Genomic DNA, 72,089 nt, shown 5'->3' on the forward strand with positions numbered 1-72,089 from the left:
GTTGGAACAGGGTCAAGACTCATTTGCATATAAATGGGTCCAAACTGAGGTGTCATGGTGTGCAAAATATTGATGGACTGGGATGCAACCCAAGTGAATATCACTGGCTGAGATTAATTCAAGCATTTCATCCATCAATCTTTGTACACTTCCCTGTGTTTTATGGCACATGTGAGCTGGACATTGATGGAACTGAATGTGACAAGAGTAATAAACAATGGTTTGGATTGATTTAAGCATTTTTATCCATCACTTTTGCTCTTTCTAAGCGAGTCTCCAGAAGTGGAATGTGTATTCACAAAAGTGAGCATCAAGATCAGTGTATAAAAGGGACACAAGCAGCCCCTCACAAATGAGCCCCACTGGGACTGAATCCTTTCCAAGGCTCTTTGTATTTCCTTTCGGAAGTGGCCCTGTCCAACAGTTCCGATTGGGCTGAGGACAGCTGTGAAGGAGCAAGATGGATGTGCATGTGGTTAACTGTACCTTTAAAGGCACACACTGGACAGAATCCCTGTAGTTACAAATTGGGTTACTGCTTGACTGGGGTGTGACACCAGGTCAAGCAGCAACCACAATCATATCAGGGTAAGGCACTAGGTAATCTCAAATTAACCTGTGCTCAACCCATTGGTAGGTTTGCACAGAGAAGTCAGGCTTAAGTAAAAGCCAATGTGTAAAGTATTTGTGCAACACTTCAAACAGTAAAACAATGAAAACATCACACAAAAAGACCCCACACATATTTATATAAATAGAGTTAATGTCATGAAAAAAAACAAGACCAAAGTGACAAATAACCAATAAGCAAAACCTAAGTTATCATTTTTTCAAACATATACTGAAATGTAGTGCGTAAAATTATAAAGCACCAACCGGGGCTATCTGGCCATGCTAGAGCGGGTAAAATCCAAAGGTTTAGGCCGAGTGTGATGGAGCGCTGGTCAGATACAGGGACCAGCCTTGGTCCACTGCAAAGCACCTTGGTTGCGTCATCATCGAACACGAGGTGCGGGCTGCAGGCGAGATGATGCCTCGAAGACAAGACGAGAGGTGCAGGTGAGGTGATGCCTTGCCATCGATCCACCAAGGCAGGCAATGCGTTGGTTCAGAGCCACAGAATTGCGAAGATGGATTGAGAATGGAATTGATGCGCCAGGCAGTCAGCGATGCATTGGAATCGATGCTCGCAATGGCAGCGATGCACCCTCAGTGGGGGAGATGCCCTGTTTCCAGAGCCCCTTTGCGTCGATGGCGATGTGTGGATTCCACCTAAGCAGCACTGGAGACCCTCTTCCAAGGGTCCAGGACTGGGTTAGCACCACTTGGCAGTGCAGACTCACACATGGAGGAGTCCAGGTGCGATAGAAGGTAAGTTTGAAGTCTTTTATGCCCTTGAGGCTTCAATGAGGAGACAAGCCAGCAAGCCCTTGGAGTCACTTTGGTTCTGGGTTCAAGTGATTTGGGGCCAGTCCTTCTCACTCAGGCAAGTAGGGCAGCCGGTCAGCACAGCAAGAAAATAGCTCTTCCAGAACAGCAGTCCAGTAAAGTGGCAATCCTTTAGCAGCACCGCAGTTCTTCCTCCTGCCAGAGTATCTACAAGTCCAGAACTGTACTGAAGTGGTGGTGTCTGACGTCCAGTACAATACCCAGTTGGGCCTTTGAAGTGAGGGAGACTTCAAAGAGATGCCTTTGAAGAGTACAGAGTCCCTACCCTTCCGGCCCTGGCTCCAGACTCACTACTGGGGGATATGTAGCCCTTTTTGTGGGGTCAGGACATCGTCTATTCAGGCGAGACTGTGACCAACTTGTTGTGATATTAAATCATGTACACAGGTGAATCCTCAAGTAGGTTTATTCTTCAGAGAAAGATCCTAAACATCTTCTTGCCAGACACAGCTGGACCAACTGATAATAATGCCACAGCGGTGACATCATATTAGAATCTCTGGAGCATCGTAGAGATGAACCATTCCAAGCAATAACACATATGTACAATACAAATCAGCATTAAATGGAAATATAACACAACTCCCCCCTTTATAATAAAACAAGAAAAGAAAAAAAAACAAAGAAAGATAACTAAAATAACTAAAGCTAATAAACGAATAAATCAAGAAACATAATCACTCAGATACACAGGTAACCTTCTTTCACCAGCACCCCTCAAAACACGTGAACTATCTGACCCATCTCCCTCCCTTGCAGGCGTACCTTGTTCATCCGATCTATTTGTAATTCCAAAGGAGGAAGGATCAACCTCCTGTTCCTTTCCAAACTCTACATCCTTCATTAACATCCAAGGACAACATTGCTCCTTATCATACCTACCTTTCAAATTTTCAACGTGTTTGCAATCACCCCTTTGATATAATGCAACCCGCCTTAAATTCCAAACTTGACCATTTGTTAATCTCACCCAATTGCTACCCACAGTTTTCACCTTAAAAGGTCCTCTAAACTTGTTGACAAAATTATTATGTCCACTAGTGTAGTAATTAGGCACACGTGGAGGATGGTTCCAAGTTGTATGTTTATTCAGGTACAGAACAACTTAACATCCACAGGAGAGAGTACAGCAGCTACGATCTTCCTCAGAAAGGGGCTCACCTTCAACTGTCCGTTCTACAGAGTTCTACAAAGACCAGCAATGACCTCACTGATTCCATACTATGACATATCATAGAATACCACACACCTCCCCTCTTTTTAAAAAAAACAAAAAAACAAACCACAAAAAAAAAAAGAAAGAAAAGAAAAGAAAACGACAAATTAGAAACGAACAAAATCCCTAAATTTCATAGGAGGACATTTAACACGTGAACTCCTACGTGAAACAATCAAACCCTGATTGCGGTCAGGGGAAACACTGTTAGAATGATCATCATTTACATAATTTTCCGAAATATTGTCATTGGTTACATTTTCATGAAAAACAGAATTATTGTACATATTAACACTGGTTGCATCTCCAAAAGTATTGTCTTTGCATGAAGAAAAATGATCAAAGGCTTCATGAGTGCCACAAAGCTCTGAATCATCATTAATACTTTGTGGATTGTTAGTAGGTGTCAAACTCGGTTGTGAATGAGAAAACCTACAGTCATCAGATTTACACAATGAAATGCGCCTAAAATTCCAGATTTTGCCATCCTCAACTCTAACTGCCTTGCTGAAAACTTCAATAACCTTGACAGGATTGGACCATTTAGGAGCTCCTTTGCGAATTTGTCCACAAACTTCACTCTCACCAAATCACCAATATTTAGTCTGGATGAATTCATTTTTTGTACAGAATTGTGTGACATTCTTGCTTGGTACTTATTGACTCTATCTCTAACAGTCTCCAAATCTAATCCCAAATAATCACCATTCTTAGTTTTCAACCACCAAGGCATAAGCTTGGAGCCAGGTTTCCTACAGCGCAACATCTCAAAAGGAGAAAGTCCAGTCACAGTATTAGGGGATAAGCGATAAGTCAAAAGAGTAGCTTGCAAAGCTTTTTTCCATTTCAAACCACTACGCAAAGCTAACTGACAAGATTCTTTAATTACTCTATTAAAACGTTCCACCTGACCGTTGGCTTGAGGAAAATAGTTGGAAACTCTCTTATGTACAATACCACAACTGGAGAGAAAAGATGTAAAAACCTCACTAACAAATTGCGGACCATTGTCAGAGACGATTTCCTCAGGTAAGCCCTCTCTAGAAAAAACTTCATTCAAAAATTCAACAATAACATCTGAATTGACCTTCTCAACAATTTTCAATTCTGGCCACTTCGAGAAATAATCGACCAGAACAATGGCGAACATATCTTTACCGGACTGGTAATTAAAAGGGCCAATAATGTCTATTCCCAACTTACGCCACGGATTTTGGACAAACTCAATAGGGGTAAAACCCACGGAAATGGGTTTCACGGATTTATCGCTTAAAGAACAAGGGGAACAATTTCTGACCCATCTGTCAATCATACAATCCATGCTAGGCCACCAATAGAATTCTCTATCTCTTCTCTTTGTAGTGGACATTCCCATATGGCCTTCATGCGCAAGATCACAAATAGACTCTCTCATTCCCTTGGGAGGAATCATTTTATCAGCTCTGAAAACCATCCCACCATTTTCCAATTAATTCATCCTTCACTTTAAAGAAAGAAGCCAAATCGCCACTAAGTTTCCTCTCTTCAGGCCAACCGTTGCTTAGAAAAGCCCTCACATTCTTCAGAACTTCATCTTGTTCCATAGCCTTTGTCCATACAGACTGAGAAATCAATTTAGATTGCTCATTACCAACAATAACATTCACGTCACACATACCAAAACCTACATCACATTCTCCAGTGTGTTCAACCATTGGACAATCTTTTATGGGAAAACGAGACATGCAATCTGCGTGAACATTGAGGCGACCTGGAACATAGGTAACCACACAACGATATTCTTGTAACTTAGCAGCAAGCCTCGCTAAGCGGGCAGTGAGAGTTCTGCCACCACCAGCAGATAACATAGTAACAAGGGGTTTGTGATCGGTTCTTAATGAAAATTTTGTACCCCAAATAAATTGGCGGAAATGTTGAGTGGCCCAAGTACACGCAAGTAACTCTTTCTCTATTGTGGAATAATTAAATTCTGCGGCACGAAGAGATCTTGAAGCGTAAGAAACCACATATTCACCCAGTTTGTCCTTTTGCATTAAAACTGCTCCTAGGCCTACATTGCTGGCATCAACACAAAGAATGCAATCTTTGCCAACTGAATACGGTTTCAGGAATGGAGCACCTATAATTTTACTTTTGAGGACATCAAAAGACTCTTGCTGGTCTTTACCCATACAATTTTGCTTGTTTTTTTAACAAAGAACGTAAAGGATGTACCAACGTAGAATAATTTTGTACAAATTTCCCATAAAATTCAGTAAGACCAAGAAAAGACAATAATTGTTCTTTAGAAGTGGGAATGGGAGCTGATGTAATGCTCTTGACATGGTTGAGTTTAGGTTTAATACCATTTTTTGAAATTTCATGACCTAGGTACTCAACTTTGGATTGCCTGAACTTACATTTGGAAAACTTTAAGGTTAGGCCTTTCTCCTGGACACTGCTTAAAACAGAATGCAAATTAGTGTCATGTTCATTACAATCTTTACCAAAAATCAGAATGTCGTCTTGAAAAGCGAATGCACCACTACAATTCTTGAGTACATCCTTCATTAATCTTTGAAAGACGGAAGCGGCACTAGCTAGTCCAAAAGGCATTCTCAAATATTGGAACATGCCCTCAGGAGTAACGAATGCAGTTAACTTATTGGATTCTTCATGTAACTCCACTTGGTGATATGCACTAGCCAAGTCAATTGTAGAGAATACAGTGGCACCAGCTAAGGAGGAAATTAATTCGTGGATATTGGGTAAAGGGTGTTTATCAATCCAAATTTCTTGGTTCAAACTGCGGAGGTCCACACATAGGCGGAGATCTCCAGAACTCTTAAGTGATAAAACAATGGGAGATACCCATGGGGAGGATTCAATTGGCTCAATAATTTGTTTCAAAACCAGATCATCTAAAATTTCTTTAAGTTTGTTCCTGTAAGCCAATGGAACATTTCTTACTCTGTGTCTAACAGAAACAGCATTTTCATTGAGAATTATTTTATGTTTGAAATCAGAATATTTGCCAAGGGTATCTTTGAAGACACCAGGAAAATTTTCCTTAAGATTATTAACAAAACAAGGATCATCCACAATCATATTGGTATTCATCTCAGCAAGCGAATTCACCTCTGGATCTACAAAACACACAGGAGGATTTGCATTAGGATCAAGTTTAATTCCTAATTCGCGTTGGTGTGGCCACCCCAGAATAGCTACTCCTTTAGTAGCTACATACACTTTCCCTTTAGTGATCCAATCTCTAACTTGAAGAGTAGCCCAAAAATATCCCTCCAAGTCTATTTTTTTCCCGAGTACCCTCCAGGATTGATGTCGGGAACTAAAAGTTCTCTGTTGTCCCATAAACTCCTAAATAAATCTAGACCAATAATAGAATACCGTGAACAGGAATCTATCATTACTTCAATTGAAATATTATCTACTAAAATGGGCCAAGAGGGAAATTCTTTGACTTCAACTTCATCCACTGAAAGAATGCAATTGAAACTATGGAGAACTTCTTCTTCCTCTTGAGAAATATAATTAACTCTTTGAGAAGAAGGACACACATTACCAAAATGACCTTTTCTTTTGCATTTGACACACACTCTGTCCCAAGCAGGACAACCTTTGTAATTACCAACATGGCTGAGACTTCCACAACGATAGCAAGAAGTATTCTTCCTTTGAGAAAACCTGTTATCAGGGTAGCTCTTAATTTCACCAACTTTTTTTTCATCTTTTTTAAACGAACCTTTGGAAGAAAAATTTGGGTTAGACTGGTTTTTGACTAAAGAAACTTCAGGTTCAGGAATTTGAGGTTTAACATTCGAACCTCTAATTTCAGACACAAATAACTCTGATTGTTCTAGACCTTTGGCAATGTTAATAACAGCACTAAGTGTAGATTCTGTGCCAAGCCAAAGTCTTTCCTGAATTTTCTTGCTCTTTGTTCGCATCATGATCTGATCCCTTAGAACTTGTTCGTAAGAAATCGTTTCAAAGGAACAGTAACAAGCTAAAGAGCGTAGGGCTGAAACATAATCCTCGATGGATTCATCTTGTTTTTGAATACGAGAATAAAACTTGAACCTTTCCATGACTGTATTTATTTTCCTGCCAAAACGAATTTTCATTTGTCTAGTAGCCTTCTCGAAAACATCAATGTCTCCAGCATCTTCAATGGGAGGCAAATTGTCAAATTCTTTAATGCCTGCCCCTCCCAAGCAGTGTCTTAAAAGAGCCAACTTGTGTTTTGCAGAACAACCATCTTTTTCAAGCACTTCAACGTATGCTATGAACATTGGGAACCATAAGTCCCATTCAATGCTTGGATCCCCAGCTGTTTGCAAAAAATGAGGAGGAGCAGCAATGTTCGACATTTTATTTTAAAAGTTATTTTTCTTAAGGATTTTTAAAGACTACAACAACAATAAATGAAAAATACCTTAAGCGAGTTAAATATTTTGGAATGTTGACTTCGGTGAAGGTTTTAGATGTGTGAACGTCTTCCGACAGAAATTACGATAAAAATTGAAGATTTCCAAGATGGCGGCACGTAAATGACGTCAGCGCGTCATAGAAGGTGAAAGGTAATGCCCATGATGCTTTGCGGCCAGTTCCCAGAATGCCTGGAAGACGCGAGCGTCATTGAGGACGAACAGAGGAAGATGTCTCGAGCAGCGCTGGAACACTCAGCCGATTTGAATCATGCACGCTCAACGGTGTCGAAGCATGTAGGGAGCGTACAAACAGCTGACAATGTGTAAATTGTAAATAAAAAAAATACGGTGAATAGAACTTTACCCGAAAATGACAAAGGTGGAGTTCAATTCCGGTGGAAATGAAAGGCGGGTGTAGGAGAGTAGGGTCTGCAATCCTATGATCACCCAGATTTTTGCTTTTTGCTGCACTGGTTTACGACTTTCCCTGGCTGTGGGCCTGCTAATCAGACCCACAGCCTAGCTGTTCTCTCTATCCAAATTGTACTCAGGTACTGAATTGGCACTGGGCCCTCTCCAAGTCCCTGTACCCAGGGCTGAGGTGCACCCAGAAGTCTCCCAGGGGCTGAAGCATGTATTATGCCACCCCTGGATTGACTAACTAAAACTGACACAACTGGCTGCACGACAGCTGGGGCAAGGTGGTGTACTCACCCTTTGCTTTAGATATAGTATACCTATATCTAACCCTAAAATGGACACACAGATCTCCTATCAGTCACTCCTATGGCAGGCCTTAACAATCCTGAAGGCAGAGTGCTTGGAATCGTGTGAGATGGTGCTCTAGCATGAGCTGAGCCTGTCTGCGGCTTTCGGGATCCATCCCTTAGCCGTTTCCATGATATCGCATACCATATACTCTTAAGTGCATTATAATCCTCGCGGTTATGTGCCAACTCTGGTATCGCTTTATCAAAACATGTCGAGTAAGGTGTCATACGAATTGGAATACTAACCCCTCGCCAATTCTGGCGACGGGGTTAGCATTCCACCCTTCTAGAGGGACACGACATGCATGTAACCTATAACCCGGTTAAAAGTCAGACAGAGCCTTAGCATCCACAAAATGGATGCTGCCACCGAGACACAAGTCTGCCCTCCTGCTGCTGGGAGTCCTCCCAGAGCAGGAGATGAGGACAAAGGGTTTCCTGCCAGGGGCGGTGCCAGCACCGTCCCAGACAGGGTTTGTGTATTGTAGGTAGGCAGGGCTTTAGAGGAAGGTGACTGCACGTGGCACCCCGGTGCTCACTGTGCATAGGCTGGCTGGAACCAGTTCCAGGGTCACTCCAGACCCTGTGCTGGGGAAAAGCCCGCCAAGGAAGTGGGTGTAACCACCCCCCTCCTAGTCCCACCCATAGGGCAGGACTTAGTCGCGTGCCAGCCCCTTTTTACAGGATAAAGGTAGAGACTGGCCCCCTTCCAAATCAGATCATCTTTGAATCCTGAAACTACTTTCCACGAAAGGAACTCAAGACTTCTTCCTAAGATTTCTCCCTTGTGACTAAGGAGTAGTCACCCTGCATCCGCAGGCACCATCTTAAGAACACTGCGGTCTGCTGCATGTCCTTCCTCCGGAATCCGACTGCCCAGCTCGACGAGAACCGGCTTCCCTGGCACCTCTGACCTCTACCCACCTCTACAGCCCAGCTGAGAACCGTGGGTGCGACGAGACCTCAAGGGACCGGCCATCTGCAAGACTGCACGACTTCTTTCCAGCAAGCCCGCCGAGTGAATTCCTGGTGAGTGCTTTGGGGTCCGAGAAGCCTCCACCCTGAGCAGCTCCAGCACCGAAGAGCAGCCCCCCAGCATCTCCACGATCTGCGTGGGGCCCTTCTGCTTTTTACTGCTCACCGCGTTGTTTGGCTACTAGCCCGCTGGCTTGTGGCCTTCCTGACGACGCCCGACGACATTTCTGCTGCTGGTCTGGTTGCTCCAGACTGGCCCTTGCTTCCCTCCATCGGAGAAGTACCCTGGACCCTCCTGGTCCGCCCAAGACGCCATTTTAGGTCCACCGCGTGGGCCTTGCATTTGCCAAGACTTGTTGCCCAATCCTGGGTCCAGCGACGTCGACAGCAAGAACCTTCGTGGGACAGCTCGCACCTCCATCCTGGTCGCCGATAACGCCTCCTGGTCCGAGAGACTGCAGAGCCCAGCAGCGCCCACTCACCTGACTGCGGTGACTTCGCCCGGTGCCATCCTGGTGCCCACTTAATCACTGGCTAGTGATTCAAGAACTTGGTCCCCTCTGCTTTCAGGTTTCCTTCTTCCTTGATCCAGGCTTGGATCCATCGAACTTTTCTTCACTGGTCGCCTGCCAGCAACTTCTTCCTTCCAGGCTCCTGGTCCGGCAACGAGATCCCCGACGTCTTTTCAGACCTATGCAGCTGCAGCCCCTGGGCTAGGTAACTTCGGCACTCCGGTGTCCCAGCATAGCCTCACTATCCAAGGGTCAGGATCCACTGTCGTTTTCTCCCTACCAGGTCGGGTTCGCCCGTGAACACTAACTTTGTGAATTCTAGCTTCCATAGACTTTGTCCCGCATCCCGCGTGAGAGTGCACACTCTGCACCCGAGTCCCCTGGGCCTCCTAGTAGTAATCTAACGATTCCCTAGTCCAGTCCTAGCGATTCCAAAGCCTATTAGAACTGTTACTTACCTGCTAGTAATTCGCATTCCACTTTTAAAGTATATGGTTTTTCGTGCCCCTCGGGCATCTGTGTATAACGTGCTAACTTAAAGTATTTTCGTAAGAGTTTTGTTGTGTGCTTAGCTCCCTGTCTCATAAAGAGCCAGGGTAGTCTTGTTATAAATAAATACACTGTTTATTTTCATAACAACTTGTGTGGTGTCCTTTCACTGGGTGTTCAAGGGGTAATGTGATGGTAAAACAGCTGGCTTAACACGCCCTCTAGAGTCTTAGCCTTAGACTGCTCGTATCCATGCTACTAGGATAGCTGGTCTATAAGGTTGACTTACAACCAATCATCAATAAGGGTTGTTTGGACTGATATATAGTGATCACTAGAATAGTGAACACTGCACATCAGGCCAACTTCTCACATTGGTGAGCAGCGGTTGGGATTTGAGCTTGCTGTTGTTTTACCACACATGCCCTAAGAATATCTTGTGAAAGATCACATAAGTACTAAAGGTACATATAACTTAGCTTAGAATACTCTGAGTTCTACTGAACCAGCTGTTGTAGCTCCTAGGGCCTAGCACACCCTAAACTACAACTCTAGCAAGGGATCAGTAGGCAAACATATAGTGTAGGTAAGTGCACCACTTACACCTCACTAGAAAAGCATGTCGACTCAGGGGGACTCTACTGAGACTCCCCTGGTCAGTGTTGACCCTCCACAGGTCACTTCAAGATATGCAGCTCTCAGTTTTCAGGAGATGAGACAAATCTGTGTCTCCAGGAAACTGAAGCAGGGGTCTAACCCCACCATTCCCTTTCTGATAGGTCTCTTAGAGACATATGATGCCAGAAAGCTCTCTCAGTTACATGAGAGCATGCCAGCCTTAGAGGGAACCTCTGGGGATCCAGACCTCCCCAACACTGATTCAGCAGTTGAGGAGGAGGATCAAGAGGTACTCTCTGGGGATGAGGTAGACAAAGGTCTTGAGGTAGTCAGAAGGCTAACTAGGACCAACTTAGACTTACTTGGGCTAGGATCTGGGGGCCCCCCAGTACTAACCCGAAGTGGGCCTAACCTTGGTGTCGTGTATTTCTATAGGTTCTGAATCGATCCCCCTATTCCTGACCATATTCTGGTTAACCTACCTAGCTAGTTAACTAACAGTCAGCCCATGAGGCAAGAAATCCCCCATGATGCAGATACCGTTATCTGACGCAGTCACACTACGGCACAGGAACGTGTTATCTGATTAGTTCATAACGCTTGAGATCTAATTAGACAAGCGACATTCCTCCAGCCCCTGATAAGGCATACGACGTTCTCATAACAAATCAAACCTATGACAACCTGGATAATCCGTGCGGCCATTGTTTTGATTTCACAGAGAACTTTAGTAAAGAATGTGCTAACGAGCAAGTCGTATGACATCTTTATTGACGTACCTATGTCCATCCTTACGTCAATCCCGGCACCTTTAAGGTATAAATATTGCCGATCTTGCCCTATGCAAAACACACGCGTGGTGACAAGACGGAGCAGCCACACTTGCCGAAGCCGAGAGCAGAAGCAGACCCCGCAGGCAGCAGCCCCGCCTTCCTGACGCGCTGAGAGACGCGCTGCTATCTCAAGCCGAGAGACCCAGCACCGGCGCTTCTGGGCAGCCCTCGCAGGCAGCCTGGAATATCGAGAGCAGAGAAAGAGATACCATTCCTCATTCATCCTAAATTCCAGGTACAGAACTGAATAACCCCTCCTAGAGAATTCTTTAGTTATTCACTTGGCAAGAACAAACTTAACTTAAACTGTAACTTTCTATTCCCGCCCACGCATTAGACTTAGGTCAGGTACACGGGGTAGGCGTATTTAGAAACACCAGTTGAGTGCGTTTAGTCAAATGTATATGTGTATGTAAATATATTTTAATCATTTCAAACATCATATGGCTCAGAAACCATATCAATGTTTTTACAATATTATTTTATACTATTGCTTCTAATGTATGCACTTTACTTAACTATAAGTATCGCAATAATATCGATCCATTTCTCTTGTACGAGAAAAGAGACTGATCAATAAATAACATCTTTTATTGAACACGCCCGTCTCTTCCTTTTCTCTACATTCTGATGAGACTAAGAATGCACGTACTGACTGAGTAAAATAATTGCCTTGTGCTCACACGACTCTTGAGATTGACTCTTGATTAGGGGAGAGCAAAGTTGTCATGTTCTATGGTTGTCAGAAACTAAATCCCTTCTTGTCTAATCAGGGAAGTTAATCCTTCCTTGAACATTCGAGAAAGTTTCTAGCGAACTCTGAGCTTAGCTGGCAAACCCAAAAATTAAGTCTAGCATCGACAGTAGTAGACCTAGTTAACGTCTGGCCTAGGCCTTTACTGCTGTAGGTACTATTCCAATGCGCAGAGCCTATTGGGAAGATAGGAACTACACTACATGGCGCCCAACGCGTTTGGAAAGGGCGATAAAACTAACGTAAGACATTTAGAGTAACTCAGTCGTGCTTTCTCACTCAGACCCCTTTTTCCAAAATACTCCAAAGACGTCTGGAGTGGGTGAAAGGTTATTATATCCTCCAAAACCTCGCAGGAGGGAACTCCTATGTATGGTTCTTGGTCTAGTCAACGTTGAAGGATAAAACAGTTCCAGAATATTGTGCATCTAATCTCTGTTTCCATAAAGAAACCTGATCTGCAAATAAAAATAATACCATCCTGTCAGTAAAATGGGAGACAGTGATGGAGAAAGAGAGGCAATTAGATTAGCTACTGAAATAGCAGATGCTGATGCTACCATGCAAACAGCAGACCCGGATATAATACTCATCCAGGTCGCCAAAAGGAGATCTATAACCTTAAAACTTATAGAAAATGGACTGACACCTAGAGGTGGCACAGTCATATTCGTAATTGAGGCACACGAATATCGGCAGACAGAGGTATACTATACATGGATACATTTTCCAGCAGCAAATGCTGTAACAAAGTACTTCCACTATTACAAAGTAGAGGAACCTCCTGAAACGTACACTCCTTTCGAGGAGGTGGAAGTACCACTCAAATTCCAAGAGCATTTGCTCTTATTTGATGGCGCCCTAAAACATAATAATCACATTACAAGGCTCGGTCCTTTAGGAAGACCAGGAGCAACGTGGCCGGTCTTAGCCGGATACACACCACATCCAGACATCGACGAGATGACTGCACCAGAGCTATTAATACAGCTAAAACAACTACTAAAAATTCACAGACAATTAGTTCAGTATGTAATGCGGTCTTCAACAATTCAGCCTGCGATTAAACTTCCACAGCTGACCCCTCACCAGGGGAACACAAATAAAATCACACCACAGAACATCCAATCCTGCCTAGGTAAGGTTCCAGCTAAAAGGGAACAGATACCATTCTGGTTGGCACAGAAAATTACCCAAATAGAGGCGGTGTTTCCTGACACCACCCCGCTAGAAAAGCACAGGATTCTGACTATATGTCTCCCAATGGGAATCGCACCACACATTGAGGACTGTGACACTTGGGGTACAGTCTTTGCTTCCATCTACACAAAAACGCACGGTATCCCATCCATTTCGGTGATACCAGATGTGCTAAAACAAATTCAAGATGAATATGGTCCAGAACCTGCTTTAACTCTTGGTATGAAATTACTAAAAGACTTCAAGCAGGTCTCGGCTATATTACTAGCCAACATAAAGGGTGAAGCAGCAAACGTGGCGATCCGCCAGAGGTTAAAAGAGACAGATATAGCAGACCAACCAGCTGAAATAGCCAGAATCATAGAAAAATCCTATGAAGAACTAGGCAGAGATAGTCTAGGTGGAATACCAGTAAAACCGCAACTGACTACAAGTCCAGAAAAAATGTTTTTTAATAATAATAATAATTCACCAAAAAAGAACTGGGATGGAAACAAACAATCCAATCCAAAAGAAAAGAAATTCCAGTCCAGAGGAAGGTCTCCTAGGCGAAGAGAGAAATCTCCAAACCCGAGACAAAGGTCACCTCAGAGTGAACCCTCTGGGAATAGATATAACCTTAGAAATAGGGATAATATTAAAAAACCTGATAGATATCAAGACATTGATACACGTCCCTCTCAATCTTTTCAGAATTCCTCGCAGAAATCGGAAAGAAGAGGACGATCAGAAGAGCACGCCAAGTCCAAAGACAAGGAACCTGCTCAACTGAAAAAGAAATCACAATTTCCAAAAAAGAAGGTAGCCAGTATCAAGGTAGTTAACAATGCCGAGAATACTGAGGACACAATTGAAAAACGGAGAGTGGGCTCAGACAATGCTAGACAGCGCAGCAGAGGTGAGCATAGCTCGCAAAGTCCTTATGAATCATCTGGAGACAGTGGACACGAATGAATACCTTCAAGTGGAAACTGCAGATACCAGAGTTAGCAAGCCCCACAAAATATACGAGATAACATTACGTATAGAGGGAGATAAGACTAGGAAAATAAGGGGACTATTTTGGGATAACCTATCCAAGGGCTATGACATCCTTCTAGCTGAAAAAGACTGGCCACCAGAGTTTGTCAGGGAGTGCCCTCATGGCGAAGAAGTAATTATGCCTGCCTTCTCGAATCAAATACCGATTCATAAAAAATACACACTTGCTAGAAAGTGGGCAGTGGCCTTAGCACCTGCTTTATATAAAAATCATGTAGGATGGGATGAGGATTCTCCTCCTCACAAAGTCCAGTTAAAATCACAACCAACTGCACAAAGGCAGTACCCAATTAAGCAAGAAGCTAAAAAACAAGTAAATGAAATACTAGATCAGCTAGAATACCAAGGGGTGATTGAAACTTGCACCTCACAAATGAACAATCCTTTGTTTCCGGTCTCCAAACCAGACAATTCGTACCGTCTAGTTTTGGATTACCGACACCTTAACACATGTTGCAAAACTTTTGCAGTGCAAAACTCACACAGTGCTGCACTAATGAATAACATAGTGCGCAAAAAATACAAAACAACCTTGGACATCTCCAACGGATTCTTTTGTCAAAACATAGCACCAGAGAGCAGATATTTAACTGCATTCTCAGTAAATGGCACTCAAAAACAATTCTGTCGGTTAGCCCAGGGGTACAAGAATAGCCCGGGGGTATTCTCAGCGAGAGTAACAGAATTACTACAACAATATGATGATGAAGCATTATCTTATGTCGATGACATTTACTTAACAGATGATGACTTGGAAACTCACTTGAAAAGAGTGAACACCATAATACTTGGTTTCGCTGCAGAGGGTTACAAATTCAACTTCAAAAAGTCCAGAATTGCCCATCTGACGGTCCTATTCTTAGGATATGAGTTATCAAGTGAAGGCAAAAGCCTGGCAGACAATTTCCTAGAGAAATGTGCCGTAATCCAAGCTCCTAAAACACTAAAAAACCTACAGTCAATTCTAGGCTTCCTAAATTTCGGAAGAACTTACATTGCTAATTACGCAGAAAGGGTCAAGCCCCTTTACGATCTAATTAAACCAGACTTTAAAAGATCCAGTTGGACTCAAACTCACACAGAAATTTTGAGATCCTTACAAACAGACATGCTAATTAAAACAAAATTAGAAACCCGTGATAATACACGCAACCTTGTGATCCGAGTCATCCCAGGGAGATGCGGATTCACATACCTAACCTCTAATGAGGGAGATAAGGTACCAATTGCATTTAAATCACATTTGTACACAAAAGCTGAACAGAGATTCAGCAACAAAGGAAAAATGGTTCAAGCAGTTCAAACCGCAATAGCTAGAGAAAAAGACATAGCTGATGGTCGACATATCACAGTCAGAACAGCTGAATCAGCCTTCGAGGCATTAACAACACCGTGTAATTTACCAACAACAACATTGGATCCAGATTGGTTACAATGGGTAAATTCAATCACAACGGACAAAGTATACTACTTCTTTGATCCAGAGCTAGAAGAATTAAAAAATCTAAAATATGAAAAAACGTATCCTCTGCCAATCGACATTCTGCCTCTAAGACATTACGCCTGTGTAATCTATACAGACGGACATGCTCAACCCTCCGTTTGGGGAGAACATGCATACAATCCCACATGTGAGATTACAAAAGAAGTGTGGCACGGAGGTAAACTAAGACCTCTATTAACAAAAACACACTCAGTAGAAACTAATTCAGAACTGCAAACTGAAATATTAGCTTTGAAAATGGCGCTAGATAATGCGGATCGCGAATTCCCGACGCTTATAGTGTCAGATTCATATTTCTGCATCAAAGCATATAACAAGGATTTGCAGACATGGATTCAGAACGGTTACAAAGATGACACAGATGCACCAATAAAGCAGAGACTGCTCTGGGAACAAGTAGCTCTTTTACAAAAAGAACTACCAAAGACTCACGTGATACATACACTGAGTCATCAGCGTGATGGCGTTCACGTTGTAGGGAATTCATTGGCTGAAGCAGCCGCAGCGGCAGCCACTAAATCGGCTCCCGTAGATCGAAAAAAGCGTACATTAAAATACATTGACGGCGAAACATTGCTGGCGGTGAAAACGTCATCAAAAGGCGACTGCTCAGCATTACCGATCAACTATCCACTCAATTATACATACATAATCGATGCAAACTCCGTCCCTTTTGCTCGAATCCCTGGAGTGGGGGATAGAGTGATTCCAAACATGGACAGGAGAAACTTGTTAATCGCAGACGCACACATGGGCGAGGGTCACAGACACCTTAAATTAAAAGATTCTCTGGAAGAATTACAATCACGGTACTGGTGGCCAGGCATGAGCCTGCACTACACCATGTTTGTAAAAAACTGCCCAAACTGCAACAGAGATCGCAGTGGGGAGAGAAGCAGTTTAATACCTCGTCGTATCAAGGCAGATAACATCTCCACTAAAAAGAATGGCTTGCGATTAACATATACAGGCTAGTTCCCACTTATAATGTAGATCCACAGCACTCGGCTGACGTCCGGACTGTTATACAAGATTTGCGAGTCTAAATGGCATATACGCTAAGAGCATGCTACGTTCGACCATTTTTTTCTTTTTCTCAGGCAATCCAGCCTGGGGGGGGAAAGAATGGCCAAATGAGCACAGCCCAGCGGGAATCTTCTCACTTCCTTCCTGAGGGTATGGGATGGTGTAAAGAAAAAACCAAGACAGAAAGCAATCTATAATAGAAAGGATACTAGGTTCGGGAGCTTGGTGGGTCAAACATCTAATAAGTGTCCAACGTAGTCTAAACAACTTGCCAAGAAATTCTCTGAAGGGATTCAGTCCGTACGAATTATTATTCGGAACTAGGATGTTGATCTCTGACCTTGATAGTCAGACTTCAGTGGTAATAGAAAAAACCTTTGATGTCAAAGACCGTTTGGCTATTTTGCAGGACTTAAACAAAACAAGAAAAGACCTGAGCAACATACAGTTGAAACAACAGCCAACTACCACTGAAGAATCACCACCTGTCCCAGCAAGACCTGTCTGGATTCCAAAAGTCGGGGATCTAGTCAGGGAAAAGATCGCGGTAAAGAAGGAATTTGGGCCTTCTTACAGAAAAGCAGTTCCTGTCTTGTCTGTCAACGGGACAAGATCAGTTGTACTACCGCCACTTGCTGGAAAAAAGGAGAACCGAGTTGTATCCATCGACCTGGTAAAACCACAACATGTGGCCGATAACAAACAGTAGGCCAAGTGGACTCCCAATAAGTAGCAGAACACCAAGGTTTGCTACCAGTACAGAGGTCCTATCAAAGAGGCTCATCACATTCGAAACGCCTACAGAAGAACAACAAGGACTATGCAACAATGCAATAGAACTCAGACCTCTGAAAACCCAAATAAAAACATTTAGTAGAGACACACCAATCTATACAGAAGTACCAAGTGACAATGCAAAAAACAAAAATCCTGAACCAATTGGAACAATTGACAGAACTGCATCCGGTTACTTCATCAACTTCGATGATTCCTCTGACGGTTTCAGCGAACAAAAGACACAGACATCATCAAAATCCTTTAAAGACAAAGCGAAGGAACTTTTGAAACAACTAAAAGAAACATATCTGATTTCTCCATGGATTGAATTTTGGGTGGGTTTTGGTGCATTTATCCTCATACTTTGGCTCATCATGGTATTTACTTTGGGACGCTTCATTGAGGGAAAATATGCTAAAATGGACACAGCAAGTCAGAACATCAACTTGGTCCTCAAACCACACACATCTTCACACGTCGAGAAAAGAGAACTTTCTTCAGAACTTTCTTCAGCCAACTTCACAGCAATTCCAATACCTGGTGGGGTAGCCTGGGACAACACTGACTATGAAATTTATGGTCCGGTCGAGATCCTGAAATATCCACACCAAATCAAGATCTCTTTGAGTGACTTTGCAAAACCAAACTCATTTGCTGATGATTGGGACTTTGAAAGTATTAACAATATGATGTCTGACTTAGTAATGTCTGCTAAATTTACAAAACATGATTATTTGCAGGGTTCTACAAATTATGATAGTATGTATTGCTATAACCATTATGGTAACCATTTCTTGCATAAATCTGCACAACCTAGAAATGTTTTAAATTATAATCAATGGGAACATTGTGCTACACCTCCAAAAGGGAGCTCTAGAACCGTATATGACAAATATTCATATTTTTCAGGTTTTAACATAACTAATGCTGAAACATTTTATTACAAATTGTCAAACAAGACAGGGATGAAAACCATGATAACCAACACGAAATTGATATATTCAGATTCATTCTTTGAAAAAATGAATACATTTGGATTTGATTATTGGGACAAAAATGTTGATTTGAAAAGTGTTTGGGGTACAAAAGAATGGCAAGTACAGGGTATAGAAGCTTTGTTTAGAGCCTGCATGATCCCAGAACAAATGATATTTTTAAATGACACTGTTCAACAAACCACCTGTCTTGGCCTAGCAAAAATCAAAGATTTAAATAACCTATCTATTCCAAAGCCAACAATGTTTAGCAATAACTCTGATACAGATGAAGGAATAGACATAAACCATATACTTAACCAAAACAGAACACATCCTGATTGGAAACAATGGTTGATCTGGCCCACAGATACAAATAACTGTCAAGATAGATTCCTGAATAAATCACAGGGTTTCAAAATGACCAGGCCAGACCCTAGATATCCCCAAAGACATCACCCAGGGATAATAACAACCTACAGCGTGGGCAAATTATGCCTTCAATGGCTACAAACTTCCACACTGCCTGAAATTAAGCAACACCTAACTTTACTTACTGATGGTGCTGACTTGCGTGATTTCATACTGGGACCACGCAAACAGCGTCATAAGCGTTTCATAGCAGCCTCTGTATATGCAGCATACAATGAGGCCTGGAAGGTTACTCAAATTGAAACAGCAGAGAGAATACGTGAAATTGATCGTATTAATTTGGAAAAATCACTTTCTGTAGTGGACAATGGGTTAATGACTCTGTCCTCCAGAATATTTTCATTGGACAGCATTGTGTCTTCAGCAATCGATATATTATCGCAAGACTTACTGTTATTACAACATGGTCAGTCACAATTGCGTTCTATCGTACAGCTTGGCTGGACGTTACAAAATCTGCGTTCAGGCTATGTGCCTTGGCGTTTAATCAACACTACGTCACTATTCCAAATCTTTAACCTTACTGATAGACAAATCGGTATGGCGCAGAAGGGTGCTGATTATACAATCTTGAGCATTGAAAAACTAGAAAGATTACCAATGACAATGTCAGAACGACCTGTCAGTGAATGGATAATCCACGGAATCATAAATATTCCAATCTCAACCTTCAGGTTTCAATACTGCCAAAAATATATACAGGCTGGCATGTACGAGAAATTGGGAAAAGGGTACCTTAAAACAACTTGGAACCTGCCCTATTCACATGCATGTGTCAGTAACAAAGGACAGAAAGTGTTTCTTAGTGGCAACAATTGTGCTATGTCACTGAGCGGCACGCTTCTGTGTAACGGTATTAGTTTGCACGGAGCCTGTGAAGGGAATTCATACAACCTTTCATGTCACCAGCAAGGCGCACCTGCAACTGAAATAGAACCATTCTTTCAAAGACTCTATAATGGGAGTTACATTCTTATTGTAGACCGCAGATGCTGTAGTCTTATGCCCGGGAATCCTTATCTCGTCACAACGACGGCGAAGGTCAAGTGCTGTGAACGTTCTTTGTTCCCCAGCTCCTTTCCAGACAGGGAGGCGAGGGCTTGGCCCAGTTTGAAAATTACTTCTATTCGAATAGATACTTTAAGCAGAATGAAAACAGTGCTTCTTCAGACGCCTACAAGGCTCACGTCATCTAAAGAAACGTATGATCTACAAGTCGCAAGGACGACTGCAGAGATACATACATTATTATCAACCAATTCCCCCGTACATTTCGCGGAAATCCTGAGCGAAATCTTAAATATTTCTGATACCACAGGGGTCTCAAAGGTATTTAAGACAGTATTTTCGATGGCATTAACACCATTCAAAGCCATACTGGGTATTTTTCCAGACTTCGTCCATTCGATTTTTGGCGGACTTCCCCTGATCCTAGGACTAATTGCAGGAATCCTATTCCTAGTCCTTATTTTTCGTTATGGCAACCCATGTCACAGAACAAAATCTCGCGACAATGGAAGATACGATCCTAGCCATTGGATACCGGGACCGGATATCAAAAATCCTGGGACTCTCCCGGCTTAGAGACCTAAACATGACTTGGTTTCTATCATTTCGACCAATGTGGCAAAGGTGTGTTTTACCTGTACTGAGATGTCTGCTATGCGGAGAAGAATGCGTGTTAGACACCTGTCTGACGCTACAATCGGATGCGCCAGTGGATGCAGATACACTGTTGGTTCCTACCAAGGTTCACGCACTGTGCTGCCCTCAAAGGCTGCCAATTCTGATGACGGCATTCCTGGAATCTTCACCACTGCGATTGAAGAGTAGTGAAGTTCAAGATGAAAGCAGCATCGAACAGGTACGACCTTCTGTCAGCAATGCAAATCAGAATGTCAATGGAGACAATCATGCGCATGAATGCATGGTTACCCCTATTTCCGACTTAGTGGAACTTTCCCATGAAGCTGTTGACAGTTTTTTCGAAAGCCTGAATGATATGATGTTCTCTCCGGAACAGAAATAGAGACTTTTGAGTAAACTCGCACACGGCGTTCCCTGAATTCGGCCTTCAACTTTAAAAATAAAGTCACATGAACAATTACAATCCAGTTCACGGACAGCAACTTTTTTCAGCAAGCCCTTAAAATATTTTTCTATATATTTTTTCCCCGGGACACTGATCTTCTGCTTAAAGTAAGAAACTATTCCTAGAGAACTAAGATTTCTATTTTAGATACTTTATATAGACTTTAGCTGCCCGCTGGTATGTTCACAAATATTTTATTATGTGATGAAATGGTCTCGACCTTCCTTTCTGTATAGCTATATTAAGAGCCATTTCATGTGTATTTCTCCTATACCAAAAAGCAATAATGCATAACAATGCGTGTTTACTTTTGCATTTAATTCATAGCTTAAGTGCATACAATATATATGACTGCAATTTTTCAGTATATTGGAAAATTTCGAAATGCATTTATGTATTTTGGGGTGGTAAGGTATACACTATACTCTATAGTATGTTGTACTATGTTATACTATGCATAGATTAGTAGATATGACCATAGTTAGCGTGGAGTGGGTGTCGTGTATTTCTATAGGTTCTGAATCGATCCCCCTATTCCTGACCATATTCTGGTTAACCTACCTAGCTAGTTAACTAACAGTCAGCCCATGAGGCAAGAAATTCCCCATGATGCAGATACCGTTATCTGACGCAGTCACACTACGGCACAGGAACGTGTTATCTGATTAGTTCATAACGCTTGAGATCTAATTAGACAAGCGACATTCCTCCAGCCCCTGATAAGGCATACGACGTTCTCATAACAAATCAAACCTATGACAACCTGGATAATCCGTGCGGCCATTGTTTTGATTTCACAGAGAACTTTAGTAAAGAATGTGCTAACGAGCAAGTCGTATGACATCTTTATTGACGTACCTATGTCCATCCTTACGTCAATCCCGGCACCTTTAAGGTATAAATATTGCCGATCTTGCCCTATGCAAAACACACGCGTGGTGACAAGACGGAGCAGCCACACTTGCCGAAGCCGAGAGCAGAAGCAGACCCCGCAGGCAGCAGCCCCGCCTTCCTGACGCGCTGAGAGACGCGCTGCTATCTCAAGCCGAGAGACCCAGCACCGGCGCTTCTGGGCAGCCCTCGCAGGCAGCCTGGAATATCGAGAGCAGAGAAAGAGATACCATTCCTCATTCATCCTAAATTCCAGGTACAGAACTGAATAACCCCTCCTAGAGAATTCTTTAGTTATTCACTTGGCAAGAACAAACTTAACTTAAACTGTAACTTTCTATTCCCGCCCACGCATTAGACTTAGGTCAGGTACACGGGGTAGGCGTATTTAGAAACACCAGTTGAGTGCGTTTAGTCAAATGTATATGTGTATGTAAATATATTTTAATCATTTCAAACATCATATGGCTCAGAAACCATATCAATGTTTTTACAATATTATTTTATACTATTGCTTCTAATGTATGCACTTTACTTAACTATAAGTATCGCAATAATATCGATCCATTTCTCTTGTACGAGAAAAGAGACTGATCAATAAATAACATCTTTTATTGAACACGCCCGTCTCTTCCTTTTCTCTACATTCTGATGAGACTAAGAATGCACGTACTGACTGAGTAAAATAATTGCCTTGTGCTCACACGACTCTTGAGATTGACTCTTGATTAGGGGAGAGCAAAGTTGTCATGTTCTATGGTTGTCAGAAACTAAATCCCTTCTTGTCTAATCAGGGAAGTTAATCCTTCCTTGAACATTCGAGAAAGTTTCTAGCGAACTCTGAGCTTAGCTGGCAAACCCAAAAATTAAGTCTAGCATCGACAGTAGTAGACCTAGTTAACGTCTGGCCTAGGCCTTTACTGCTGTAGGTACTATTCCAATGCGCAGAGCCTATTGGGAAGATAGGAACTACACTACATTGGAGTTAGGAGAGATAGATCTCTTTCTAGGGACTCCAATAGATCTCTGCACTCTAATGCCTCTTCTCAGGGGAGAAGGAATCCTCCACAGAGGAGATTTACTTCCCCTCAGAGAAAAGAGCATGAAGCTAGAATGAGACAAGCTGAACTGAGGATTGAAAGTGAAGAACTTGCCCTGGCCAAAGAGAAGCTTGCCTTTGCTAGAGAGCAGCAGATGAGTGGGTTAGCACCCACTGGTGGCAGCAATCTCCCAAGAGATAGAGAGAAGGGTTTAGATACTAAACACCTGACTAAAATAGTGCCCCCCTTTAAGCAAGGGGATGACATCCAGAAATGGATGGCTGCTCTGGAGAGGGCCTGCACTGTGCAGAACATTCCCCAGAGTCAGTGGGCAGCTATACTGTGGCTCTCCTTTGATGGTAAAGGTAGCGATAAGCTCCTCACTACAAGAGTGGAGGATGCTAACAATTACCAGGTCCTGAAGAATACACTGGTTGATGGGTTTGGTTTAACCACTGAGCAGTACAGGTTGCTGTTCAGAGACACCCAGAAAACTCAGTCTCAGGACTGGTCTGATTTTGTGGATTGTGCCACTAAGGCTTTGGAGGGCTGGTTGCTGGGTAGCAAGGTTACAGATTACACAGGATTGTATAATCTAATGATGAGAGAACAAATTTTAAACAATTGTCAGAACCAGTTGCTGCACCAGCACCTTGTTGATTCAGATCTGACCTCTCCCCAAGAATTGGGAAAGAAGGCAGACAAATGGGTCAGGACAAGGATCAAGCAGAACCAGAACCAGAACCAGGGTGGTCAGAAGAAAGCAGACCAGAAGGGTAATGTTAAGAATGAGCAAAATGACCAGAAGTCTTCACCAGGTCCCCAACAAACCAAAGAGGGTGGGGGTCAGGCTTCCCAGAAGAAGAAGACTCAAGAAGGCCAGTCAAAAAGGTGGTGCCAGTACTGTAAAAGTAAATCTCACTGGTTTAGTGAGTGCACCAAAAGAGGAGGACAAACTCCTGCCACTACAGCCCCTAAGGCAACTGCACCCCCTAGTACAGTCAGTAGTGGTAGTGCACCTCCCAAGGCATTAGTTGGGTTAACCTTGGGTACTGAGGGGTCTGACAACTTAGTTGGCACACTCACTCAGGCTGTCCTTGTCTGTACAGGGGATATGGATATGTCCCCTGAACTAAGTCCCAATACTTTGGGCAAATACAGGCAGACACCTTTGATAAATGGCAAAATGGCTCAGGCCTATAGGGACACTTGTGCCAGTGTCACCATGGTGACACCTAACTTTGTGGACCCTGGACAGATCATGCCAGGTACTGATTTCCTGGTGACCAATGCCAGCAATGTCACTACTAGTCATAGTGTGGCAATTGTGGCTTTCTCCTGGGGTGGAGTGAAGGGACAAAAGAAAGTTGTAGTCAGTTCAGACCTCCCAGTTGATTGTTTGTTGGGCAATGATTTGGAGTCATCACAATGGTCAGAAGTGGAGCAGAGGACTCACATGGAGATGTTAGGCTTGCCAGCACATGTGCTTGCTGTGACTAGGTCACAGGCCAGAAGATGCCCCACTGAACAGGTGCTGGATCCTGAAATTATGGACCAGACACCTTCCAAGAAGAAGAGCAGTAAGGGTAAGGCCTTGCCTTCCCCCTTACCCCAGGTTGAGGATCAAGTCTCTGAGGAGGCTGATCTGGAAGAGCTGAGGGAAACTGAGCCTAAAGAGCTTGAACTTGATCAAGTTGAGTTTCTGGGCTCAGGGGGACCCTCCAGAGCAGACCTGGGGAAGGAACAGTTGAGCTGCCCTTCCCTTGAACCCCTCAGACAGCAGGCTGCTGCTGAGGCTGCAGGGAATGCCACAGGTGCCCACAGGGTATACTGGGAAGATGGACTCCTGTACTCTGAGTCAAGAGACCCCAAGCCTGGTGCAACCAGGAGGCTGGTCATCCCCTTGTCTCTGAGAGGTTTCCTTCTCACCTTGGCCCATGAGATTCCCCTTGCAGGTCATTTAGGTCAGACAAAGACTTGGGACAGGCTTGTCTCACACTTTCACTGGCCCCATATGAATGAGAATACCAAGTGTGTCACTTGCCAAGCCAGTGGTAAGTCAGGTGGCACAACAAAGGCCCCCCTCATACCACTACCTGTGGTGGGGGTTCCCTTTGAAAGAGTGGGGATTGACATTGTTGGTCCAATGGAACCCCAGACAGCATCAGGGCACAAGTTTATACTGGTGGTGGTGGACCATGCCACCAGGTATCCTGAAGCTATTCCCCTTAGGACCACTACAGCCCCTGTAGTGGCAAGAGCCCTAGTTGGAGTGTTCTCCAGAGTGGGTTTCCCTAAGGAGGTCGTTTCTGACAGAGGTACAAACTTCATGTCAGGATACCTGACTGCTATGTGGAAAGAGTGTGGTGTGAACTACAAGTTCACCACACCCTATCATCCACAATGCAATGGGCTTGTTGAGAGATTCAACAGGACCCTGAAAGGGATGATTCATGGACTACCTGAACCTCTTAGGAGAAGATGGGATGTCCTGATCCCCTGCCTTTTGTTTGCTTACAGAGAGGTCCCACAGAAGGGGGTTGGCTACAGCCCTTTTGAGCTTCTGTATGGGCATCCTGTAAGAGGACCCCTGTGTTTGGTGAAGGAAGGATGGGAGAGACCTCTCAAAAAGCCTGCAACCAACATAGTGGACTATGTACTTGGTCTCCGCTCCAGGATGGCTGAGTACATGGAAAAGGCATCCAAAAACCTTGAGGCCAGCCAAGAACTTCAAAAAGCTTGGCATGACCAAAAGGCTGTTCTGACTGTGTACCAGCCAGGACAGAAGGTGTGGGTGCTGGAGCCAGTGGCCCCAGCAGCTCTGAAAGACAAATGGTCTGGGCCCCACACCATCATTGAGCAAAAGGGAGAGGTTACCTACTTGGTGGACCTTGGAACTCCCAGGAGCCCTCTCAGAGTGCTCCATGTTAACAGGCTCAAGGCATATGTTGACAGGAAGGACATGAGCTTGCTCATGGCCACAGATGAGGGACAGGAGGAAGAGAGTGACCCTCTCCCAGACCTGCTCACTCAGAATCCTGATGATGGGTCAGTTGATGGTGTTGTCTTTTGTGGCAGCCTCACTGAACATCAGCAACAGGATTGCAGGCAAGTTCTGCAATCCTTCAGACATATGTTCTCTCTGACACCCAGCCAAACTGATTGGTGTACCCATGATGTTGACACTGGAGACAGTCTGCCTGTCAAGAGTAAAATCTACAGACAGCCTGATCATGTTAGAGACTGCATCAAAACTGAAGTGCAGAAAATGTTGGAACTGGGAGTCATTGAGCCCTCAGATAGCCCTTGGGCTAGCCCAGTAGTTCTAGTGCCAAAGCCTCACACCCAGGGTGGTAAGAGAGAGATGAGGTTTTGCGTAGACTACAGAGGCCTCAATGCAGTCACTAAGACTGATGCCCACCCAATACCAAGAGCAGATGAGCTTATAGATAGATTGGCTTCTGCCAACTTCTTAAGCACATTTGATTTGACAGCTGGGTATTGGCAAATCAGGTTAGCTGAGGAAGCCAAACCCAAGACAGCATTTTCTACCCCTGGAGGGCATTATCAATTTGTGGTAATGCCCTTTGGACTGAAAAATGCACCTGCCACCTTCCAAAGGTTGGTGAATCAAGTCCTCACTGGGCTGGATGACTTCTGTGCAGCATATCTGGACGATATTGCTGTCTTTAGCTCCACCTGGGAGGATCACCTGGTCCACCTGAGGAAAGTGTTAGAGGCCCTGCAAAAGGCAGGCCTCACTATCAAGGCCACAAAGTGCCAGATAGGGCAGACACAGGTTGTATACCTGGGCCACCTTGTGGGTGGAGGCCAGGTTCAGCCACTGGAGAGTAAGATACAGGCCATCAAGGACTGGACTCCTCCAATCACCCAGACTCAGGTTCGAGCTTTCTTGGGCCTGACTGGGTACTATAGGAAGTTTGTCAGAAATTATGGGTCCATAGTGACCCCCCTTAATGACCTGACAAGCAAGAAGATGCCAAAGAAAGTTCAGTGGACAGCAAGCTGTCAGAAAGCATTCAATGACCTAAAGCAGGCCATGTGCACAGCACCTATCCTCAAGAGTCCAGATTACTCCAAGCCATTCATTGTCCAAACAGATGCTTCTGAGTTGGGTGTGGGAGCTGTTCTGTCTCAACTGAATTTTGATGGTAATGATCAGCCTATTGCTTTCATTAGTAGAAGGTTGACACCCAGAGAGAAAAATTGGTCAGCTATTGAGAGGGAGGCCTTTGCTGTGATCTGGGCCCTGAAGAAGCTGAGGGCCTACTTGTTTGGCACTCACTTCACCATTCAGACAGACCATAAGCCCCTCTTGTGGCTAAATCAGATGAAGGGTGAAAACCCCAAACTGCTTAGGTGGTCCATTTCCCTACAGGGGATGGATTTTACAGTGGAGCATAGACCTGGGACTGATCACAGCAATGCTGATGGGCTCTCCAGGTATTTCCACTTAGAGCAAGAAGACTCACCTGGTCAAGGTTAGTTTATTGTCCCAACGTTTGGGGGGGGGGGGGTCATGTAGGAGAGTAGGGTCTGCAATCCTATGATCACCCAGATTTTTGCTTTTTGCTGCACTGGTTTACGACTTTCCCTGGCTGTGGGCCTGCTAATCAGACCCACAGCCTAGCTGTTCTCTCTATCCAAATTGTACTCAGGTACTGAATTGGCACTGGGCCCTCTCCAAGTCCCTGTACCCAGGGCTGAGGTGCACCCAGAAGTCTCCCAGGGGCTGAAGCATGTATTATGCCACCCCTGGATTGACTAACTAAAACTGACACAACTGGCTGCACGACAGCTGGGGCAAGGTGGTGTACTCACCCTTTGCTTTAGATATAGTATACCTATATCTAACCCTAAAATGGACACACAGATCTCCTATCAGTCACTCCTATGGCAGGCCTTAACAATCCTGAAGGCAGAGTGCTTGGAATCGTGTGAGATGGTGCTCTAGCATGAGCTGAGCCTGTCTGCGGCTTTCGGGATCCATCCCTTAGCCGTTTCCATGATATCGCATACCATATACTCTTAAGTGCATTATAATCCTCGCGGTTATGTGCCAACTCTGGTATCGCTTTATCAAAACATGTCGAGTAAGGTGTCATACGAATTGGAATACTAACCCCTCGCCAATTCTGGCGACGGGGTTAGCATTCCACCCTTCTAGAGGGACACGACATGCATGTAACCTATAACCCGGTTAAAAGTCAGACAGAGCCTTAGCATCCACAAAATGGATGCTGCCACCGAGACACAAGTCTGCCCTCCTGCTGCTGGGAGTCCTCCCAGAGCAGGAGATGAGGACAAAGGGTTTCCTGCCAGGGGCGGTGCCAGCACCGTCCCAGACAGGGTTTGTGTATTGTAGGTAGGCAGGGCTTTAGAGGAAGGTGACTGCACGTGGCACCCCGGTGCTCACTGTGCATAGGCTGGCTGGAACCAGTTCCAGGGTCACTCCAGACCCTGTGTTGGGGAAAAGCCCGCCAAGGAAGTGGGTGTAACCACCCCCCTCCTAGTCCCACCCATAGGGCAGGACTTAGTCGCGTGCCAGCCCCTTTTTACAGGATAAAGGTAGAGACTGGCCCCCTTCCAAATCAGATCATCTTTGAATCCTGAAACTACTTTCCACGAAAGGAACTCAAGACTTCTTCCTAAGATTTCTCCCTTGTGACTAAGGAGTAGTCACCCTGCATCCACAGGCACCATCTTAAGAACACTGCGGTCTGCTGCATGTCCTTCCTCCGGAATCCGACTGCCCAGCTCGACGAGAACCGGCTTCCCTGGCACCTCTGACCTCTACCCACCTCTACAGCCCAGCTGAGAACCGTGGGTGCGACGAGACCTCAAGGGACCGGCCATCTGCAAGACTGCACGACTTCTTTCCAGCAAGCCCGCCGAGTGAATTCCTGGTGAGTGCTTTGGGGTCCGAGAAGCCCCCACCCTGAGCAGCTCCAGCACCGAAGAGCAGCCCCCCAGCATCTCCACGATCTGCGTGGGGCCCTTCTGCTTTTTACTGCTCACCGCGTTGTTTGGCTACTAGCCCGCTGGCTTGTGGCCTTCCTGACGACGCCCGACGACATTTCTGCTGCTGGTCTGGTTGCTCCAGACTGGCCCTTGCTTCCCTCCATCGGAGAAGTACCCTGGACCCTCCTGGTCCACCCAAGACGCCATTTTAGGTCCACCGCGTGGGCCTTGCATTTGCCAAGACTTGTTGCCCAATCCTGGGTCCAGCGACGTCGACAGCAAGAACCTTCGTGGGACAGCTCGCACCTCCATCCTGGTCGCCGATAACGCCTCCTGGTCCGAGAGACTGCAGAGCCCAGCAGCGCCCACTCACCTGACTGCGGTGACTTCGCCCGGTGCCATCCTGGTGCCCACTTAATCACTGGCTAGTGATTCAAGAACTTGGTCCCCTCTGCTTTCAGGTTTCCTTCTTCCTTGATCCAGGCTTGGATCCATCGAACTTTTCTTCACTGGTCGCCTGCCAGCAACTTCTTCCTTCCAGGCTCCTGGTCCGGCAACGAGATCCCCGACGTCTTTTCAGACCTATGCAGCTGCAGCCCCTGGGCTAGGTAACTTCGGCACTCCGGTGTCCCAGCATAGCCTCACTATCCAAGGGTCAGGATCCACTGTCGTTTTCTCCCTACCAGGTCGGGTTCGCCCGTGAACACTAACTTTGTGAATTCTAGCTTCCATAGACTTTGTCCCGCATCCCGCGTGAGAGTGCACACTCTGCACCCGAGTCCCCTGGGCCTCCTAGTAGTAATCTAACGATTCCCTAGTCCAGTCCTAGCAATTCCAAAGCCTATTAGAACTGTTACTTACCTGCTAGTAATTCGCATTCCACTTTTAAAGTATATGGTTTTTCGTGCCCCTCGGGCATCTGTGTATAACGTGCTAACTTAAAGTATTTTCGTAAGAGTTTTGTTGTGTGCTTAGCTCCCTGTCTCATAAAGAGCCAGGGTAGTCTTGTTATAAATAAATACACTGTTTATTTTCATAACAACTTGTGTGGTGTCCTTTCACTGGGTGTTCAAGGGGTAATGTGATGGTAAAACAGCTGGCTTAACACGCCCTCTAGAGTCTTAGCCTTAGACTGCTCGTATCCATGCTACTAGGATAGCTGGTCTATAAGGTTGACTTACAACCAATCATCAATAAGGGTTGTTTGGACTGATATATAGTGATCACTAGAATAGTGAACACTGCACATCAGGCCAACTTCTCACAGCGGGTTAGTACAATGACGTGAACGCTGTTCTGTCAAATCTGAAATCCTTGAATCTTGAAATTGTAGATCCCGATCGTCGCCAGAATTTGTGTAGTAATTAGGCACACGTGGAGGATGGTTCCAAGTTGTATGTTTATTCAGGTACAGAACAACTTAACATCCACAGGAGAGAGTACAGCAGCTACGATCTTCCTCGGACAGGAGCTCACCTTCAACTGTCCGTTCTACAGAGTTCTACAAAGACCAGCAATGACCTCACTGATTCCATACTATGAGATATCATAGAATACCACAACTAGGCTTCACTTTTACTAAGTCTCCCACCTTAATATGCTGTTTGTCATTCACATTTCCCCATTCAGACTGTTATTCTGCCCCTCTTGCTTTCTCCCGCATCCATGAAGGAAGTAACATTGTGCCAGCCTCCCTTCCCTGCATCATTCCAAATGGCTTTTACCCAAGTCATTATTCACTGTTGTGCGATACGCCCACAGCATTTCTCTCACTGACTCAAGTACAGGCAGACCGGAACCATAGGTTAATTGCATGGTACCCTTAACAATACGGTTAATGCGCTCCACGAGTCCATTTCCTTGTGGGTTATATAGGGAACAACAAGCATGCTTTATACCGACAGAATCTAAGAAACACTTCATTTCCGTAGAGGTCAGTTGTGTACCATTGTCAGTCAACACAACCTCTGGAAATCTTTCACTCTTAAAAATATCCGACAGGACAGCAATAGTAGCTTTGGTCGTTATACTGCTCATAAAAGCAACCTCCACCCATTTTGATTTTGCATCCACCAAAACAACAGCAAACCTCTCACTCTCTTTTAAAAATGAAAATGGCCCAATAAAGTCCAGACACACCTTTTCCCAAACCTTGTCAGCAACAGAAACATGCTGGGGCTCTTTGCTCGATCCAATGCCAACCCTTAACCTCTTCTCAGACTCCTTGCAAGCCACACACCTCTCTACCCACTCTTTCACCTGCTGATCCATAGCTGGCCACAATACAATTCTTTCAACCTCCTTAAAGTCATTGTTTGACCCAAATGGCCTTGATGTGCTAACTCAATCAATCTATCACGCAAACCCTGTGGCGGTACGAACTTATCATGACGCATTAACACTCCAATATCTGTAACAGATAATTGATCTACAATCTTCAAATAAGGTCGCACACCAAGTGGAACAGAACTTTCTCTCCTGATAACACCCTTCATCATCCTGCGGACATCAGTCAAAGTTGCATCCACTTCCATCTCCTCAATCCAGGTCTTCTTCTGAATAGCACCATCCATACCCTCTATAGCATCATCAATACTTGCTACAACTTCCTCCGTAGAAAGATCCACAACCACAGCTTTCTTATCCGGAAGCCTTGACAAGCAGTCAGCGACCTTATTGGGCCAACCTGGGACATACTCCACTTTACAGCCAAATTTGTGCAACTTTACAGCTAGTCTTGCTAATCTACCTGAACAATTGCTTATACCCCCAGGACCCAAAACCATCAACAACGGTTTATGATCCGTGCGCAACCGAAAATGACTGCCCCACAAGAATACCCTAAAATGACTTGTAGCCCAGGCCGCCGCAAATGCCTCTCTCTCTATAACAGAGTAGTTACGTTCACACTCAGACAAGGAACGAGAAGCAAATGCTACAGTCCTTTCCACGCCCCCACGCACTTGTGCCAAAACAGCACCTATGCCTACGGCACTTGCATCGACAGTAAGAATATTTTCCAGTCCGTTCTGAAAAGGAGTCAACACCCCTGCATGAACAATTTCCTTTTTAATCAAATCAAACGCAGACTGTTGCACTTTCCCCCAGCTAAACTTCTTACCCTTCCTCAAAAGCTCCCTCAAGTCTTCCGTCTTATGTGAGAAATTTAGCACAAACTTCGAATAATATTCCACTAAACCCATGAAGGAACGCAAAGAGTCCCTATCATGAAGCACACTTGCATTCACAATGGCACTAACCAGGTTTTCCTTTGGTCTTATCCCTTCCTCAGTAACCAGATGTCCCAAATACTCTACTTCCTATGTTTTGAATTTGCATTTTTCTCTCTTTAAGGTCAAACCAGCCTTCGCAATTCTATCTAACACCTTTGCAAGAGCTTGATTGTGTTCCTTTTCATCTTTTCCAAACACAAGTATATCGTCCTGAAACACCACTGCCTTATCAACACCTGCCAAAATTGAATTCATTAAACGCTGGAACACACTTGCAGCGGAACACAATCCAAATGGGAGTCTGCAAAACTGGAGAGTACCCTCCACCGTAATAAAAGACGTCAGAGATTTAGAAGAAGTTGATGTCTCTTACCAGCTGGCAGGTTACCTTTGAAAACACATAATGACAACTTTTCCAAATTTTCAGTTCAATATATATTCCTTGTTGTCAAATTCAACTCCATTACAGCAGAGAAGTCATCTTCTTCAACGATTTTGGTTCAAGTTTCTCTTTAGTTTAGGATAATCTATCTTCCTCCAACCAGTGTGTTCCTTCTCTCGTCTGGTCAAGAAGTAATCGTCGCCAAATTTGTTGTGATATTAAATCATGTACACAGGTGAATCCTCAAGTAGGTTTATTCTTCAGAGAAAGATCCTTAACATCTTCTTGCCAGACACAGCTGGACCAACTGATAATAATGCCACAGCGGTGACATCACATTAGAATCTCTGGAGCATCATAGAGATGAACCATTCCAAGCAATAACACATATGTACATTACAAACCAGCATTAAATGGAAATATAACACAACTCCTCCTTCCCATCCTGCCCAGGATGGCCTATCAGGCCATGGATGACCCATCAAGTCACACCTAAACTCCAGGTGTGTGGCTGTCTAGTGGGAATATACAAAGTCCAGCTGTCACCTACCACAGGTGTGTATTCAGAGACAGTCAGCAGGCATGAAACGGCTAAAGTAAGTAAATGGCAACTTTCTAAAAGTGCCATTTTCAGAATTACAATTTCAAATCCGACTTCACCATAAGTTCTGATTTCACATTGTCATTCCAGAGGTGTCAACCTTGGGTATCCAATCTTTTCCAAATTGGAAATTACACTTCTACAATGTGATAATGGAATCCAAAAGTTAACCTATGGGAGAGATAGGCCTTGCAGTAGTGAACAACTAATTTAAAGGATTTTCACTACTAAGCCATGTAAAACTTAAAAGTACATGTTCTGCTTTTTAAAGACACTGCACCCTGCCCTTGGGCTGTCCAGGGCTTACCGTAGGAGTGACTTACATGTATTAAAATGGAAGGTTTGGGCCTGGCAAGATTCTAAACTTACCAGGTTGACATGGCAGTTTAAAATTGCATACACAGGCTCTGCAATGGCAGGCCTGAGACATGTTTAAAGGGTTACTTAACTGGGTGGCACTATCAGTGCTGCAGACCCACTAGTAGCATTTAATTTACAGGCCTTGGCACAGGTAGTGCGCATTACTAGGGACTTATATGTAAATTAAATATGCCAGTTGTGGATAAGCCAATGTTACCACGTTTTAAGCAGAGAGCACATGCACTTTAACACTTGCTAGCAGTGGTAAAGTGCCCATAGTCCTAAAACCAACAAAAAGAAAGTCAGCAAAAGGGGAGGAGGAAAGCAAATCATTTGGGGTGACCCTACAGAAATGGCCATTCCCAACAGTAGGCAATATGAAACTGAGCAAAATCAGTATTAGAAAATGTCAGAGCTGCCAATGCACCAAAATCATAGAGGATGCACATGTGACATCAGATGCTCTTTGATCCCAAAAGAAATAACATCACATAACCATTGACCCCGATGACTAGTTATCTTACATTGTGAAAATATTTCTTTTGAAAACTCTGAGCCTCCTTATATTAATAAAACATGATTGATAACAGTATCGATTGGAATGAGCACAAAATGTAAGTTATTTGCGCTATAAATGGTCATCAGATAGATTGGTTACACCCAAGAGGTTGGATGTAGCATCATAGGGTAGCGGCTATCAAATAAAGGCCTTAACAAGTACCTCTTAAAAACAGTGTATTATTAGTATTATTGACATAGCAAGAACAGCAACACTAATAATAGTTGAATGTTATAACTCATTATTATTATTATTATTATTATTATTATCATTATTTATTCTTATTAGAAGTACTGTTATTATTATGCTTATTTTTATTATTATTAGTAGCAAAAGTAGTAGTGGTATGTATGTATGTATGTATGCATGTATGTATGTATGTATGTATGTATGTATGTATGTATGTATTGGTATACTTTTATAGCGCGTGTCTGTCACCCAACGGGTATCCTGACGCTTTGACTGAAAAAATCCTGCTGCGCACCCTACTGATTTGGGAAGCTAAAAAGAAACAGTTCTAGGAAAGAGATGAATCTTTAAATTTTTCTTGAAAGAAACAAGGTCATTCGTACTTCTCAATCCTAGCGGAAGAGTGTTCCATAATCTGGCTGCCGTAAAGCTGAAAGATCGGCCGCCCAGCCGTGATCTCAGAACTTTAGGCACCACAGCAAGGTAAGCGGAAGCCGAACGAAGGGATCTAGACGGAGTATACCAATGAAACATGTTCTGAAGTGGTGCTGGGCCTTGTCCGTGGAGGGCCCTGAATACAATACATAAAGATTTAAAATCGATCCGTTGAAGGATCGGTAACCAATGAAGGTCTCTTAATGCCTGGGATGAGGAGTCGTAGCGGCGGCGAGCAAGCGCTAATTTGGCTGCAAGATTTTGCACCCGTTGCAGTTTTCCTACCAGAGTGGCTGGTGCTCCAAGAAATAGAGCATTGCAGTAGTCCAGGCGGCTTACGATGATGCTTCTCACCACCTCTGGCCTACTGTCCATGGGAAGCATCGGGAGGACCTTTCTCAACATACGAAGCAATCCCATGCAAGTACTCACTGTTTTATTGACAGCTGCGTCCAGTTGGAAATTGGACCCAAACATCACTCCCAAGTTGCGAACCGAGGTGGTAGACGCAGTCGTACTTTGGAAGGAAGGTGGCCAGAAGTCTGGCGGAAGAGGTCTAGGGACGCGGTCAGTGGTGCAGTGTAAGACTTATGTCTTAGAGCTGTTAAACTGCAGCGAGTTCTGATTCAGCCAGTCCGCAGTTGCGAGCATACAGCGGTGGAAGGTGTCAAGTGTCACTGCTTCCTTGCCCTCGAGTGAGAAGACAAGTTGAGTGTCGTCTGCGTAGTTCGTCACCGCTATGCCAAAAGATCTGATCAGCGCAACTAGGGGCCGCAGGTACAAGTTGAAGAGGATAGGGCTGATGGCCGACCCTTGTGGAACACCTTGCGCCACTCTTCTGATGTTGGATTTAAACGGTGGCAGTGCCACTACCTGGTGACGGTTTCCAAGGTAAGATGTTAGCCACTGTAGGGCAAGGCCGGTTACCCCTACTTCCTCTAGCCTGTTAATCAGAATTGCGTGACTGACAGTGTCGAACGCGGCCGACATATCGAGCAGCACTAAAAAGGCTGCTCTTCCATAGTCGGCTCGCGTCCTGAGGTCGTCAAGTACAGTCACCAGCGCTGATTCCGTCCCGTGGGCCGGTCTAAACCCAAATTGGACTTCATCCAGACAGGACCCGGTCTCCAGGAATTTAGACAGATGTTTTGTGACCCACTTTTCCAGAATCTTTATTGGAAACGGGAGCAGGGAGATGGGTCGATAGTTTGCAGGATTTGCCGGGTCCAAGGTGGGCTTTTTAAGTAGCGGGGAGACCACGGCAAGTTTCCAGCAGTCTGGTACCCGTGCTGAGACCAGGGACTGATCGCAGATGGCAAACAATGGAGGCAAGAGTTCATCCCGAAAGAGCTTCCAGTGTTTATGCGGTAGTGGGTCAAGAGGTGATCCAGACGACACACTATTGGCTAGGGAACAGAATTCCTCATAAGTTGGGGAAGGGATACAGTCCAGCTTGGCAATGCTGGAGGTGGAAACTAAAGTAGATCCGGAGTGCGTTTCCGTGCGACTCTGAGGATTACCGCCAGATATTACGCCTAGATTATTCAGAATGGCTGCGATTTTATCCTCAAAAGCCTGTGCCAGTGAGTCGCACAGAGACTGAGATGCGGTGATGGTATTAGTCGCACTGGCAGGGCATGACAGATCCTTCACGATCTTGAATAAGGTCTGTGATTTGTTAACTGCTGCCCGCAGAGACTCTTCTAAAAACCTGGCCTTAGCACATTTGATCTGTGCTTTATAGATGGACAGGGCCTGTTTGTAAAGGTCCCGATCTGAGTCCAGGTATTTCTTTCTCCATGTACGCTCAGCCCGCTTACATTGGAGTTTAAGTTGAAACAACTCCTCGGAAAACCATGGCATCGCCGGTGTGGGCCTGTTTCTTATTTTCCGTAAAGGGGCCAGAGAGTCAAGAGAGGACACAATGCTTTGACTAAGTTTTTCGTAACTCAGATCTACGTTTTCCTCTAAGGTAAAGCCCTCCGAAAGTAAAGAGGGTAGAGGGGACTGGCTCAAGAGTTTCGACCATTGTCTAGTACTTTTAACCCCACCTAAGTTCCTATTTCTCCAGTGTCCCGTCTTGGGCGTGAGAGAGAAAAGGACTAAGGCATGGTCCGTCCAGCATTGGGGCAGGATATTTCGAACAGTTACATGCTCTGGGTCTGCAAAAATAAGGTCAAGTATATGGCCTTTAGGTGGGTATGAGTAAGGACCAACTGCTGCAGTTGAATACTCCGACAGGTCTGGGTCAGGTCTGTAAGTGCAGTATCTCCAGAGCCACCCAGCCAGAGATTGAGATCACCTAATACCATTAGCCTTGAATGTGAAGCGGATAGATCGAGGATTAACTCAATCAGCCCCGTCACAGCCGATAAAGGGCTTGATGGAGGTCTATAACAAAGTAGACCAGTAAATAGAGCGCCCCCCTGTCCGTTTAGAGAGAAAGCAAGTAATTCATGACCAGGAACGGTCTTGATGTCAATGAGGGAAAGGTCAATAGACTCTCTAAATATTAGCCTAGTCCGCCCCCTCTAGCACCGATTCGGGGGATGTGCCTGATTTTGTATCCCAAAGGGCAGGCCGAGCCTAGCTCAACAGCACAGTCCGTGCTAGTCCATGTCTCTGTCATGAGTAAGATATCTAACTCATGTTGTTCAATCATGAAGGCGATCTCTTCATGATGTGAACACAACGACCTAACGTTCAAAAGGCCACAACTAAAGGAGTCTGTCTGAGTTCCTGAAGATGCAGCTGGACCCCTAGACGGGGGGCTAATGTTAAAGCCTAAAAGTTCATCACGAGTATAGATAATGGTATCTCGCGACAGAGATCCAGAGGTACCGGCCCCCGGCGCGTCCGTTGCGCGAACGGGCGCAAACGGGCTTACCTCTGGCGCACCTCCGGCGCCCCTACGGCGCACCCGCTGCGCACCGTTGCTGCGCACCTGTCTAGCGGCCATCTTAAATGGCCTGCGGGGATATCGCGTGGGTCCTGGCAGGGCGAGTGGCTCTCCCTCACCCAAGATGGCGCTCCGTGAGGAAAGACCTTCTCCCCACTCCAAAATGGCGCTCGAAACCGGCGCGATGCTTGTGCAGTGCCCCCGAGTCCCTTCTATCCCACAAAATGTGGGTGTGCAACAATTTAAATGTGGGTAAGAGCTCCCTAAAATTCCCTCTAGCGGCGCGGCAAAGTAAAGTAAAAACGCGATCGCTCGGCGCAAAGCAAGATAAGCTATTATTTTTAAAAGTTAAAATGCAGGAGGAGCGTTTTACACGCAGCGCTAGTACAAGAGATTCAAGTCAGACTAAGTGAGGTAGGAGGTCCTACTTTTATTACCTCCTCCTCCAATGCGTGGGTCCTGGCAGGGCGAGTGGGTCTCCCTCACCCAAGATGGCGCTCCGTGAGGAAAGACCTTCTCCCCACTCCAAAATGGCGCTCGAAACCGGCGCGATGCTTGTGCAGTGCCCCCGAGTCCCTTCTATCCCACAAAATGTGGGTGTGCTACAATTTAAATATGGGGTATTAGTATTATTGATGATAATGATGTTGATCATAATAATAATGGTAGGTTTTGTCTGGTTTGGAGAGAGGTCTACTAACAAATACACAAAAGGTGATGGGAGGATGCTTGCAATAAGTCTAACCACTGGCAATCCCTTGGGATATTCTTCCAACACACCGTTCTTTTGCCCACCATGCCACTTCAGTTAGGACCCAGCCACATACAACTCAGTCTTGATCCTGGTCTCATGGGAACAGTCCAGTCTGAACTGCCAAACCAGTTCATCTCTGAACTAGAACACCAGCAACACAGGGCCAGTTTCACCCTGCTTGGGCCTCTTCCGTCTGGTGTAGCTTGGTTCCAGTAGCATCGTGAGACTGGGACCTACGCCTGGACATACCCTTGACCACTTAGAGAGTTGCATCAAAGACACAAAAGGTGATGGGAGGTAGTAAATTATATATAAATAACACACAACACCTCGGGTCTAAAGGAAGATGAAAAATAGGCAAGGGGGACAAGCAAGGATGAAGATATGTCAACAGGTTAAGACACCAACCACCACAGTCAGGGAGGAGAAACTTTGTTGCCAGAACCTATCATTCACAGATTGTGAGGTGTCATCATTTGGGTCTGGCCTCCTCTCGCTAGGGAACTCAGTCTAGGAATTTGACTAAAGTACCCTTTAGTTGTTTGAGAGACTAGACGGAAGGTTGATGACTCCATAGAGTACAGCATTGAACCCATAGGCATATATTCATGCTTGAGTGAAGAGGGTTTCAAAAAGAAAAAGAAGAATGGTGCAGCGCTAAATAATATGAAAAAGTGTGTTAAAAATGACTAAAGGAGCTCCATCTCAACTTTTTTCTCAGAGTGCCCTTGTCATAGTTAAAAAGCAGTGTGTTAACATTTGGGAGATGCAAATGTTAAACGTAGAATTAGGTCAACATGTTTCTGCCCTCACACGGATCTATCAGTATCGGGGCATTCCTCAGGACCAAGTAAGCAAATAAATAAAGCTGCTGCTGAAAGTCAAAAAGTGAACAACAAAACAGTGATGAATGTCAAATAAAACATATCATATACTCCACCGATAAGGTCCAACTAGGCAGTAGTGGATCAGATTACCGGTTACCTTAAAAGACAATATACATATATTAAAGTGTGCTTGCCCCTATTGCCGAATTTCACCACAAGAACAGCCTCCATAAAATACAAGGGCTGAAAATGAAACCAAACAAGGTTTCAAGGTAGTCTATATAGTGCATACAGTACAACCACTTCCCAACATCACATGGTGCTTTTTCAACAAGTACACTGATAGCACCTGCCGCGTTACTATTTTAAAGACTTAAGTGCCCGATTATGTCTGTGAAGTTGGTCCGCTTGATCTCTTCGCGTTCAGGTTAAATACCTCGATAGATGTGTGTACACTTTCGGTCATTCTAATAGCCCATATGACCATTCATTGAGTATTACCATTTTCGAGGGCCTCACAGTTGGTTTACTTTAACATGGCATAGTGAGATTCACCACCTGAGACTAAGCCTACTCGCTTGCCTGTTAATTATATTCCATTACACGTGCTATCAGTAAAAAACATGCTTCAGTAAAAAACATGCTACAGCAGGTTTATAAAAGACACTTCACAGCAGTCTTATCCTTTGGTCACTGTACTTGTTGAAAAAGCACCATTTTTGGCTTCGTGTTTATGCAATGTAACAGTGTTTCATTTGAATTCAGATAGGAGGATGTTTGTCGTGAGAGTGCACTGTTCCTGTGTAAGAGTTCTATTATTGAGAATTGTGTGATAATCAGGTATGCCATGATTAAGTATACCATGGACATCACTTTTTGTTACAGAGCGGGCCCCCTTCCCTGAGTAGTTACCAGGTAGAGGTGAGGGTGACACCCAACTGATGTGGGTAAGTGGTTGTACTGTATGCACTATATAGACTACCTTGAAACCTTGTTTGGTTTCATTTTCAGCCCTTGTATTTTATGGAGGCTGTTCTTGTGGTGAAATTCGGCAATAGGGGCAAGCACACTTTAATACATGTATATTGTCTTTTCAGGTAACCGGTAATCTGATCCACTACTGCCTAGTTGGACCTTATCGGTGGAGTATATGATATGTTTTATTTGACATTCATCACTGTTTTGTTTTTCACTTTTTGACTTTCAGCAGCAGCTTTATTTATTTGCTTACTTGGTCCTGAGGAATGCCCCGATACTGATAGATCCGTGTGAGGGCAGAAACATGTTGACCTAATTCTACGTTTAACATTTGCATCTCCCAAATGTTAACACACTGCTTTTTAACTATGACAAGGGCACTCTGAGAATAAAGTTGAGATGGAGCTCCTTTAGTCATTTTTAACACACGTTTTAGTATTATTTAGCGCTGCACCATTCTTCTTTTTCTTTTTGAAACCCTCTTCACTCAAGCATGAATATATGCCTATTGGTTCAATGCTGTACTCTATGGAGTCATCAACTTTCCGTCTAGTCTCTCAAACAACTAAAGGGTACTTTAGTCAATTTCCTAGACTGAGTTCCCTAGCGAGAGGAGGCCAGACCCAAATGATGACACCTCACAATCTGTGAATGATGGGTTCTGGCAACAAAGTTTCTCCTCCCTGACTGTGGTGGTTGGTGTCTTAACCTGTTGACATATCTTCATCCTTGCATGTCCCCCTTGCTTATTTTTCATCTTCCTTTAGACCCGAGGTGTTGTGTGTTATTTGTATGTTATTGAGGGGAAACACACCTTGCAGGTCTTTAAAATTTCCCTTAGACCTTCCTTAATGTTTTGTTTTTAGTAAATTATATACATCATATATTCAAAGAAGATTTATATAAATTGAACACACATGCTAAACCAAATGGGGGAGGACTGAACAGTCAGGGCTCCACCACACCCATCAACATGTGAAACTAATTAGAACACCAGCCATATGAACCTAGACAGCCAACATATCAAAGCAAGCCACGCAACAAAATCCTTCATTTTGAGGAACAATTATTTGAAGAGGAACGAGTGGAGAGAGAGGAAACAGGAAATGATTTTGTTAAGAATAGACTCCACACTGTATGAGGTGAGAGGGAGTTTATTACGAACCGGATTCTTCAGTGCCAACTACTGGAGTGAGCTCCCCAACATTCCAAGGCGAGCTTCACTCCAACATTCTAAAGGTGGGTGAGACCAATGTAAGGGGAAGGGGGGGGTGAGGGAAAGGGCATACCAAGTTATAACACACCTCCCTCTGTAACAACAACACAAAGTGTATGTGCAAGAAGGCGGTAAATGAAAACAAACTAAACTGGAAACCAAATGATATACAATTGTAGTCGTGGGTCCAATGCATGCAATGAGATACACACCAGTAAAAATTACATAAAGGAACCAGCAGGCCAAATTACATGTAGGAGATGACAGCGATGCAAGCAACTGAAAATTATACTTTACATACTGTAGTCAGCTTGCCAAGCCGGACACCTACGTTGACGAGCATCTCTTCCTATGCTTGGATCACTCACCACTTCTCCAGAGTCAACATTGCTAGGGGATTTGGAGACATGAACATTAGTGCAACGAGCCAATCTATCCATGCTCCATAGATTGCCATCTTCTAACAAAACAGAGTTATTGTGTACCTTCCTAATTCTAAGGGGTCTAGAAAAGACGGAAGATTTGGACTTCACTAGAGTGGGTCTCTTGACCACCACCCAATCCCCAACCATCCACTCTCTGTCAGTTGTGTCCCATTTTGCATCATACTTGTTTTTATACTTGACTTGATTTTCTTTCACCTTCTCTGAAACAGTGTTCCTGTCCACCCACACTGGGGAACCTCCATTTAACCATTTGGGAGTGAGCTTTGAACCTGAGTTCCTGCCTTTAAGAGAGGTAAACGGGGAGACTCCTGACACTGAATTAGGGGTGATGTGATATGACCACAACATCTTCCTTACACTGTCTACCACTGATTCTTTGGTTGACAAGGCCAGTTGAATGGTATCCTTCAGCATTCTATTTGCCCTTTCCACTAACTTGGATTTCGGAGAGTACAATGGAGATTTGATGTGAACAATAGATAAACAGTTCAGGAACTCCCTCATCTTATCTGAAGTGAATTGCACCCCATTGTCCGTCATCAACTCACTGGGGATGCCCTCTTTTGAAAAAGTCTCTTTAAGAAACTCGATGATGAAAGCAGTAGAGATGGAAGGGACGAACTTGGTTGTTATCCAATGGGAATGATAATCAATTAATACGAACATGAATTTTTGAGACTGATTTAATAGATTCAAAGGGCCAATAATGTCCATCCCTAGTTTATCCCAAGGTTTGGTAGGCACGGTGAGGAGAATCAGGGGAGCCTTGCGGACATTCTTAGATTTGTCACTAGTTCCACAATCAATGCAATTTTTTACAAGCTCTTCAATCCGTGTGTCCATTTTTGGAAACCAATAGCTTTGACGAATTTTACTTTTTATCAGACTATGACCCGGGTGACCTTCATGCCCTACTCGTATGATGTGATCTCTCATTCCAGATGGAGGAACTATCTTGTTAATTCTCCAGACCAGGTCTTCCACTATGGATAATTCATCCTTCACGCACCAGAACTCCTGGAGATCCACTGGCACCTCCTCTTTTTTCTCTGGCCAGCCCTTGGAAATCATTTCTTTCAATTTGCACATCACATCATCTTCCTGGAGTGACTTCTCCTACTCATCTTTTTTTATGGCCGGAACATCGACAGCAAGGATGGTTTCCTCTACTTGAATTTCTTCTGGTTCATTCCCCAACAATGGCATACGCGAAAGGCAGTCCGCCAAGGTATTTTTGGAGCCAGGGACATGTACTATGGAATAGTTGAACCCTTGCAGTCCTAAAACCCACTTGGAGATGCGTGGAGTGGTATTTTCTAACAGTTTGGTAGCAAATAGCGGGATCAAAGGTTTGTGATCCGTCCTTAAGCAGAACGGAATTCCCCACAAGAAGTACTAAAAATGGTGAATAGCCCAGTAACACGCAAGTGCCTCTTTCTCAATTGTGGAATAATTAACTTCCGCAGACTTCAAGGTTCTGGAAGCGAAAGCTATTACTCTTTCTTCGCCACTTACCATCTGAGTCAATGAAGCACCCAAACCTTTATTACTTGCATCAGTTGAGAGTGTGGTCTTTGCATTAGGATCAAAAGTCTGCAAGATTGGAGCATCCGAAATGGCTTTTTTGATGTGTTGAAATGCTTGTTGGTGTTCAATGCCCCATTCAAATTTGGTTCCCAGTTTGAGTAGTTCTCTGAGTGATTGAACTTGGTCGGCAAAGTTCTTTACGAATTTCGACATATATTCAACCAGGCCCAAAAAGGACTTCAATTCATCTTTGTTTACCGGAGCAGGAGCAAATTTGACTGCGTCCACCAAACTGGCCTTTGGTTTGATACCTTCGCTAGAAATAGCGTGCCCCAGATACACCACCGATTCCACCCCAACCTTACATTTTTCTTTCTGGGTCGTGACTCCCGCTTTGCTGAGTTTAGACAGGACGTCCTCCAAGATTTTATTGTGCTCACTTTCAGACGCTCCATAGAGTAAGATATCGTACTGGAAGCAGACTACTTTTTCAAGGCCATGCAGAATGTTTGGCATAATGCGCTGGAAAACAGCGGCCGCAGAAGCGAGCCCAAATGGTAACCTTGAGAACTGATACGCACCAAATGGGGTTATAAAGGACGTGAGGTGCTTTGAATCTGGGTGAAGAACAACCTGGTGGTAGGCCGAGGACAGATCTAGAACGGTGAATTACTTAGCTCCTTGAATGCCCATCAACATTTCATTAATGTTGGGGAGGGGGTGTCTGTCCACCCAGATGTTGGCATTCAAATCCCTGAGGTCAACACAGAGGCGGATGCCCTACCCCCCCTTTTGCCGCTACCACAATGGGGGCCAACCATTCTGAGCTTTCAATACGCTCTATTATCCTGTTTTCTTCCAGCCTGTTCAATTCATCTTGTAGGGGTTCTCTAAGCAGCAAAGGAATAGACCTTGCTTTGTGTACTACAGGTTTTGAATTTGATTTTAGTTTGATCTTGTGAAGGAACCCTTTAAGCTGCCCTAACTTATCTGTAAATACTTCTGGAAATTTTTCACAAACCTCCTTCCCAACAGTAGGCCTATCAATCAGAAACACCTGTTCAGGAGCATTCGGGTCCAATTTGATACCCAGGTCTTTTTGGTGTTTCCACCCTAACAAGTTTGAACCTTTTTTTGTGATATACACTTTTCCTAATGTTGACCTACCTTTGAAGTTAATCTGCATTAACAACATACCAACCAAAGGAATAGGATTGCAATTGTATCCACACGGTTTAATATCAGGAGGTAAAAGACTATACTCTTTGTGGCCTGAATTTTCTTTAAATGAAGATTCATTTATAAGTGTGTACGGTGAACATGAATCTGCAAAGACTTCATATGCAACACTGTCCAGGAATATTTCACATTCAGGATATGCATTTTCATTCTGTTCGCCAATGTTCAACACTTGAAAGATAATGTCCCCTTGCAATGGTTGTTCTAACTCTTGGACCACCATATGAGTAGTACTTTTCTTTTCGTGGCATACCCTTGAAAAATGGCCCCTTTTCTTGCAATTGCTGCAAGTGACTCCCCTCGCTGGACACTTTACATCATTAGCCAGATGATTTGGGTTACCACATCTATAGCATTTTGGCTTGTTAGACTGTGCACTGTGTTTATTCACCTCAGGTTGGTTAGACTTAAATTTACTGTCTCTCTGAACTACTTTGTTCACACAATTGTCATTAACTTGTTTAACCTCAATAGCATCCTTCATTTCATTCATACAGTAGCTTGTGTGCTCTATGCTAATGGCAATATCAATAGCTCTTTGTAAATCAGGGGCTTCTGCTAAGAGTCTCTCCTGAATTTTCTTTTCGCATGTGCACCTAACTAATTGGTCCCTGATTAAGCACTCTGTAAGTAGACCAAAATCACACGTGGCTGCCAAACCCCTCAACACAGCAATGTAATTCTTCACTTTCTAATTTTTCCCTTGAGCCCGCAAGAAAAATTTATGACGCTCAAGGACTATATTAATTCTGTCCCCAAACTGTTCTGCTAACTTTTTAACAGTAGCCTCATAAACATCAGGTTGAACCACCCCATCTCCCCCCACATTGATGTTAGCACCATCAGCATCAACTTCAGGTAAATCTTCAAACACATCCCTTCCATATTTACCCAAATTATGCAGTAAAATGTGTTGCTTCCTCAATGAGGAAAATCTGTTTCCCCCAATTGCAATCAAATATGATTCAAATAAATGAAACCATTTTTTCCAGGAAATTAGAGGATCACCTGCCTCATCCAAAAATGGCGGTGGTTGGGACATATTTAAGGCAGTAATGTTCAAGAAAGAAAAGTAGAAGTAGAAGATGAGAGATTAAAGGAGACTTGAGAGAAAGGTAGGAGAGAACAGTGTGAGAAAAATAAAATAAGGAGAAGAACCAGGATCGTTATGACAGATGGTACAATAAATATATATATTTTTTTATATGCACTAGTTCCTAAAAGTTCCAATGTAATGTTCAGACAGGAGTAGGGAGACCAAAGCTGTGCCAATCAGCGAAGGAAACGCTTGATGGCTCCTGTGAATGAAATTTGATAGTTTAATCACAAAAATGCCCTGTCTAAATTGGAATGCATATAATGTGATGACCAGATAATTGCAGCAAAAGCTAATGGTTAACCTTCCATACCCAGCAGTACGCTTCTCACAAGTAATAGATAGGCTAAATAAAAAACTCTAGTAGACAGAGTTAATTGCTGAAAAGAATGTTATACACTAGCGAACTGCTCACTGCGGAAGAAACGTAGGAAAAAAAAAAGGTTAGTCACTAATTCCCACGACGTCAGCTGTAGACCGCTCCCCTAGAAGTCGTGCACTAGGTGTAGTACCAATTTGCCTCTTTACTGACAGGAAGGATGCAGAGTCACAGTCAACTGTAAAACGCTCTTTTTTTCAACTCGTGCGCTAGGTATAAAACCAATTTGCCGCTTTACTGACAGGAATTTCGCAGGGTCACAGTCATGCAAAAAACATCCCTCGACGACAGGACAGGCGGAAACCCAGCTTGTCGAATGAGGAGACTTAGGTAACGAAGTTCCTACCTCTTTCGCGCTTGTCAGCTCCTCCGATAGCCGAACAGCCCAGGCAGTCCCAGAGACGGCACCCCAATCGGCTTTATAATGACAGGAAAAGCGCGGCCCGCTCTAACCCTGTCACGTTTCTTCACTAGGGGCGGTCCGTCTTAAGGAACTGACGAACAACGTACCCGGAGGGCGGAGCAGCACTCCGACATGGATTCCTTCCTCAGCAACCGAGCGGAGTTGAGAAGAGCATCCCGTCACCTAGGAGCTTCGTCACAAACTCGCCTACTTCCTGGTTGACTTAAGCGGGACTGCTCATCTGCTTGAACTTCACATCCGTTGACAGCAGGTTTTCTCACCTTATACTTTTATTGTTCTTCCGTTCGACTTAAATAGCACAATATCATACCTCGCCACCGATGATAGTAGGGACTGGTGACTCGACAGTTGCTCGCCTTAAAAACGCTGGATACGTGCGTTTCGAACTCAATTGTCCCTCGATGTCCTCCAGTATAAGTGGACAACTGCGAAGCGATGCACACCCCAATCTGGTTTCACCTAGCCTTCTTTTCTCACTCGTCCAAGGAAGTCACAGCTTCATCTCCACACTATAATTTCGACTTTTGTAGTTAGCAAGGATTACAGGGGAAAGAATCCAACCGTCCCCAGCACGGTGATCGTCACCAATTTGTTAAGAATAGACTCCACAATGTATGAGGTGAGAGGGAGTTTATTACGAACCGGATTCTTCAGTGCCAACTACTGGAGTGAGCTCCCCAACATTCCAAGGCGAGCTTCACTCCAACATTCTAAAGGTGGGTGAGACCAGGGGAAGGGGTGGGGGTGAGGGAAAGGGCATACCAAGTTATAACAGATTTACTAGCATAATTCTTACTAAGTAGGTTATTTAGGAGTAGTTTAAGTGAGTTTAAGTATAATTCCTTGGTAATAAGTGTAATGTATTGTTGGATGGGCAGGCATGTGTGATGTCCTAAGTTGGCATGAGTAGCGATACAAGAACTAGTTGTGAGAAAGAGGGGTTGAAGCCTTACCTGCCACTACTTTGGGGTTCCCTGGAGCAAACAACCAATATAACAGATCAAGGTGTGTAGTGAGGGTACGCTCCTGAAGGGGGATTAGACAGAGAAAGGATGTTGATCCGCCTCCAGAAAGAAAGTTTTTCACCTGTACCCCGGAAAATATCTCCACTTCTTCTTTTTGTCTTGCCACTTTTCTTGAGCCCCCTCACACAGTATATACCTCCACCACCAAAGTAATTACATAGTCTGTCTACTTCTACCATGTGACCTCCATCTGCTCTCCATTGGGGGTGCTTGGAGGCAGATCATGCAGTTCCCTCTAATTAGTCAATTACAAGGTCTGCCTCCTAATCAGCGAAGTTTGGGGCACTTCATCTCCCTGAATTCACATCGCATCAGGGGATCCAATTCCCCATTCATCAACGCACCAGGAGGCGTGGTGGAGCGGGGGGACAACCAAGCAGTAAGCACCTACCTGCAGTCACGCCGAGAGCTGCTCCTGGGTGGGGAACGCTGTGTGTCTCGCCGCCGCTGTTCCATCCTCGCGGCTGGAGACTACAGCTCCCAGTGAGCTTTGCGGGCACTTCCTGCCTCCCGCCCTCTTCGCGCCCGGAGGCGCTACAAAGAACGGACGCTCCCTCCGCGTCGCGGGACGCGCGCGGGCGTCGCCGGGCGGGGCCCGGGCAGAGGGCGGGCCGTCCAAGGACGACCAGGGACGGGACGGGCCACGTCCTTTTCATCATGGGTAAGCGAAAATTAGTTACATCTGCGGTGGGGGAAGTGAAAGCCAAAGTTCCTAAGTACACCACCAGCATTATCACTTACCTGACTACTAAAGTGGACAAACTCTCTACCCAGATTGCGGTCACTGAGCGTGAGCTGGGCCTTGAAAGTACTCTAGTGGGCTCAGGCACACCAATACTTCTACCATCAATTGTATACCGCTGGAACCAAGGGTCATCATTGAGACATGCAGACCAAATATGCCCCAGTCCCCCACTGTACTCCCTATCCCAGAATTGCCAGAAACAGTGATACCTCCCATATCTGTGGTCCCTGGTGACAAAGAGAATATACCAAGCAACCAGATTGGGGGTCAACGTGCTATTTACATCACAGAGGAGGGAATTTCGTCTCTACTAGAAAAACTTTTTTCTGACAGACTGGAATCTGCCCTAATCCAGATTGCCACTGATATAACTGAGACTTTGAAGGATTGTGTTAAGGACCTGTTGGTGAAATGCGACCGTATCAATGATTTCTTAAACAAACAGGTCCCTACACCCTCCACACAAACAGTGATATGTCCACCAGCTTTACAGGTTTCTGCACCCAAGGTTGGCGGTCCCTTGATCAACATGGTCACTGATAACTCCGTGCCCAATAAAGGAAACGTTGAAAAGGGTAGATCTACGCCTATTTTGGAAACTGTGCCTAGTTCCACTCCATTGGACAGGGCTCGAGGCTTTCAGGGGGGGCGGTCGGTTAGGGTACCCCCAGTAAATTTACCACCAGATGCAACACCTTTTGTAGCAATATTGGTAAATGTGCCCAAACTTGCTGACGGGGAGGTAGAATCACACGAAACCCTTCTTAATCATATCAAAAAATGGTGCAATGCGAATTGTTCGGGCGAAAGTAACATTGCAGACAATATACTGACAGGCAGAAGGGTTAATTGGGTGGGCAAAACAAAGAAATGTGTGGCAGGTGACTGTGTAATAGTCAATTTTAAATCTCGCAATACAACTAGCCGCCTCTTCTGGGATGCTTCTCCCCTGGACCCAGTAGGTAAGGGCGTTCGCGCTATGCCCCTGGGTTTTTTCTATCCTCCAGCACACATGTCAGTTGGCGGCGAAAAAACTAGGCCGCAGCATAATAATAACCCATGGGAAGTAGATAAAGCAATTACGCCTTTACAAGCTAATCAATGGGTTACAAAGCAATCCAGGGGTGGAGCTACAGCTAATATTTCAAGGAACATGCCCAGAGACGATTTAATCTTGTCAAATAGATTTACGGGTCTTGCCATTCAGGCAGATACTGACTGACTAGAGCAGGATCAAACAAGAAAGAAAGTCTATGGTCATGATAATGTTATTACTTTTTCACCTTGTAATATATTATCTAAAGCTTGTGATGGCCCAACAGACCCTGGCCGGGGAAATGTCAGGCTACTGTCCTGGAATATTGCGGGTTTACGCTCAAAGCAGGAAGACCCGATTTGGTTAAAAATGCTAAAAGAGCATGATGTAGTGGCCTTACAGGAAACTTGGTCAAGGGACAATGTTTTTTGGTTGGATGGCTATACATCATTCTTTGTTAAAGCCCAGAGTTCCCCGGTGGGAAGGGACAGAGGGGGCCTGATGTTTCTAGTGTCCGTTAATGTAGCTGGTAGTATTAAGGAGATTTCTAGCTCCTCACACTATTTTCAGCTGTTGGAAATCCTTCTTCCAGATAAAAATAAGATAGTCCTGATAAACTTCTATAATTCAATGCAGGGGGGTCCCCCAAATTTTGTTTTAGAAGGTTTATCTTCCTTTTTAACTGATTATGTGTCAAAGCAAACCACTTTTGTGCAACTCATATTAATGGGAGATTTTAATGTTCATTTGTGTGGGTTACATTGCCAGATTGAAGTTGTTGATGGTCCTGATCACACGATTTTGCCACATTTTGAGCATAGCTCAAAGGGTTCAGTTATGGAAGATTTGTTATCATCAAATGATTTATATGAACCAGGCTTTTTTTATTCAAATGATCGTGTGGTCACATATAACGCAAGGGGAAGTGAGTCGATTATTGATTATATTTTTATGTCTCCAGGTCTTCTCCATTATGTATTCTTTTATAACGCCATAGTAAGCGGGTTCAGTGATCATAATCCGGTGTCACTAGTCATGGATGGGTCTCTTGGTTTACTCAAAGGCGCCTTGTTGGCCACATCTGTGAAGGATGTTAAGAGCAAAGATCAAGGGAGGCGACTAAAATGGTTTAGAGTGTGCCCTGAGGACTTCTTAGGTCTGATTGAACAAGAACTAGCAGGGGAACTTGACACATGCAGGGATCCAGACATGGGGGGGAAAGAGGTAGTCGCCGCCTTTGAGGCTATCTGTTCTAGAGTGGAAGACGAGCTCACAGTTAGCCCAAGGAGGGGACCGGCCCCAGTCCATGGATGGTTTGATCATGCATGTTCTAAAGCTCACTCTGCACTGTTGAGAGCGCTTAAACATACTCCTGGAGATAAGTCACTGGTAGCCAAACTGAGGAAGAACTACGCTGAGGTGGTGAAGGCAAGGAAAAAGATTATAAAAGAAGAAGCCTGGGACTCTTTAATGGATTCTACTACCCTTAAACAAAGCTCTAAATTCTGGTCAATAATTAATAACCCTCTATTTGCCCAATCACGAAATACAGATCTTGAAGTAAATATCCCTGAAGCAGACTGGCTTAAACATTTCTCTGCAAATTATGGGAGTAATGAAGTCATTGAGACATTTCACATGCCTTGCCACTCCGATTTGCTACCTAAACTAGAATTTAGCGTAACTGAAGTTGAGGTAGCGATAAAAGCCTCTGCTGGGAACAAAGCCCCTGGTCCGGATGGGGTTCCTTTGGATCTTTATAAATTAAATTCAGGGATGTGGGCAATGATATTAGCGAATGTTTTTTAATTGTGTATATGTTGGGGGTTTTCCCAAAACCTGGTCATGCTCAATCATAGTCCCTATTTTTAAAAAAGGACAAAGAAGTGATCCCAAATGTTACCGCCCTATATCCTTGTTGGATTCTTCTATGAAGATCCTGGGCAAAGTTTTGCTCGCTAGAATTAATAAGTGGTCAATGGATAATGATATCCTGTCCAATGCCCAGTATGGTTTCCGTTCAGGAAGAGGCACAGAGGATCAATGTTTAAATTTACATTTGATAATTTCAAAATACACAAAGGCAGCTAAGGGGTCAATTTTTGTGGCCTTCATGGATCTGTCAACAGCATTTGACCTAGTTAACAGAGCTAGGCTGTGGTCCATGTTGTTAAAACTGGGCCTTGACCCACCTCTTGTCTACTTTCTGGCTGAACTTCATAAAGATTTAAAGGCATCCATTAGAATGAACCAAGAAGGGAATCGCACAGCCTAGTTTAAATCGAGCAGGGGTGTGCGCCAAGGCTGCATCCTCGCCCCCATGCTGTTCACTTTATACATAAACTCTCTGGAGCAAAATTTTGTAACTGCTTCTGTGGACATACCGCGTGCAGGAGATACCCGTATCCCTGTTCTCCTGTACGCGGATGACACTGCATTAATAGCCCGGACACATTTAGGTCTTCAAAGACTATTAAATACTTTTAGTGATTTTATGTCCTCACTTGACCTAGTGGTGAATAATTCTAAATCGCATGTTATGGCATTTGGGGCTGTTAAAAATAACACCAAATCCTTTTTTTGTAACGGCGAAGCGATCACTAGTGTCAAAGTTTTTACATACCTTGGAATAATTTTTGATACTAAGGGGAGCTGGCTTCCACAAATAACAGCTAAAACTAAAGTGGTGAGGAGCTCGGCAAATCAATTTTAAGCTTTTCAAGGAGACTTGGCGGGAAACCAAGCTGTGCACTATTAGCCCTGCAAAGGCAAAAACACTAGCAATAGCAAGGTACGGAGCAGGTCTGTGGGGTTACGCGAAAAGTGAAACTATCCAAAGGGAGGAAAACAAGTTTCTTCGGTCTATGTTAGGGCTCCCCCAGTCGACAGCCACTTTTTCAGTTCATCAGGAGCTTGGATTAGGGTACATTACTGATATCCTTTCCATGGCACCTATTCTTTTATGGATTAGGGTTTGGACTAACAACAACTTAGGTCTGAATCATAAAATATTGATGGATTGTTTAAAACTTGATAAATTCAAAGATATTGACTGGCTGTCATATATTTACAAGTGCTCAATAGAACTTGGACGCCCTGAGATTTTTTCTTCCCCTTTGGGTTTAAAAAAAGCAGACCTAGAGTGGGTCAAGCTTAACTTTTTTAAACTGAAGAGCCTGGATCGGGAGGTAAATCAATTAATCAAACCCACGGTCAGAGCCCATTTCTTGACGATTACTTGTTTAGCTATTCAACCGTACCTTGCTGTAGTAAATATTCCTTTTCACAGGTGGCTTCTGGTTAAATTTCGATTTAACCAGATTTACATGGTTCTCTGTGACAGCCATGGTTGGTACAAGCCTGAGGATGCACCTGTGTGCAAATGCGATAATTTTTCCGCACAAGACAATATGCACCTAATGTTGTTTTGTCCATTTTATAATACCCCAAGACAGAAGTATTTGGTCCCCATATTGAAAGGTAAAGCTTTCTTACAGGCAAAACCAGCTCTCTTGTATTTACAAATGTTAGAATCACCCTTGGTTATGTTTAGTGTGGCTAATTATCTTGTTGCTGCTGTTAGGATCAGGAGGAGGAGAATGTAAATGTAACATTGGGGTCCGTGTTGGAGGTCAAACTGTTTTTACACATGACAATTTTATCCTGTAACTATTTAAATGTTTATTTTAAATTTTGTAAACATAATGAAATTGTATTGTATGAAATTTTTTATGAATCTGTAAATGTCCTTTTCTTGATTGTAGCATGCTTTTATGATTTTTAACTAAATCGAATAAAGTGGTTTTTGACTTGACTTGACTCATTAATTTGTATTTTGCTGTAGTTATTTTCTCTTTCTAGCAGGTGTGTGAACAAACGAATTCCCGACTTCTCTTCCACGATGCTCACACAATAGGGACACGAAAGGCCTCTGCATTGGTGCAGGGCACCATCAAATATTGTAATGGTCCACCTAAACCTCAGAAGTGTACACTCAAGGAAACCGATCTTTTAATTGAAGAGGTCGGAACAATTATAGGAGTTGATTCCTGCTGCCCCTGGCAGATTTGGCAGGGAAGCATGAGAACTTCGAAACATCCAGCAATCCCATAGAAGTGCCAACTGTGCCATTTTACAAAACAAAAAAAATTGCATCCAGTCTTGCTGCTTAGTAGAAGGCCCTTTGCAAATGTGACCTAGTCGCCTTTCTGCTGCTTATTGCTGTGTTTGTGCATTAAACTACTATAAATTAGATTAAATATTTGTACAGACAAAGTTAACACATATAACAATGACAAAATAATTAATGAAAACCCTCCCAAAATATGCTGCATTACGCCACATAATTTGCCTTTTCTTGCACATTATTTAGTCAACCCTGCTGCATAATTTGGTCTTTCCCTGCTGCATTACTCCAGTGGCCCTGCTGATACTACGGGGCAGATTTACAATAACTGGCGCATCCCTGCATATCAGCAGGGATGCACCAGTTAATTGTGCGTGACATTAGAAACCCCTTGCGCCACCATAGATGCATCGCATTTACAATGCGGCGCACTGTGGCGCAAGGATAGAGAGATGCGTGACGCATCTGTCAGCGTATAGGTGACGCAGTGCTGGAGTCATGTTGCAAGAGCGACGCAACTCCAGCACTGCTCAGGAACGCCCTAAACTTGCTGTGCTGCGTCACTTCTTATGCTTGCTACAAGCTGGCGTAAGGTTTTGACGCAGCGGGACGTAAAAGTGACTCCGTGAAATCTGGTAGATTTCACTGCGTCACTTTTACGGGACTTCCTTGCGACAGAAACGCACACCCTGCATACATTGGGGCAGATTTATGAGGCACTTGCGCCACGTTTATGCCGCTGTTGCGTCACGCAAGGCGGCGTAAACGTGGCGCATCCCTACGAACGATTTACAACGTGACGCATCTAGGCAGATGCGTCACGTTGTAAAGCCCTGCGCCGCTTGTGGGCGTTCCGGCGCAGGGTGGGCGTTCCGGGGCAGGTGCGCCTCGCAAAAGTGGCTGAGTGAAATCTATAAGATTTCACTCAGTCACTTTCAGGCCAATGCTGCGTCAAAAGCCTGCGCCTGCTTGAAGCAGGCGTAGGTCTTGACGCAGCATTGTTAAGATGGGGCACCCCCGAGCCTTGCTGGAGCTGCGTCGCGCTTGCGACGCAACTCCAGCAATGCGCCACCTTTACGGCACAGATGCGTCACGCATCTGTGCCGTTTTTGCCCCATGGTGCGCCGCATTATAAATGCGGCGCACCATGGGTGGCGGAGCTGTGGCGCACTGCGGCGCACATTAACTGGCGCATCCCTGGGGATGCGCCAGTTAACATAAATCTGCCCCATTATACCTGATGCAGGTATAATGTAGCGTAGGGCTTTACTACGGGACGCATCTTCCTAGATGCGTCACGTTGTAAATATGTTGCATAGTGGCGCATTGTGTTTACGCCACTGCTGCATCACAAAAGTGACGCAACGGCGGTGTAAAAGTGCCGCAAGGGACTTGTAAATCTGCCCCTTTATATTTTATTGTGAGTTTTAAAAAACAAAAGTCTTTTACCCATCAGTCATTCGTTTACAAATTAGTCTAGCTCGAGCGCAGCGTTCCTAAATGTCCCGTCTGCTCAAGAAGGGCTCAGACCCCTAGGTGCATGCACAAGGCACATTGTTACTGGTGGCTTAATGAAGTAAACGATAATTTCCTCGTCTGCTTTTCGGCCGATTGGTACATCTTAATGCTGACAAACCCTGATGCCACAAGCAATTTGAGTGGAGGTAGCGCAGTAAATGAAGAGGTGATCTTATTAAAGGCCCCGTCATTTGTCAGCTGTTGTTACTGAGAGTCGAGCGCGCCCTTGAACGCTTCGATCTCCAGAGTACAAGCCGCAGCCACCACGCCATCGGGGCAGCCGCAAACCCCCAAATTAATCATTCATGTTTAACAGCATGCCTACCTTGTTCACCTGTCAATTCTCTGCAGCGAAAGGATGCTTGGAATATTCACGCCTTGATGGGGAAAGAGGCGGCGGGCTGCGACTGATTAATGCTTGCTGGGTTTGAGCGCGAGGGCAGCAGTCTTGTCTCCCTGCATCACTGCAAATGGCTATCGGGCCTGATTCTGAAAGAAAATTGTTGATTTACACCGGGAGGTATCCACCTATGTTCGAAGAAGAAAAGGTAAGTCAATCTTTAGTGGAAAAGTAATATTCATATTTAAGAAACAATAATAAATAGTTCAAAGATTGTTGGGGAAATTTTGCGTCTGCCTCTAGTAAAAAATGCAAGTTAGTCAAATCAAGGTCATTTTATTCGATTTATCGATGTCAATTAATCAATCAAACAATTAGGATTTGTAGCGCGGGGCTGCCTCACTGGTGAGGGTCTCGAGGCGCCGTGGTCAAAAAATCATAAAAGCAGGTAAAATACAAAATTCATATAAGTCGCAAGAATAGGACAACAGTTTTTCAGTGAATAAAATGAAACACCCCTGCTGAAAAACCAGATCCATGAAAACATACAATACAATTGTCGAAAAATTGAAGGTACAGTAGAGCAGGCCTCGCTTGGTTAAAATTCAATGACAGAAATAGTGGACGAATATACTTATGTCTCAAGTTGGCAAATGTAGGACAAATAAAAACAACAAGAAAGTGTTAAGTGCCACAGCCATATCACATGTGCAAATAGCAGGTTCTGATAACTAATGCTAGCCATTTAAAAGTTGTGGAAACAAATTTGACGGAAATACGATGAGATTTCTGTGAAAAGTAGGCATATTCAAAGTTAGATATAGTTCCATATGGCCTGGGTAATAGGCAAGTTATGGGTAGGAGGACACGTTTGCATGAGAACTATTAAAGTTTGCATCAGAACTATTAACAACATAGTTGCCATTTTCGAGGTCCAGTGATTTCTGCACTGAGCTAACATAACGTCTATACTTACTTTGGGCTTAAGAATCTCACAGCAGTTTTCAAAGTGTTTTACAAAGGCCTTAGGGGTGCAGGGCAGGTATGGGCACCTGTGAAGAAAGAGAGCAGCTACTTCTTCAAGCTTCAGGCACTGAGCTTCCTTGCTAGGCTCTATATGAAGAATGTAAATAAGATGCACTTTAATTCCCAGAACACATATAGCAACCCCTCGTTGCATGGTGCTCATTGTTCTACAGGTAAGTTTGCAAGTACACAAACACCCTTACATTTAAGTTTCTACTCAGCAGACTATCTAAATCTGAATTTAGGGTCAGAAACAGAAGGAGCCTTTATTGTCCATTCAAAGCTTGAAATCAATCAATCAATCAATCAATCAGGTCATTTATAGAGCGCACTACTCACCCGTAGGGTCTCAAGGCGCTGGGTTGGGGGGGGGGGGGGTGCCGCTACTGCTCGAACAGCCAGGTCTTGAGTTTCTTCCTGAAGGAGAGGTGGTCTTGGGTCAGGCGCAGGTCGGTTGGGAGTGAGTTCCAGGTCTTGGCGGCCAGGTAGGAGAAGGACCTTCCTCCTGTTGTCGCTCTTCGGATGCGGGGGACGGCGACGAGGGCGTGGCTGGTTGATCTGAGGAGGCGCTTGGGAGTGTAGAAGTTGATCCGGTTGTTGAGGTAGCTCGGGCCTTGGTCGTGTAGGGCTTTGTGCGCGTAGGTGAGGAGACGGAAGGTGATTCTCTTGTTGACCGGGAGCCAATGCAGATCTCTCAGGTGTCCGGAGATGTGGCTGCGTCGGGGGATGTCGAGGATGAGTCTGGCCGAGGCGTTCTGGATCCGCTGGAGTCTCTTCTGGAGCTTGGCGGTGGTTCCGGCGTAGAGGGCGTTGCCGTAGTCCAGTCGGCTGGTGACGAGGGCCTGGGTGACCGTCTTCCTCGTCTCGGTGGGGATCCACCGGAAGATCTTACGTAGCATGCGCAGGATGTTGAAGCAAGACGAGGAGACGGCGTTTACTTGTCTGGTCATGGAGAGGGAGGAGTCCAGGATGAAGCCCAGGTTGCGTGCGTGGTCCGTTGGTTTGGGTGCGGTGCCCAGGGCGGGGGGCCACCAGGAGTCGTCCCAGGCGGAGGGCGAGGAGCCCAGGATGAGGACCTCCGTCTTGTCCGAGTTCAGTTTCAGGCGGCTGGTCGTCATCCATTCGGCTACCTCTCTCATCCCTTCGTGCAGGTTGGCTCTGGCGGTGGCGGGGTCGTTGGTCAGGGAGAGGATCAGCTGGGTGTCGTCGGCGTAGGAGATTATGTTGAGGTTGTGTTGGCGTGCGATGGCCGCGAGGGGGCTCATGTAGACGTTGAAGAGGGTGGGGCTCAGTGAGGATCCTTGAGGGACGCCGCAGATGACTTTGGTGGCCTCTGACTTGTACGGTGGTAGGCGGACTCTCTGTGTTCTTCCGTCGAGGAAGGAGGTGATCCATTCCAGTGCCTTGTCCTGGATTCCGATGTTGCCGAGGCGCTGTACTAGGGTGCGGTGGCAGACAGTGTCGAAAGCCGCGGAGAGGTCCAGGAGGATGAGGGCCGCTGTTTCTCCGTTGTCCATCAGAGTTCGTAATTCGTCGGTGGCAGCGATGAGGGCGGTCTCGGTGCTGTGGTTCGCTCGGAAGCCCGACTGTGAGGGGTCGAGGGATCCATTCGTCTCGAGGAAGGCGGCCAGCTGTTTGTTGACGGTCTTCTCGATGACTTTGGCCGGGAACGGGAGGAGCGAGATGGGACGGTAGTTCTTGAGGTCGGTGGGGTCTGCTGTGGGTTTCTTGAGAAGAGCGCTGAGTTCGGCGTGCTTCCAGCTCTCAGGGAAGGTGGCGGTGTCGAAGGAGGTGTTGATGATGTCCCGCAGGTGGGGTGCGATGACAGCGTCGGCCTTGTTGAAGACGTGGTGAGGGCAGGGGTCAGTCGGAGATCCGGAGTGGATGGAGTTCATTGTGCGGATGGTGTCCTCGGTGCTGATCGGGGTCCAGGTGCGGAGGGTGGTGGTGGGTGGCGTTGTTGCGGTTGTGGCTTGCGTTGGTTGGTTGCTGAAGCTGTTGTGTATGTCCGCGATCTTGTTGTGGAAGTAGGAAGCGAGGGAGTTGCAGAGGTCTTGCGACGAGGTGATGTCATTGTTTCCGGCGTTGGGGTTGGAGAGCTCTTTCACGATGTTGAAGAGTTCCTTGCAGTTGTGTGCGTTGTTGTCCAGCCGGTCCTTGTATGTATTTTTCTTGGTGGCGCGGATCAGTTGGTGGTGTTTCCGGGTGGCGAGCTTGAGGGTGGTCATGTTGTCCGTAGTTGGTTCCCTTCTCCAGACTTTCTCGAGGGCTCGACAGTTCTTCTTGGAGCTCTTTAGTTCGTTGGTGAACCATGGTGTTTTTCTGCTGCAGGGTCTGCTGGGCGGGGTTCTCAGAGGGGCGAGTTCGTCCGCGCCGTTGTTGATCCACTTCGTGAGGTTGACGGCGGCCTGGCTGGGGTTCGCTGAGCTGGCGGGGGGGTGCTGGCTCAGGGAAGCGGTGAGCTGGTCGGCTGTGATCTTGTTCCAGCTTCTTCGGGCAACCTGTTGCTGGTGGTGGTGGATCGTTGTTCTTTTGAAGCTGAAGTGGACGCAGCTGTGGTCCGTCCAGTGGAGTCCTGTTGCGTGGCTGAAGGTGACGTCTTTGCTGGATGAGAAGACGGCGTCGAGTGTGTGTCCGGCGAGGTGGGTGGGGGTGGATACCAGTTGCTTGAGTCCGAGGTTGGCGAGGTTGTCGAGCAGGCTGATGGTGTTGCGGTCGCTGTTGTTCTCCAGGTGGAAGTTGAGGTCCCCCAGGAGGATGTAGTCGGCGGAGGGGAGGGCATGCGGGCTGACGAAGTCGGCGATGTCCTCGCTGAATCGTGTGCGTGGACCCGGGGGTCGGTAGATCAGGGTGCCTCTGAGGGTGGTCTTCGGGTTGGTGTGGATCTGGAAGTGCAGGTGTTCAGCGGTGGTTAGGGTGTCGTCGGTGTTGGTTGTGATGCGGATGGTGTCTCTGTGGATGATGGCGATGCCTCCTCCCGTCAGGTTGGCGGTGCGGTCCCTCCGGATGATCTTGTAGCCCTCCGGGATGGCGATGGCGATGTCTGGGGCTGAGGAGGCGTTCATCCAGGTCTCGGTGAGGAAGGCAATGTCAGGGGCGGTGGTGTCGAGGAGGTTCCAGAGTTCTACGGCGTGTCTGTGGACGGAGCGGGTGTTGAGCAGGATGCACTTCAGGTGGTTGCTGCTGATGTTCGGCTTGGCGAGTGCAGGTGCAGGGTGAGTCCGGATGCAGGTGAATTTGCAGGCGTGGCAGCTGAAGGGTCCGTGGGTGTGCTTCGGGGCGGCTCGATGACATCCAGGGATGCGGCCGGTGTTGAGTGCGATGAGATCGGCGGCGTTGTAGGATCGTCGGGTCGGCTTCTGTCGGTGGGGGCCAGGGGTCCTGGCACTGGGCGCGGTCCAGGCGCGGACGGGCGCAGACGGGCTTACCTTTGGCGCGCCTTCGGCGCACAATCGGCGCGCCCGCTGCGCGTCAACGCTGCGCGTTCGCACGGTCGCCATTTAAGGCGAAGTGCGCGGGTGGGCGGAGCAGCTGGGAGGCGGGGAGGGAACAGAAGAAAAAAAGGGGCGGGGTCGGCGGTGGTGGCGGGAAGCGGGGGGCGGCGAGGAAGGCGGGAAGCACGAAGGGGGACGGGCAGACTGCGAATACAAGCACAAATGATGGTTAAAAAAGGCACTTAACACGGGCAAAAACCACGAAGGTAATACAATACAAGCACAAATGATGGTTAAAAAAGACACTTAACACGGGCAAAAAACTACGAAGGAAAGAAACAAGCACAAATGATTAGACAAACAGAACTGAGCAGTGAAAGCAGGGTCAGCCGGCAGCGCGGCAGGCAGCGAGGCAGAGGGCACAGCAGGGGGGCACACGCAGCAGCTGGTGGCCGTGCGGCGCGGGGGTGTCCCACAAGTGGGTCACACTCACCTGTGTCGCACGGTCGCCTTTTAAGGCCAAGTGCGCGGGTGGGCGGAGCAGCTGGGAGGCGGGAGCGGGGAGGGAACAGAAGAAAAAAAGGGGCGGGGTCGGCGGTGGTGGCGGGAAGCGGGGGGCGGCGAGGAAGGCGGGAAGCACGAAGGGGGACGGGCAGACTGCGAATACAAGCACAAATGATGGTTAAAAAAGGCACTTAACACGGGCAAAAACCACGAAGGTAATACAATACAAGCACAAATGATGGTTAAAAAAGACACTTAACACGGGCAAAAAACTACGAAGGAAAGAAACAAGCACAAATGATTAGACAAACAGAACTGAGCAGTGAAAGCAGGGTCAGCCGGCAGCGCGGCAGGCAGCGAGGCAGAGGGCACAGCAGGGGGGCACACGCAGCAGCTGGTGGCCGTGCGGCGCGGGGGTGTCCCACAGATTGGTCAGAAATCGTCACAGATATGGATATGGCAAGGAATATAAAGTCCAAAACAAAGAAGCTGCTTTGTTAAAATCCCCTTTGAAGTACTGTTGACTTTCATAACACTTGTTTATTTCATGCGTAGAACAAAACCAGCCACTGCGGATCAGCAATTGTTTTTTATTCACCAACGTGCACCTTGCAGACTTCAGCTAATTGCTTTTGGCCTAGGAACGTTGTTGAAACCTGCAACCCACTCACTTTTAGAATTGCAGGAAATGCTTCCACCTATATGCAACATTTAACAAATCAATTCTGTGTTCCACTCCTTGAGAGGTAATGGGCCAAGATGAGCAGGAGTTCTGCAATGTGGCTCGTAGTCTGCTGATTTCATGCAAGATCAGACCTTGCTATGTATTTCTGAAATTAACTGACCAAAACATTGGCAGTCAGTCAAATATAATCTAGACTCAGCATTAACTGATACAGGTTTAGAGAAAGTATGTGATGCACAGTATTGTTTTGTTGTAGTCACCGGCATTACCTGATTCTGGCCAGCTGAGGGGAAGATGTGCTGGTGAGACAAATGTGGAAGTCATGACTTATTAAGAACACTAGAGAAGGCTCGAGTGGGCCACCATCTAGCCAGCAGGGTACCCTTGTCACTCCTGAGCTAACTTTTACATTGTTTATGATGACAGGGTGTATACATCCTCCTTTCTCACTTCTGGGCAGATATAAGACACGCATTACAGAATCCTAAAATAATTTGTGTTAGCTGCTGTATTCAGTACATAATGTGGACTTTCCCCTATGTTACTCCTGTGTGTACCCTGTAGGGATTTGGGCTGGCACAGTGTAACCAGTGCGTGCCACTGCTTGCTCCTCTTCTGGCTCCAGGTAGACTCTGTAGAGCGTTTCCATGACTGACTGCATCTATCCCATGCACAAGGCCACTGTCCTCACGCGCCAGTGACAACACCTTAGAGCCTAACTCCAGCTGCAAACAGGCTGCCACTGGTACCAAGCCTGGCACACTGCTCCCCAGCTGCTAGGTGGTCCCTAAAGAACATTTACTATTTGTTTTGTCTTTTTACACACTGCTTCTTGAGCCTTAAAAGACTCATGCAGTAGCTGCCCATTCTCTAAAGCTAAAGTTCCTACTCCCTCTATCCACCCCATGAGCAATGTTTCTTCACCAAGCATAGTCCATCCTCTCTTTGGCATGCTTTAATCTCTGCTCCCAAAACTCCCTCTTCACTCCCTCTGCTCCTAGCCTCATCCTCCTTACATTCTCATGTAACACCCCACCCCTGTACACTACTCTGTTGCTTAATAATGAGGTCCTACACTTACCTGTTAAGGCCTGTTATTGTCAGCTTTGAAATCCATATTGTGCAGTTTGGTCCAATATCTGATACTATTTTCCACTTAGGAAGCCAGCATTATCACATCAATAGAGTTTAGGGATAGAAGAAACAAAAACGTCAACATCGGCATGAGGAGGCTGGGGTAGGGCGCATCATTATTTTTAATGCATTGACAATGGTTATTATTATTAATTGTAGTATGTCCTTTTCACTTTTAGGCCAAAGTAGTCACATGTTGGAGTACATGCTTACGAACAGGTGCACTGATGAAATCAGCAAGAATATGAGCTCAAAAATAGAAATAGGGAAATTAAGGGGCAATGCCTATAAGTCCTTTCTCGAAAAAGGCAAAATATTGACTCTGCCAATATTTTTTTAATTGCTATTTGGAGTCAACGGTATGCATCATGCAAGCATATACATGGCTGCAACCTTGCAACAGATTTTCAATTAAAGAAACCCCATTCCAAGATGGCTGCTGTTCAATTTGTTTGGAGGGGGAGGGGTAATATGCCTTTCACAGATGATCCAGCATATATAAGCTGAATTAATAGTGTGGAAGTGTATTCATTAATGTGTTTTAGTTATGCCACATTTTCCTGTTAGACATCATCTTTGACAAGATGGATGCTATCTCTGTCACTCACTCCTGCTACTGTACCCCACACGTGCATCTTCCCCTCACAGGCTCCGCAGAAATGGTCAGGTTGTATAGTGGTCTATTTGCATTGTTATGATTACATTGCTTTCGTTAAATTATCAAGGTCCTTTCCACTGCCTTCTGTTGTGAATACAAGTCCCTTTATTTTATGAAAATGTCATCATTTAAATGTTTCATATTCGTTACAATATCTTTGGATGGTGTAAGTATAGAGGGTGCTGAATATGTTTTTTGAAATGGGATGGACCCTCTATGTTAAGGTAATTACGTAATTTCCTTGTGTTCTGAGTTCCTAAGGAAACAACTTTTGCTTACACCATGATCATTTCACAGTTTTCTTAATTTGTTGTGCAAGAATTGTGTATAAGAACCCCTTGATTTTGGGGTAAATCAGAAGAACTTCCTGGTCTGCTAGGGATGCTGTTAGACTACTTTTTGATTTTGCTGCACATTTGGGACTTAGAATGGCTTGTGAATTTTGTACTAAACCCCTTGGCTCTGATTACGAGTTGGGTGGTTCATTGCGACCCGTGAGTAAACCCCTTTTTATGCACGTGTTGGAATTACGAGTTTTTATGTATTTAAGACATCCGATAATTATCATATATGTTAAATAACTCAATCATGGCTACATTTCGGCAAGCCAAAACTACCGAAATTTTATAGGGGAAAACCATATGTTATTTATGATATTATGCAGATTTTGGTGTGTTAAATACCAAAATCTGCATGTTAATCCCCAACAACTTGTAATAGGGGGTATTTTTTTAACTCAATAAATGAGGTACCCAGTGTTATCATTATTTATCATGTGAAATAAATATGACCTATACTGGTAATCGGGGCCAAAAAGTTGTATTTGCTCTAGAGCTCAATTATTGAGTAGGCCCGATTATTTATTTGACCTGTTTTGCAAATAGTTGTTTAGGGGGTGGTGTAATGTACAATTTAGCATGTAGGAGAATCAGATGAGGTAACATTTTGGGGGTGTCAAAATGTTGGAGTACGTTTTTGCTCCCACACAGATACGGATATAGGTAGGAGTTGTGACCCATTGACCATAAGCAGGCATATTCCTCCATCTCCTAAGTGGTCTTGCCCTGTATGTGTCAGTGACAGGACAGACTCAGGGTGTAGAGGTAGGCTGTAGGTGAAGAATACTCACGGTGATGCAGGATTAACTTTTCAACTCCATGGAGGGAGTTTGGATTATAAACCTTGAAAAAGAGGTGAAAGTAGAAGTGTCTGCAGCCCTAGTAGGTGGCAATGGCTTCTTTATTGATTTGTGAGTGCATCTGTTCTGTGTATGTAAGGGCCCTGCTCACATAGGCTATCGAGGTGCATTCTCCACACGATTGGCTTGGAAGAAAACAGTCCGTATTCCCATGGGGCTGGCATTCACAGACAGTTCTGTTTCGAGGTATGGGGTCCGGCGATCGACCATGTTTGGTTGCCTGAAAGGATTGCTGATGCTCACCTGTGCACCCATGTGATGATATTGATTTGAAAAGTTCCCAAAGTGGTTTGTTCGTAGAGGCGAGGATATAGATGATAAGGCCAAGGTACATGAATATGGCCAGGTAAGTTGTGTCCTTCAGATACCAAGAACAGCGTTGCAGCAGATTTGATACTTTTCAGCTTACTTGATTAAAATACTAATTCTGCTGTGAAAGCATAGTTAGTCTATAATTTAGTAAAAGTGTTGCGTCACAGGACTCTTCAATCCCAAAACAACACAGTTCAACATTGAGGGACATATTTACTAACATTTGATGCAGCACAGCACAGAAAGATATGTTGATGCTCTGCATTGCGTCAAACGGAGAGGGCAGAAATGATCCATCTTTACTAATATATGGCGCATTCCTACTCTCTCTCTGCACTGGTGCTCTAGTGGCTGCCAAGTGGTAATGCAGACACCCTTGCACCATGGTGCAACGGTGTCTGTGTTGCAGGCGGAATTGTTTTTGTGCAGGGAGGAACACCTTCCTGCACAAAAACAATCCTCTAAGGGCTTTTCCTCTTTTTATGTGTGCTGCAGCACTCATGGAAGGAGGAAAAAAGAAGACGAAATAAACATATTTTTCCTCATTATGCCTTCCATGGGAAGGCATAGCATTTTGGCACATGTCGAGGTTTAAGGGTGTTAGTAAATCTGAGAATGTGCCAAAAACCATGGATGAATGTGTGGGAACACCCGCACTCCACCCATGGAATGCCATTCAACTGAGGTCATTTTTGTTACACAAGGGAACCCAAGGAAGCAATATGCTAGGGACCTTAGGGAATTATATCTTTTTACAGGACAATGGTCCCTAGACAGGAAGAATTTAAAAAGATAAATATAGACTAAATAGGTACTATATTCATTGTCCAGCCGGACAGTTTTATTTTCTGATAAACAATTTATACAAAAGAATCTAGTGTGATAACAGCAGGACACCAGCCGATGTCCAACTAACACACTTAGGAAAAGGACAAACAAAGAATATTAGAGGCAATTTAGACAGTCTATGTAGTACAATTCACAGTCAGACGATATTAATTGCACAATATTGCTAGCGTCAAATAGCACAATTCCTACACATATAGTGTGACCAGGTCGACGACGTTTTGAACCTATAGCTTATTTTAGGTTCATCTTCAGGACATCAAATGTATGCCTAATTATTTAAAAAGTCACAATCAACTTTTAAGCCCTTACTGCAAGGCTGGTATGAAGGCCAAATGCCTGGGTATTATAGAAATGGTCCGCCGAATATACAGCAGGACTACCGCAACTAATTATGAGGAATGCGTCAAGTTGCTTAGAACGGGCCATCAATGCGATCCGCGTTCCAGGGGAAATTGCCCACCAGAGGTCAGACCATTGTGAAATGCTACTAGTGTCATTTCTCTTGCTTTCCCTGTTCTGCTTCCGGTCAGCTGTAAACTGACCTTCCCAAGACAGCAAACTGCAGCTAGGAAATCAATAGAGTTGTGGCTTGCTGAAGATGCACTGCGGCTTACAGCAAAGTGGCCCCCTGATGAGCCATAATAAAGCTGGCATTTTGTTTCCTTGATTCACTCCTGCACTGCAAAGCAGTCGCATTACAAAAACCATTAAATAGCTGACTTTCTGGGGCTGTAAAGGCAAATTGAAAATAATGCAGATATTTAAGAGCACATTGAAAAGGAAAGATAATTATCTATAAACTTTAATGTGAGCTCACGATTTAGCCTGTATATTGTAACTGAAAATGGCTGCCGTCAGCTTCCCCTCAGTATTTTACCAATATACGCTGGAATTGGTAATGTTCCATCTAATGCCACAATGGATATATCATAAAGCCTTTAGTGTAATCGAGCCAACCTACTGTTCCACCTAAGCCCTAGGAAGCCATTACGTTTGTGTAATATATATCGATAAAGAGTGCATTAAGATTGCTCATTTATCAGTGGTAAGTGGTGTCCTTACATGCACATGAGCTTTTAAATGCCTGCACTGTGTCATGACTGAGCGTTTACAGAGCCTGCAAGCGTGAGGGCTAGAAGTGCTATTAATTTGAAGGGGATATTATGGCAGCAGAAAGGTAAGCTAAATAAACTATCTTGCAGAGAATGATATAAAACAGGCAATTTTTATCTGGGCTCTGACAGTTAATGCTCCGATTACTTCCAGGTAATCTTCAGTGCTCTGAGTCTCAGCTTCCTCGGCTCACTTCCAGCCTATCAGGAAAGACTCGCACTCGAAGACAGGCAATTTAGTTGCCCCACCTTTTAAAAACATTAGTTTAGCTCCTCCCCTTTTATCATAATGTCCTTTCAGTGGAAAACCGCATCCTGAATGCACTTGGAATTATGGGAGGCCAAGCTGGGAGGGGAATCCAGTACTGTACAGTGAAGCCAGAGCTCAGAACAAATTATAATGATTGGTAAGTAATCAAAACATTACCACGTCATCTGTTTTACTCATCCCAGTCCTAACCATAAGGACATAACAAGCGGTAGAATAAACATTGTCAAACAAAAACCACGAGAAAGCAGACGTCAGTGCAATCGCTGTCAGAAATGTATTTCAGAACTCAGTTGTGTAAACACTGAACATCTGGGCCAAATGCAGCTGAGCAGGAACACACAGCAAATAATTTGTATTGGTTTAGAAAGGTGCCTGGCGCCGCCCATGTGGCTGTCATGTAAACTGCCCCTTGTGATTTATTCCTGCAAGCTGTCACTCTCCGGGTGGAGCAGCCTACAATGAGACCGATAAGGGGCACCTAGCAGAGGCATACGAAGTGGGAATGGCTAGATGTAGCCATCGACTCTGAGATAAAGTAAGCAACAAGCATTTGCCAAGCCACTTAGTCTAATGTGGGCTGTGAACTTTTTGTATTAGTCAATGCTTATTTTACTTTGTCACTGGTTTTCTAAAACTTTGTTGTGGCAGCTGTCGGGCACTGGCCAATATTGAAAAAAACACTCAGTGAAAAAGCAACAATATTTTTGGGTCTCAAAAAACACAGATGGCCACTAATGTCTGCCACTGAAGAAAACTACTTTGAGGTTGAGTGCCAGACCTGCCAACTCACACGGTGCCACCGTGTGTCACACAATTTCATCTCCCTTCACACAGTCACACGGCTAGGAGCCAAAATCACGCGGTGGCAGGAAATAACGAGCTGAAAACCACTGTAAACAGTGGATTTTTAGCTCATTTTCAGAGGCTATAAGCAGCTGATGTCCGTTAAAAGGTGTGAAAACACCCCAGGACATCGGCTACTGCCTCAATGACTCTTTGGTTTTATTTCTCTGGGAGAGGTGTGGGGGTCGGGAGGGGACTTTGTGAGGGGCAGAGGGGCATATGTAGGTAGCCGTTTGCGATTCGCAAATGCCAAAATTCGCCGAATTTCGGTGTTTGCGAAACGCAAACGGCGTTTTGATATGTAGGTGCCACTTAGCAAAATAAGGAATCGCAAAAATTGCGATTCCTTATTTTGCTTATAGCATTTAAGGAATCACAATTTTGCGATTCCTTAAATGTTATGTAGGGGTGTTTTGAAAATTGCGATTTTTGCATGAGGAATCGCAAAATACCACCTACTTCAAGTAGATGGTATGTTGCGATTTCCTTAAAAAATGCATTTAAAAAAAAAATTCAAAGTGCCATGTGGCGCACAGACATGCCCTTAGGGCATGTCTGTGCACCACATGTACTTACAGGCACATTCCAGGGGTGCAACAGGGGTCCTTTGGACACCGTGGCACCCTTGGAATTGCGATTCTCAAATTGCGATTTTCACACAGAAAATCGCAATTTGAGAATGTATCCCCATTCTTTCCTATGGGCCTTTTGGCCCATAGGAATGAATGGGACACTCATTCCTTAATTGCGATTCGCAATTTGCTAATCGCAAATAAGGAATGTTAAAGATTCGCAAAAAAATTTGCGAATTTTTACCTACATTCCATTTTGGTATTCTCAAATAGCGATTCCTTAAAAATCGCTATTTGGGAATCGCAACATGGAAATTACCTACATATGCCCCAGAGTATCTCTTTGGTAGTACTCAGCATGAGATCACACTCCTTCAAGTCCCCGCCGCCGCCTCACACGGTGGCATTAATTTGTAGTGTGGCAGGTCTGGAATGCTGTTCACAGGAAATTAGACAATGGTTGAAGTGGGCTGGCCACTTGGCCCATGCTGGATGCTGTAGTGCTGTAGTGAGCAGAAGGAAAATGTGAATATCATAACAACAAACCAATGGATGAAGAGGGCTGGCGAACGACTTTATACCTAAAAAACCATATGTAAAGTCAAAAGGTCTTGGCTAATGGCAGACCTAAAGAGGAATACAAAAAACCAGTTACAATGCTATAAAAAGACAGAAAGTATAAGGAGGTGAAGGAAAGAGATATAAGGTGCACTCAGTACTCGGCAGCCTTCATATTCAGCAACCCGGGCAATTGAAAGTGATTGTGGTGATTTTCTTAGGAAAACATTTGGAACCTTTGTGTCTATGGGCTGCCCAGGATGCTGGGCCTAGGTGCTGCGGTGATGTATGGTGCAGCGCAGGGCCCTCAGGGAGACTCACACTCACTGTTTTTTTCCTCTGCTCAGCCCTGTCCGTTTCTTTGTCATCCACAGTCAAGTGACCGCGGGCACAACCAACAGGGGCTGTGGCACCGGGGTGTGTATGAAAAACACCCCTGATTGGCCCAGTACATTACATTCCTCCTTTACCATAAATCAACAGCCAAGAAAACAGTCCTGCCAAACTGGCAAAAATGGCATTAGGATATAAAGATAATCTAATACAGGAGGAAAGAAAAACTAAATTATGCAGAAGCCTACAATACACTGGATGGAAACCACACAAAGGATACTGATGTTTCATATTTTAGCTCTCCGCCTCTGCATCTCCCCTCTTTCTTGTCAGTCCATCACATAGTCCTGGAACTGCTGGTACAACGAGGGTTTTGCCGGAGGGTGTTGGTATCTCAGGAAACCTCAACCAGGTCCTGGCCATTCAGAGGTGGACTGATAACTCTACTCCTCTTCGCACGTGGCAGAAGGAGCTGAGGGGTTTAGGTCAGTTCCAGCGGGCAACAAAGAAGACATCTTCCCAGGGACACTTGGGGTAAGTAGTAGCTCAACTGCTTCCTGGCCGTTTTCCTGATCGGGGGCATACTCAGGTGAAGATTCTGGTGAGTTGTCAGTCTCCCCTATTAAACATTTAAAGTGTGACACATTCCATGTAACAGATTGGCACCCTCTGTCCATTGTTATCAAGGTCCTGCATATCTGGGAGACCTTCAATGGTCTCAGTTCAAACGGCAGCCAGAACTTGTTCCCAAGGTGCCGGTTTTTGATGAGCACCCAGACCCCTTCTAAGAGCCTTGGTGTCTGTGCTTGCCTCTGCTGGGGTGCCAGGTGGTTTTGCTCCTCATGGTGGGCTTGTATGATTCCTTGGCACCTGGTCGTGTTCCCAGGTTGGATGGTGGGTTATGATGTCAACGTTCCGGCGTCCAAAACACAGAGTGCTTGGAGCCATTCCCGTGGTGGAGTGGGGTGTCAAACTGTAATCCTCCAGAAGGTATAGATCACACTCTCTAGACACCATTGTTCAGCCTGTGCTATTCGGATGGTCTTGGTGAGGGTTTGCACAAACCGCTCGACCTTGCCATTGGCTTGAGGCAAACAGGGGTGATCTGTCGTTGCTTTGTCCCATGGGATTCAAGATAGTTGGCCTGGTCTTGGTAATTGAAGGAGGACTGTTGTCCATGCAGAGTATCTTGATTAGGCTGTGAGTGGCCATAATTTTCTCCAACTTCGGGATGGTTTCTTTAGCAGAGGTGGTTCTCACAATTTTGACATCCGGGTAGCAGGAGTAGTTGTCCATCACGATAGGGAAGTGCTTGCCATCCATCGGACTGACAAAATCAGTGCAAGCACATTATAGAGGGCACTTGATGATGGTTCTGTGATTACAAGTGGAGGAGGATCACTTCCACTTGTGGCCTGACAGAGGCTGCACTGTTGAACAGTCTTCTCAACCTTGTTGTCCAGGCCAGGGAACTATACTTAGTTTTTCTGCCTGTTTTTGGTTTTAACAACTCCCTGGTGGAATCCATGACCAGGTCTACCATTCACCGTCAGACTGGCAGGCATGACAATTCTGTGTATTCAGAGCAGGCACCCGTCTGCGGAGACCGAGAATTCCCCTTTTATGTGTCACAGCGACTTGAGTATGTTCTAGGTTTCCGCAGCCTTACCTGAGAGAGTGGCCATGATGTTGTCACATTTTCTCGACTGGATAGCAGCCATTACTAGTTGGAGAAAGTCGTCTGTTTGGGTCGCTTTGATGATGTCAGTGAATGAGATGGAAGCAGGTGTGATCTTTCTATCACAATGCATACATACTCTTTGGCCTCTTCAGCTTCCTGCACCTCTTGAGGAGTGGTTGGTCGTGCGTGCCTCGAGAGATAGTCGGCTGAATTGTGGGAGCCAGGTCGGTATTCCACAGAGAAATTGTATTCCTGAAGCTGTAGTATCCACTTTTCTATCCTCGGCAGAGGCTTGGAGGCTGACTCTTTGGAAAGTGGTAGTATAGGCATGTGGTCAGTATTGACAACAAATGGGTGTCCGTACAGATAGATGTGAAAATGACAGCAGCACAAATGGATGACAATCATCTCTTTCTCAATGTGAGAATACCTATGTTCAGTCTGGGTCAGGGCACTGTTGGCATAGACAATGGTGGTCCACTCTCCACATGGCTGCTTATGGGACAGACTAGCCACTAGACCTGAAGGGCAAACGCCGACGGACAGTTTGGTGTCTTTGCTCTGGTCGAAGTATGCAAGTAGGTGTCACAAAGACAAAGCTTCCTTGGTATTCTGGAAAGATTCTTCGTACTTGGGACCCCACTACCAGGTTCAGTGCTTTTGTGATTTCCCGCAATGGTGTGAGCTGAGTCAGATTCTGTATGAAACAGCCACAATATGTGACGATGCCTACGAAACCTCTTGCTCCGGTGATAGTGGAGGCTGCGAGTGCACTCTGAATTTCACGGACCTTGGCAGGGTCTGGGTTGATCTCCTTGGCGGAAAAACAGTAGCCAAAAAAACAGATTTCCCCCTTCAAGAATTTGCACTTGTCTTTGTGCAACGTGAGGCCGCAGATGCACAGCTGATGGAACACAGACCTTAACCATTGGAGGTGTTCTGCCAGGGTGGGGGCATAGACCAAGATGTTGTTGCTGAGGTTCAGGATGCCAGTGAGCCCCGTGAGCACCCCTGGATGATATTATGAAACACTTCAGCAATGCTGGAGATGCTGAAGCTAAGGCGTTTGTACCAGCGTAGCCCCAGGTGCGTGGAAAAAGTGGTCACATGTCGGGACTCCAGACTCAGGATTTAGACAACTCCTTCGATCTGCTCTTGGTAAAGATCTCATCCATGGTCATACGGGGAACTTGCAAAATGTGTTCTTGCAGCTTGGTGGACTCGCAGTCACAGATGAATTGGGAGCTTATTTCATCTTGCTTGTAAGGGATGATACAGGTGGCTGCCAAATTGCAGAGCCTAGCATAGGATTAATCTACCGACTCCTCATGTGCCTGTCGGTGTGATGTACGTATGGGGGGTCCAGCTTCACATACCTTCTTGGACAGTTTGTGCAAAGCAGCACCCCTAAAGTGGAGCAGCATCATTCGTTGTCTGTTTTCCTCCAGTCCAACCACTGCAAAATACGTCTCTAGGCGGTCCACCCACATGGCACACTTCTTGGCTTGGGATGACGGTGCAGCAGCTATGACGAAATGTTCAATGGTGGGTACTGACATCATGGATGTTGATGCCAGTCG

This window comes from Lissotriton helveticus, chromosome 9, assembly GCF_964261635.1.
Source record: "Lissotriton helveticus chromosome 9, aLisHel1.1, whole genome shotgun sequence".
NCBI classification, from domain to species: Eukaryota; Metazoa; Chordata; class Amphibia; order Caudata; family Salamandridae; genus Lissotriton; species Lissotriton helveticus.